Consider the following 71937-nt stretch of genomic DNA (forward strand, 5'->3'; position numbering starts at 1 on the left):
ATTTTAAATGAGCCTTGGCCCAGAGAAGACGTCTGCGCTTCTGGATCATGTTTAGATACGGCTTCTTCTTTGAACTATAGAGTTTTAGCTGCCAACGGCGGATGGCACGGTGAATTGTGTTCACAGATAATGTTCTCTGGAAATATTCCTGAGCCCATTTTGTGATTTCCAATACAGAAGCATGCCTGTATGTGATGCAGTGCCGTCTAAGGGCCCGAAGATCACGGGCGCCCTGTATGGTTTTCCGGCCTTGACCCTTACGCACAGAGATTCTTCCAGATTCTCTGAATCTTTTGATGATATTGTGCACTGTAGATGATGATGTGTTCAAACTCTTTGCAATTTGACACTGTCGAACTCCTTTCTGATACTGCTCCACTATTTGTCGGCGCAGAATTAGGGGGATTGGTGATCCTCTTCCCATCTTTACTTCTGAGAGCCGCTGCCACTCCAAGATGCTCTTTTTATACCCAGTCATGTTAATGACCTATTGCCAATTGACCTAATGAGTTGCAATTTGGTCCTCCAGCTGTTCCTTTTTTGTACCTTTAACTTTTCCAGCCTCTTATTGCCCCTGTCCCAACTTTTTTGAGATGTGTAGCTGTCATGAAATTTCAAATGAGCCAATATTTGGCATGAAATTTCAAAATGTCTCACTTTCGACATTTGATATGTTGTCTATGTTCTATTGTGAATACAATATCAGTTTTTGAGATTTGTAAATTATTGCATTCTGTTTTTATTTACAATTTGTACTTTGTCCCAACTTTTTTGGAATCAAGGTTGTACTAATAACTAACCCAAAGTGACATAAATTTCAATCCCAGCCTCTGCACACTCTCCTGATGGAAACCGCTCAACTTTATGATTGATAGTTGCACAAACGTACAAATAAACTGCTTGCGTTTCTTCCGTTACGAGTAAATCCGGCAGGGGTCCAGCGAACCGGATCTGCGTTTAACCTGAAATCCTGCAGTGCGATGGTTTTAATTTTCTTGTTAAGCAGCTGCTTTGATGTCTGTAATATTAATAATTATAATAATCCTCTTATAGCTTTACTGCTGATGTAGAAACTCTAACTTATTTTGTGTTGAACATGGAAACATCCCCCCCCACACACACACACGTGTACAAATTTGTCCTGCAATCTGTATTTCTGTATCTTTTGTTGCTCCTAAAGGCTTAGAAATTGATAAACACAAGTGATATTTTAATAATGAGAAAAAATTTTAAATGATAACATTATTAATGAGCGCAGGTTTAATTTAAGATCGCGATAAAACTCATTTCAGTCATCTGTAGAATTTGATTATTTCTAAATAACATTAAAAAAAAACCAAGCTTATTCTGTTATATTCCAGATTCCAGCCAATAGACCGTCTTTTTTATTAAAAAAAAAAAAAAAGTGTCACATGACCTCCACTTGAACCAGCTCTTTACATGTCTACTCATTTCCAGGGCACTGATTTGTTAATGGTGTTTAAAAAAAAAAAGAAAACCTCCTCATAACAACCCCAGGACGGCATCAGTGATTCATTACTGCCTGATAAACTTGTTATAACACAACCATCACTGTTCGTGACCCCGATAATGACATGCACATCATCGAAACACGTCACATGATCTTCGACTGGTCATGTGATCAGGCTTGTGCATTGTATCGAGTTATGAGTGAAGAAAAAAAGACAAGAAAATGTACGAGCGTGTGCCGTCATGCATGCTCTAAAGCCGTCTCGTTTCCTGTTTATTTTTCTGCTAAGTGTACGCGTGTGCACGACATGACACACACACACAACACAGCACTGCATCCAGGCCTGCTTTTATTTACCTTTTAAACTTGTTCATGTGCAGGAAAGAAAGGAGAGAGGGAAGAAAAAAAAAGGGCAGACGATTCTGGATTTTATTTCGAGTTGTACTGGATGACAGAGCATGAGAGAGAGCAAAGCGACCGAGCCCGCAATAAATCCCCCTATTGTTCTTTCCGCAAAGTGCCACATATTTATGGCTTTATGTAACTCGGACAGGAGAAAACCTGGCGAGAATCGAACCTGCAGTTCAGCTGAACGCCGTTTCACAGCAGTACAGGTTTGGAGTCAGATACGAGAACATGGGATGGGACGGGACGGGAAATTTATCGCAAAGCAAACAAGATTCTTCCTCCTTACTGATTATTATTATTAAATCCTCATTAGATCCTAATCAAGCCCCTGATCTGATAACGGTTCTGAATTCTCCATCCATCACAGATCTTATGAAATGTCACAGGAAATGTTATTACAGTGCAGGAAATAAGATAAAATGCATACGGCAGGAAAATAAATCAGCTTTAAAGGAAATAACCTGCACAGGACGCTTTCTATTCAATTAACTTTATCTGATATACATTAAAACATTGTTTTAAACGCACACGAGAAATAGATAGGTATATATTTCCATATATATCTCACACACACCACATATATCCCTGCTGCTCCAGTCCTTCACAGGAAATATGATATTATTTTATTTCATATGACTCCCATTATATACAGTCATATGATATACACTGTATTAATCCTGTGTATTCTATCATCACCACACATTCCTCTGTTTTAGGTCGCTGCAAGCGCATTTACACTTTCACAGCCATCAGACAGAAAATATAAAAACATGTCTGCTGATAAGAATAGAAAGTAAAATAGTTTTAAACGGTTTTTGTTTTTTTTTAACCTAAATATAACACTCAGAGTGGGGTGTGGAGGGACTGAACACCAAACAGGGGATTCAAGGCTCTGGATCGATCCCAAATACCTCCTCGATCTCTATTTTCGTACACTGCACACACGCTATGACATCATGCCTTCTTACGCCCTACGTAGTGCCCTACATGCACCATTTGGGATTCCCCCATTACCAACAGCGCCTCCGCCATTTTCATAAAGCAGCAGTGTCACATCAGCGACACACAAACAACACCGTCGAACGTTTCCACACTTTTACATTTAATTTTTCCTCAAGAAAGACTTTTAATCGGATTATAAACGGGTTTAATCTTTAAGTCGCTTGGATAGTTAGCTCTAGGTGTGGAAAACGTAGATATATATTTGCTGACGACGACGGCTAGTCAGCGCTAACAAAAAAAAAAAAAAAACATGCTAACGAGCTAACTGTTTTTTGGAAACAGCAGACAGTATTTTCCTTCAGAATGTGCGTCTTATAAATATAAATATCGACATTTTACCTTCATTGCTATACGAATACGTTTATTGTTCCTAGTAAACTGACAGAGATAATAATCGCGAGTTAACAGCTTCATGCTAAAAGCTAACGGTAATACGTACACGGATTGTGCGCCGAAACAAAATAAAAAGATATATAAAAACGTCAACTCTAAAGCGGTTTATATTTAAATATTTTAATTAATTTCGATTTATAAAAGTTTTTCATGTATTGTGTAAGGTGTCAGTGGTGAGGGTTTAAATCGTAAAAAAAAATAATGGCAAAAAGGTGGTGATTAGTGAGGGGTTTTTTGGTTTATTTACTGAGTTAAATTTGCTTTAATATAAAACGAGCTGAATTATTCTGGATCATTATAGATTTTAATATTTTGAGGTTGATTTTCAGTCCATGATTTCAGAATGAATAAATAAAATAGCAACGCTGGGGAGCTACAGTCAAAACAGGGTTAGATTTAAGATTGTATTCTGGTTATAAAGGTGTATTGAAGGTGTATTATGGTTAACATTAGGAGACAAAAAGGCTCAGAGGAGTGCAGCTTGTGAAGAAAGTCTAGTAAAACTGTTTGGTAGTGAAAGAGGGGGGGAAAGCTGTGTTTTTGGAGCTCAGATGGTCCAAATTACATCTAATTTCAGGAGCTGAACCTTAAACCCTGTCTCTGTGTGTGTGTCCTGCACTCACATTACTCATCATACAGCCTTATAAACACAAGTTCAGCTTTTAAACTAAAGCCTTCACATGAAATATAGATGGATATGAACATAAGCTTATAAAGAATGAAAGCTTCTCTTTCAGGCTGATTTGTACTCACTGCTCCAATAAAAAAAAAAAAGCACAACAACCCCACACACTTTCTGAGACATGAAGTGACTTCACGCTGGTGTTCCCGTGTGTTACTTCTTCTCAGTCCACATGGATTCAGTGTTGGTGTGTTTTCCTGCTCCCAATGTTTTTAACACTTTATACCCAATTTTAGTTTTATTTTATATTTGGGTCAGATGTGATCTGTTATAGTCACGAAACTGTGCTCAAGTGAACTGATGCTCCATTCTAAACTAAACAAGAAACCCCTTCTCTCTCTCTCTGTCTTGGCAATAAACCTGATTCTGATTCTAATTCTGAGTCTCTGTCTTTCCCCCCATAATAGCACTGGGTCTGTCTGGAGGGTATAATGTACTAGTGTGAAGGTTGTGCTATACTTTAGGCTTGCAATGCAAAATACACACACACACACACACACACACACACTACAGTAAGATTAAGAAGTATTTTGAAGATTTAAATCCATTACAATTAGTGCACACGTATTTAATCAAATTCATTAAAAGCATAAATTAAGTTTCATTTGGATCCTGAGATTCAATTCTGGAAATCACACTGATTTCTAATAATGTTGACTTTTAGAAGAAAAGCTTTTTTTCTTCTATAGACTGTCGTGTGTGTTTAACTTTAAGGGAAACCCAAGAGTGGAAAATAAAAAGCCAGAAAGAAAGCTTGCAGTCTATTGCATATAAATGCCTATTTCCAGGGGGCTTACAGGACTAGCCAGCTTAGCTGTGACACCACTGGCTGTGTGCCAGACCATTCTCAGCCAAAACACAACCATATGAGGAATTTATGTCACTAAGTAAACATGACAGAGCTTACAAACACTAAAACCCCAGAACTAAAACCCAAAACGTCCCCATGAAACCTCTCAGCAGCTGGACCTCCAGCACACACAGACATGTTGACTTCAGCAAAGGGTCAGTTCATGTTAGCCAACAAGCTTGAGCTGTAACCTGATAAAAACAAGCCATTTGAGTGGCACACGTCCACACAGGTGCACATTCGGATCGGGAATAAAACCGCATACCTGTATCAGTGTCCACTGTAATAGCCTTGAATGGAGACCAGGACCAAAACAATACTCTCCACTGCGGATGTGTTGAAGAAAAGATGGTTTCAAACGCCAAAAACTGACACCGCTTGCCTTGTCGGCTGCTTTGTTCTTTAGTCTTGTGAACCGTGAGGCTTTTTAAAACTCAAAATATAGTTTTAGGTCAGTTTTTGACCCTCTTAATTTTTTTTCCACCGGATCCCTTCTATCCTGTGCAAAAAATGGCGGCCTTGGCAGAACTGCCGTAACCCCGCCCCCTCACGGAAACCACGCCCGCTCGATCTAACCACGCCTTTCACCGTCATGACGTCCGCCGCCTTCGCATTCTGAGGGGTTTCCCGCGCGCGCTCGCAGGGGCTCCGGGGGAAGAGAGTTCATTCAGTGTCGCTGGCGGCAGCAGCAGCAGCAGCGTTAGCATTAGCATTAGCACATCAACACTGCAGCACTCACACCTCCTGCACTCTCTGCTTAGAGGGAAATATATCCACTAAACTGACAAGTTTGGATTTGTGAGGCTATTATGTAGTGTGATTTCATGTTCAAAACATGACACAATTTCCTCACCACCAACTTTCACTTTATTTAATGCTCAGTCCCAGCTGACTACGGGCGAAAGGCGGGGTACACCCTGGACAAGTCGCCAGGTCATCACAGGGCCGACACATATGGCCCTTTTCCACTACCCTTTTTCAGCTCACTTCAGCCCGACACGGCTCGCGTTTCGACTACCAAAAACCAGCACGACTCGGCTCGCTTCAGCCCTGCTTAGCCCCTAAAACTCGCACGGTTTTGGAGTGGGGCTGAAGCGAGCCAAACCGAGCCGAGTGAGGCTGGGAGCGTGAGCAGACACTCCCCTGTGCACTGATTGGTGAGGAGGAGTGTCCTCACATGCCCACACACGCCCCGCGAGCGTGCTGGGATCTGTAAACACCGCAAACCCGGAAGAATAATAATTACGAATTAAGAGAATTTCTGAAGTCTTATGCGCCTCGCCTCATCTATACGTTCTTGCCAGTATCTGTTGGCATTGTCGGTGACAACAAGCCACAGCACCAAGACCAGCAACACTAACGACTCCATGTCCTCTATGTTTATTGTTTACTATTCGGGTCGTGAGACTACCGCTTAAAAGCTCACTGATGTCACTGTTTGCGCTGCTTAACGACATCACCTGACGTCCACCCACTTTCGCTAACTCCACCCAATGTGTCCACCCACTTCCAGCCAGCACGGTTCAGCGCGGTTGTAGTCGAAATGCAACTCCAACAGCCTCACTCAGCTCGACTCAGCACGGCACGGCTCAGCCCAACTCAGCCGCGTTGGTAGTGGAAAAGCGGCAATAGACACAGACAACCATTCACACTCACATTCACACCTACGGTCAATTTAGCCCATGTTTACATTAGACCGTATCAGCGGATCATCAGATTAACGTTTTTAAAACGATTAGTGTGCACACAGCAACACCAATACACGATTTGCGTGCACACAGCAACACCAATACACGGATACGCTCGGCTCCGCAGGCATCCTGCGCTCCAAATCACTCCGCCCTGAACAGCGAGTGCCCTCTGGAGGGTGCGCACTCCGGCCCTGCGCAGCTCACAGAGCACACGAGTGAAGTGCACAAGCTGTGATTCGGGACTGAGCCGCTGTGTGTGTGATCCCAGTGCATATCACTTACCACTTGCAAGTGGAAGGATGGCAAGCCTAAAGACAATCATAACTACACAATGGGCAGTATTTGCATCAGTATTTGCAGTATTTTCATACTTTTATACTCTTTAATGAAAGGTGATACAAGGCGGAAGTCTGCGCCGTTTTTCAGCAGTCGCGTCACATGACCAACGCCAGCGAATCAGGAAGGTGGATGTCACAGTGACGTTGTCCAATGACGACGCCAGCTAGAGCTCAGCACAGCGTATCCGCGTATCTCAATGTTTACACAGCACCGGAGCTGACACGATCTAGATTGAATACGTGGACGCTGGCGGATTCCCGTTTCCCGGCGTTTCCAGGGGGTTTAATGTAAACGGACAGTGCATCCGCGAAGAAAACGAGACAGATACGGTCTAATGTAAACTTGGCCTTAGAGTCACCACTTAACCTAACCTGCATGTCTTTGGACTGTGGGGGAAACCGGAGCACCCGGAGGAAACCCACGCGGACACGGGGAGAACATGCAAACTCCGCACAGAAAGGCCCTCGCCGGCCACGGGGCTCGAACCCGGACCTTCTTGCTGTGAGGTGACAGCGCTAACCACTACACCACCGTGCCGCCCCAAAACCATATCATTCATACAAATATTATAGATATATATATAGGTTACGGATAGATATTTTAGATGTTGTGTAGAATATAGTGATTGTATATAAGAGCTATACCAGTCATTGTGGATTGCATATTTATTATATTGTATAATGTCTGTACTGTCCACATTGTACACTACATACACTACCGTTCAAAAGTTTGGGGTCACTTTGAAATGTCCTTATTTTTGAAAGAAAAGCACTGTTCTTTTCAATGAAGATCACTTTAAACTAATCAGAAATCCACTCTATACATTGCTAATGTGCTAAATGACTATTCTAGCTGCAAATGTCTGGTTTTTGGTGCAATATCTCCATAGGTGTATAGAGGCCCATTTCCAGCAACTCTCACTCCAGTGTTCTAATGGTACAATGTGTTTGCTCATTGCCTCAGAAGGCTAATGGATGATTAGAAAACCCTTGTACAATCATGTTAGCACAGCTGAAAACAGTTGAGCTCTTTAGAGAAGCTATAAAACTGACCTTCCTTTGAGCAGATTGAGTTTCTGGAGCATCACATTTGTGGGGTCGATTAAATGCTCAAAATGGCCAGAAAAATGTCTTGACTATATTTTCTATTCATTTTACAACTTATGGTGGTAAATAAAAGTGTGACTTTTCATGGAAAACACAAAATTGTCTGGGTGACCCCAAACTTTTGAACGGTAGTGTATACATACTTTTTTTTCTTATATTGCATATATTCACCCCTTTTTCCTCCCCTGAATCGCTAGAGAGACACCAACTGCCGGAACCAAATTCCTTGTGTGTGTCTCAACATAGTGGGCCAATAAACATGATTCTGTAGGAATTCTCATTACAAGTCTATAAACAAACAAAATTGCACTTTTGGAGAAACAAGCAGCAAAAATGTAAATGATAAATTAATAGAACATACAACTTTTAAAATAAAAGACAAAGTGCAAAAAAAAAGCAAAAGTGTATACGTGTGTGTGTGTGTAAAAAAATTTTTAATTGTTTAAAAAATAATGGAATAAAATAAAACAGAATTTATCTCTACCAAAACAAAATATATTAAACATATATTTATTCAATGTATCATATCTTTTCTGGGCGGCATGGTGGTGTAGTGGTTAGCGCTGTCGCCTCACAGCAAGAAGGTCCGGGTTCGAGCCCTGTGGCCGGCGAGGGCCTTTCTGTGCGGAGTTTGCATGTTCTCCCCGTGTCCGCATGGGTTTCCTCCGGGTGCTCCGGTTTCCCTTACAGTCCAAAGATATGCAGGTTAGGTTAACTGGTGACTCTAAATTGACCGTAGGTGTGAATGTGAGTGTGAATGGTTGTCTGTGTCTATGTGTCAGCCCTGTGATGACCTGGCGACTTGTCCAGGGTGTACCCCGCCTTTCGCCCGTAATCAGCTGGGATAGGCTCCAGCTTGCCTGCGACCCTGTAGGACAGGATAAAGCGGATGAGATAATATCTTTTCTTTAAATAGTCCTTAACATCATTTCCTGTTTGATGACTTCGGTCAAATTGTTTTCCCCAACTTTCACTTCTCTCTTTCTTTTTTTCGTCATTAACTGTCTCATCAGTGAGCAGGCTGTGTTTATTAAAAATCGAGAATGTCCATAAACATTGGATACAAAAGCCTAAATTCAGAATAGAGGCATGAAGATAGGTGTTTAAACTGTCCTAAAGCCCCTGTACTTCTTGAAATCTGATTCACATCTTCACTGTATGCACTGTCAGAAATACAGGTACAGTAGGAGTCCGTCCATTTCTGTCCCCCAAGGTGCAATCTACACTAATGCACTCGCTAGGGCTCATTACTGGACCTCCAGCAGGGCCAAAAAGGTACATATATGTTCCCAAGCAGTATATAAAGGGTACAAATAAGTACCTTAGAGAGTACTGATCCAGTGACAAGCCAATAATGTTCTTTATTTTCTGAGAGTGTAAGCAGTAAGTCTTGTGAAAACTTTACACTCCTTTTTTAATGACTTTACAAGGAGGAAGTTGAATTCCAGCCTGAACATTTCCCTTTTTTGTTCCGTGTATAAGCAGTAGTTAGTTAGCTAGTTTCCCTTTGAACAGAACTGTTGGGACTCAAGTGCACCTCTGTGTGAGACTCGAACAGAAGAAGGCCGTGGTATTTATTATCTGTGTTATATAACCTGCCTTATACAAGCACACTGAAATGGAGTGAAAGTGGGGGGAAAAAAAGATAAAGAAAAGCCAGATCTCATTAATGACAACATCTGGCTGAAGAAAAGAAATGAAATATCTCCAACAGTCAGATTGGATGTGTGTTATTTCCAGATATGGCACTGCTATCCTCTGTACAGCAATATTATAACTCCTGATGATAATTAAAACTCTCATAGTAAACTCTAATACCCTGTGGATACACATTATTTTGATAGATAGTCACGGTACACATTGTTGTATTAAATATTCTTATTGAGTGAGACCAGAGAGGGAAAATAACAAAAAAAAAAAAAAATCGGCCCCAGGACTCAAATTAGACTGCGCATGCGCATTAACTAAGCGAGGGGGGATGGGGGAGTACGCATGCGCAGTGATCCTCGGGCGGTGATGTAATGCCCAACAATGTTGAAGGTGAAAATAGCGAGACGAACGCAGAGAAAGACGTCGACTGGCGGACTTGTGAACAAAGCAGAGCTGGATTTCCGACTTTTTAAAAATCTAAATAAGGATTGATTGAAACAAATTAACGTTTTCAGCGACGATCTTGGGATATTGCTGTTTGCTTGGATGAACGACATAACACTGGAAACTATTTTCACTTTCAACGTTGATTAAGGTTCTTTAGAGCTTCTTTTAAGATGAGGAAATATGTCTTTCCGTTTCACCCCACAAGATAAAAATGTGTGCCTTTAATTGAGTATAAAAAAAACGACGTTGTCCTTGAGCAGTAATGGCCACTTTTTTTTCCTTCTCCTTATCCTTGCATGCCATCAGAACTGTCCATCCCACAATGCAGTTGGAGGAGAGAGGGCAAGCTGGCTCAACGTCTACTGACCCTGGTGTGTCTGGTCCCAAACCACCAACAACTGCTGCAGCAGCTACTAGGAGTGCAAGTATAACCCCTCCTACTGCAACTCAAAGCAAAATAAGTCAGTTTATACCAAAGCAGATGACCCCAGCCAAACACCACAGTATTGATGAAGAGTTGGCTAAAATGATTGCCACTGATTTCCAGCCCTTTTCCATTGTGGAGGACAAAGGTTTTAAAAGTTTTGTCAAAGCCTTAAATCCCACGTGCACTCTACCCAGTAGAAAAACACTGTCCCTAACAATGATCCCAAAACTAGTGGGCGGCACGGTGGTGTAGTGGTTAGCATGGTCGCCTCACAGCAAGAAGGTTCTGGGTTCGAACCCAGCAGCCGGCGAGGGCCTTTCTGTGTGGAGTTTGCATGTTCTTCCCATGTCTGCGTGGGTTTCCTCCGGGTGCTCCGGTTGACATGCAGTTAGGTTGACTTGAGCAAGGTACCTGACCCCTAACTGCTCCCCGGGCGCTCTGGTGTGGCTGCCCACTGCTCTGGGTGTGTGCGCGCATGTTCACTGCTTCAGATGGGTTAAATGCAGAGGATGAATTTCACTGTGCTTGAAGTGTGCATGTGATGAATAAAGGTTTCTTCTTCTATATGACATTATGGCAAGACAGGGTGAAAAAAGCTCCAACTTTCCTAGTACGCTTATGCACCCCCAGTGGTAGATAGCTTGGGAATTAAGCTAAGAGAGATGCAGAGCATGTGGGAAGGAGAATGTTGAGGATAGAGCTGCCAGGCAAACAAAAATGAGGGAGGCCAAAGAGGAGATACATGGATGTGGTGAGAGAGGCAGGTGTGGTAGAGAAGGATGCGGAAGACAGGGAGCAATGGAGACGAAAAATCCGCTGTGGCGACCCCTAATCGGGAGCAGCCAAAAGAAAAAAAGAAGTTTCTGACTGCTAGACCTCTAGAACCACCTACTCTTTCATGTCCGTCACTCGCCACTTTATTGAAAATTACAAATTGACATCTTGCCTGCTGGACTGCTTTGAGTTCACTGACGGATGCACTGCAGAAAACTTGGTAGAGGAGCTATTAAGAGTGGTAAATGAGTGGCAAGTACAGGACAAAGTGGTGTGGTGTGCTGTGTGAGTGATAATGCTGCAAACATCACCAAAACCATAAAATAATTTGAAGCGGGCCCACCACCCATGTCTGGCGCATACATTAAACCTGATGATAAGAGATTCCCTGAAGGTGGTGAAAACAACCGTGGACAAGGTAAAGGCTATTGTGGAGTTTTTCCACAGAAGCACAGTAGCTGCAGAGAGGCTGAAGTCCACACAGCACCAGATGGAGTTGCCCGAACTGAGGCCCAAACAAGAGTGTGCTACCAGGTGGAACTCAACATTTTGTATGTTGAAACGCATTCTTGAAACAAAAGATGCCATCATCTCCACCCTGGCCCTCATCAATGCACCTGGTGATGCGTTAAGTCAAGAGGAATGGGAGCTGGTGAAAGAGGTCTGCACCATCCTGCAACCATTTGAGGAGGTGACTGTGGAGATAAGTGCAGACAGGTACCTTGGACAATTGTTTTTTCTCTACTACTGTTCAGTCACTATTATACATTGCAGAAACAACACATATGATTGACAAAACTAAATTGAAAAAAGCAATATGCTGCATAATTTTAAAAAAGCCTAATTTTAAAAGTTGCTGTTTTCTCTCCTTCAGCAATGTCACAGCCTCCAAAATGCTCCTGCTTTGCAAAGGTCTTCAGCAGGTGACAGGCCAACACCAACTGACAGTAACCGTGCAGAAAGTAAAGGAATTGGTTGCGGCTCTTTGTTCAGCCGTGGACCGAAAATTTCTGCATATGGAGTTCAACACTGTCCTCTCAGAAACCACATTACTGGATCCTAGGTTTAAAAAGCTTGCATTCAGTGACAACAGAGCTGTTGACGAGGCACTTCAGAGAATAACTGCCGCAGCAGCAAAATGCACCCCCAGCAGCCAGCCAGCTCCACCATTAGAGGGCCAAGTGGAGGAGGAGCCACAAACTTCTGCTGTGTGGAGGCTCTTTGATGAAAGAGCTAAAGGAGAAATACTACAGTTGATGTTGTTATGGAGATGCGATGTTATCTTGAGGAGCCCCTCATCCAACGAGCAGAAGACCCACTGAGCTGGTGGCAGGCCAAGGCCTCAGTCTTCCCACACCTGGTGAAGGTGATGAGGGGAGACTGTGTATTGTGGCAACATCTGTTCCTTCGGAGAGAGTCTTCTCATAAACAGGGCAGCATCAGCCCATCCAAAGCTGTGCTCACATATATACCGGTACGATCGTGGTATAACTGTATCGATACAAAGTATACCGGTACAGTTTAGTGCATCTGTCCACACTAGCGAGAAATGTTTTCGGTTTTCTTTCATGGTAGTTGAAATGCGCGTGTGCGAAATGTTTCTGTGGTTACCGAGTAACTTCCTTCCGAGAATATGGCGGATGAAACAACGTGTGTGCGCTTTTTGTTGTCAATGTACAGTCTGTATTTCTGGTGGTCATTTATTCAGTCGAATCGTATAAAATGCGCGAGGCAGTTGAGAAAGAAACAAAGAAAACGAATCTCCGTTCTTCACTGTTTTATTCAGCGAAGAAGTAGGAATGGTTCATTGCGCATGCGCATTATATTTGTATCGATACAGAACCGCTTCATCTGTCCACACTACAGCAAAGCGCTACAGTACCGATACTGTACCGGTACGAAACCCATACATTTGTGGGTTTTGTCCCGATACAGTTATACCGCTACAGTACCGGTATAGTTGCTAGTGTGGACAGGTGTTGCGGTACAAAATCCCTAGTGTGGACAGGGTACAAGCGGAGGCATTTGATTTTTTTGAATGCCAACCTGCACTGAGGACATACTGTTTGGTTCTGTTCTGTGGATTTGTTTTTGTGTTAAAAGTTTAATTAAAATATCAAACAAAAGGAAGAATGCCTGCTTTTGTAACAGAACAAATACACAAAATTAGGTAATTATAAGGCTTCTCATAAAAACACTAAATGCAAAAGGGTTTATCAACACACAAAGCATTCATATTTGCCAAGTTAGGCTAAAATATGAGGCTACAGATGATGATAAATTGGGAGCCGAAAGAGTCGACTCTTCTTTGGGATTCGGTTCTCTGAAAGGAGCCGAACTTCCCATCACTGTTGCAGGGACAACACGGTCGGCTTTGCTGTGACGTCACAAATACCCTATGTGGGCAGGGTCAGAGCTGCAAGGGGAAAGAGGCGCGCCCGGAGAGTCGACGCGGAACTGCGCATGCGCGATGCAGATAGGGCTGTATTTGTATTTTCCGAAAAGTGAACTAGGAAATCTTACATATTGCGTTTTCTCCATAGATTTGTTTATTTCTTTGTACAGTTGAAAGTAAAATGACGCTCCGCGTAACGCATTGTGTGCTTCTTTCCGCTCCGGTTGCGATGTGAACGACTTCTCGGCTGTCCAATCAGCGAGCAGCTTGTGAAACGTTCAGCCAATCCCAGCGCGAGAGAGGTGTGGGTGGGGAAGGAGAAGAGCGCAGAGACAATGAAGGACGCCATTAAGTGCTGTGCCGTGTGCGCGTTCCTCCTGTCCCCCTCAAAGCGCCCGAGGTTTTGTTAAAGACGAGCTGTGTTTTAAAGTGAGTCGCTTTCGTTTTAGCGCATAAACCGTTTTCATATCATGGATTTTTAAATCTGTGGCAGTTGAGCGCTGTGGGCGTGGCCAGCTTCAGCCCAGAAAATGGCGGCCTGTGAGTTTGAGCGGCGAATGACTCCGCCGAGCTGGTTTACAGTCTGATTTTAAACGCTGTGTTTTTTATAACTCGCTTATTTCTGGCTGGAAAGGAAGCCAACTCTCGAGCCGCATCCGTGTACCGGAAGTAGTGTGACGTCGCGGCGTGTTTGCGCTCCAACCGTTTTATCTGTCTTGAGTGAGCGCGTGCAGAACGATTCTGTAATCTAGAACATTCACCCGGAAGTACAACCAACCAATCAGAACACAGAACCGGGTTCTTTGCTTTCTGGGCCAGAGATGTAAAGCAAAGTCGCTCAAAACTTTTTTTTTTTTTCAATTTATTTGTATAGACATTTTAAACTATTTTAAATATTAAGCATGTGTACAGAAGTGTTTTTATTGTATTTAAGTTTTCCAGTGTGTTGAACTATAGATTTGAATCCTATTACATCATGTTTTAAAATTAGTTTGTTACAGTAGATTCAGATCGAATTTATTTACATTTTAAGCATGAGGTTAAATTTTTAAAAGCTTCCTGTTTAAGAAGAAAAAAAACCTAATGTTACTGGGTTTATTTTAACCCTGTTTAATTAAAGTGATCAGTCTGGGGTGACTGGGTGGGCATGGGGGAGCCTTAGTCTCTGGGATGAGCGTGGGGCGTCTCTGAGTCTGGGATAATAATTAGTCACTGTTTTTTTGTTGCTGAGTAAAAATACTGTATCTATTTGCTGATGTAAAAACCTTTCCAGTTTGTATAGGGTTGAGGTGTGACCTCAGTGCAAGATTTGGGTAAAAGTCAGAAGGAAATGTTCAGTGGGAGGGAATTTCCTGTTTTGGTTTTAAATCAGAGTTTTGAAACTTGCTGCTCTGTCATTTACATCCCTCTTCTCACAACGATATTATCACTCGTTCAACCACCAACAAAACAATTCAAACGCAAAGCAGATCCACTGTGTGTTTTGGGTTTTTTTTAAGAGCAAGGAGTATTTCATTTCCTCTGCTTTATTTCCTGTTTTAGTATATGTTTAATATCAAAGTGTCATTTGTGTTTTTAATGCTTTTTCAGAACTCGCAGGTTCTCTCTAAAAGGAACAAAATTGAGTTTTTATACGGCAAACACCTTCACTTGTCTCGTTTGAGTCACAAGTAACAGACGACCGTTTAACCTTCGACTGTACATTTGGTGATTAAACATGTACCTGCATCTTTCTTTAATTGTTGAGACGCACATTTCCTGGATAATTCTTGATAGTTTGTAATTATTTTACCTGTTCTGATAGTTTCAGTTCTTAATTATTGATTATTCTGTTTATGTGCTGTGAGGTGTTTTGGTTTTTAGATGTTGATTAGCAGATGGGCTTCAGTGATTGGGTGAAGAGGCCTGAAGTCATGTTTCCTTTCTCATGAAATCATTACACAAGAAAATTAAAATGAGACTAGAGAATCCAGCTATACAGCTTGAGCATTTTTTTAGCTGCACTTTTGTGTAAAAACATTTAATGTAGCTTCTGGTTAAAATACTTTCACTGTAGTTTAGTCTTTCCTTATAATTCTGTCCATCTGTAACCTTTGTTAAAATTATTAATGATTTTGTTGAACAGGATTTGGGATTGATTTCAGAGTTTAACTGAATGATGTTGAAGACAATGTGCCCATGAGTCGTCTTCATCTTCTTGTTTCTTCTGTATATGGTTAATAATACTGATTTGTAGTTTGTGTAAATAAAAATATGAAACTCAGTGTTTCTGTATCACCGTTCCTGGTTCGGGTTACTCTGCACAGAGAGTTTCACATGTTTTACCCACGTCCATGTGGGTTTCCTTTGGGTTCTCCGGTTTCCTTCTACTGTCCAAAAACATTCCGCTACACTGGGTGAACTGGTTAAGGTAAACTGAGCTGTGCACGCATGTGCCTGATGTGCTTGTGTCTCATCCGGACTGTCCTGTATTCCTGTCTCTCTGTGTAGCGAATTAAGGACAGACGCCAGATTCGTGTCTTAATGTAGATGAAATTAAACTCCTAAAATCTGGCCTGTGTTTTGAAAAGAAAACTTTAAATGTACTTGGTGTTGAATTGGATAAAAAAAATAAAATTTATATTTTCCGAAACAAATTTACAAACCATATGTTTTTACTATAAGACTGACAAGGTGAAATAAAATAGTTTATCAGATGATTAAATCTGTTGGGAATTTAAAAAAAAAAAGGTCTTTGTCGCCCTCTATTGGAGACGCTGATATTACACCAAGCAACCGCGTAGCCAATCAGAGTCCGTGTTATTAATATGTCCTTACAAAAATAGTTTTGAACGAATCCTGTATATTTTAACGAATATACATTTGTTATAGTGTTCCGAAAGTAAAGCAAACATGTAAATAAAAACAGGATCTTTAATTCGGTAAATAATTTCCGTGTCACTGAGACAGACTTGTAGTGCGCATGCGCCGTATTGCACGCATGCGCGTGACTCGAAACAGCGGGCAAGAAAGGAAGGTGACATTTTGTTGACGGTCCGCTTTGTGCGTGTTTTTGTTAAAATGTCGGCTGTGGGGAGGACAGTGAGTGTCCTCAGAGCAGGAGCTCGGCTCGCCACACGCGGCCCTCAGCACGCTTTCATCCGGAAGTAAGTGAGAGTTTGGAAGATTATGCGATGCTAGGCTAACGATGCTAACACAAACAGGAGCACTGAGTGAAGGAGGCAGATACAAACTTCACCTTCTGATTTACAGCTGAGTTTAACATCAAAAGGTCAAATAACTCACACAGTAACACCCGCATGCGGTGATAATGAGTGCCAGTGCAGGTTTACACTCCGTTCAGACTGCACGACCCATATCCGATTTGTGAAATCCGATTTTTTTGTCAGGCCGTTCACATTACCAATTATATGAGACTTGTATGAACGGAAAACGACCCAAAAGTGTCCCGCATGCGCAAATTGACACGTAATACGTAAACAAAAAAAAAGCGCGCACTCTTCAAGTTTAATGATTTCTTTTTTTGTTTGTTTGTTTAATTATCTGGTTCGTGTTAAAGTGTGAGGTCTCGTGTGTGTTTTTGTTTCTGAACTGAAATGAAAACGTGTAGCCTGGTAACGAGGGTTGACTCCTAAATGTGTCTCTAATTTCTATATAAGTGCACTACATGTTACTAGGAAGTAATGGATTTTTAAACTCTATATAGTGCACTCGAGCTTCAGTAGGCAGTCATTTGGGATACGGCCGCTGTATTACCAAACTCTTAATTCAGGATTAATAATTTGCACATATTTATTTCGTCATATTAATAAACTTTTTCTACATTTTTATAAATATTTATTTAGATTGTTTGTTTATAGCCAGCTGAATTCTGCAGCTTCTCTCAGCGCTGGCTCAAGGTGCAGAAACACCAGTGCAGTTTGCGATGGAGATGAGGCGAGACCTGGCGATGTGGTTTTTGTGGCGGCGGCGGAACTCACACAATAATCTGATTAATGTGGGCAGCAGACTAATGAGACCGAAGGTGTCAAATTACTGGAAATTTCCAGAACAATCTTATAACCTTGTAATACAGCAGTGGTTCTCAACCGGGGGGCGTGCCCCCCTGGTGGGGCGCGTGCCCCCCTGGTGGGGCGCGGAGGTACTCCAGGGGGGTCGCGAGTAGGCTTCATGTATGGAGGGAAAAAAAAATCTGGGGCTAACAGGCTATAGTAGCTAAGCAGATGCAACACATTTACCCATGTCAAAATGCAGGACATTGGACTATTACATACAAATCAATACTATTATAAAATCTATCATCAATCTATCATAAAATCTTGTGTGTAGGTTATTTTAAGCCCGTGACGCGAACATGACGCAACGTCACGTGAGTGAGTCTGCATACCGTGGCCACCGTGTGAGTGCTTGCCACACACACACTAGTCTGGTTTCTTGCCGAGTTAACTCGTGCCGACTCTCGCTAGTCTACTATCATCAATCCATCAATACAGCGCAAAACCCAAACAGTCTTTTTAAAGACTACTACCCCACACTGTATTTTTGCTTTCCCCATTTCAGCTCTACCCAAATAATTTGTTTTTGTTGTTTTCTTACTGCTAGTCTACTATGGATAATGCTACTACTGCTGCTACTACTACTACTACTAATAATAATAATCTAGCCCAGGGCTAGCTATCTATCTATCTATCTATCTATCTATCTATCTATCGGTCGATACAAGGTGCTGTAGGTCGGGTGGCGTCACTGCGGGTGAGTGTGTTTGGGGGGGGATGGGGGCGGGGCGAGAAGAGGGGCCCCCAACTGCAATGAACCAGCTTTGGTGGGGCCCAGGTTGCAAAAGGTTGAGAACCCCTGATACAGGATGGTTTAACATCCAGGTCCCTACCAAATCCACCATTAGCTTGATCAATTCTATAAAAGTCTATTTAAATTCTGAAAACTGTACAAATGTTGTTGTTTTCCACCAAAGAGGCGGGATTAGCCAACGCAGAATAGTGACGTTTGTCTCTTGTTGATGACGTGTAGGTCGCATGAATGCGACCTGTCCGGTCAGACTGCAGTCGCATGTGAAAATATCGGATATGCATCGGATTTAGGACCACATATCCAAGCGGCCTGGGTCGCATGTGAAAAAATCGGATCTGTGTCGTTCAGATTGTCAATAACAAATCGGATATGGGTCGTTTCAGGGTGCAGTCTGAACGTAGTCATAGAGAAATAAATCAAACTAACACTCAGAACAGGAATTAAACTGTGTGCGCGCACGTTCATGTGTGGGGTTACTATAAGAGGAAAATAATCAACAGTGTCCAATGAACAGCGCGTCCCCTAGTGTCCCATTCCTCTGCCACTACAGCAGTATGAAATGTATAATGTCTGTTTTCCCCCCTTCAGTTTACAGCTACAGTCAGTGTTCGTTCCTGTTCTCAGTTCTCTTATAGCAGCTATAAACAGTCGTCCACTTTTGATCTCTGTCTCTCTTTCTTTTAAAGAGATTAAAAACCCACAGCACAAAGATTAAACCCCTCTGTCCTGAAGATATCCGAGAGCGTCAAGTTCTAGCTTCACCTCTGACTGTTACAAAACACTGACACTGGAGACTCCTTCCAGAAACGTGATATCAACTTTTATTTTTTTCGCAGTGCGGTTTTCATCAAATCCTGCGCTCTGATTGGCTGGCGAGTGGGTCTGTATCCTATGGTACAGACCCCGGTTACGGACCTCTGGCAACTCGCTCGTTCATAACAAAAAAACAATTTGTCAACATTTATTTTCTCATTTCTCAGGAGAATAGCATTAATTTTACAGCATGGATAGCGATAACGACAGCGTTCGCAGCGAAACCGAGTTTTACTACCCTGAGGAAGAAGAAATAAAAGAAAACATTTCAGGAGAAAGCTAAAAACCTGTAATTGTTGCTAACGCCGAGCAAAAACATGGCTGAATGACTCAATTTTGTATAAATAGGGGACTACATAGGTGGCAAAATGTAGTGTTTTTTCTGCCATGGAAGTGCACTTGTATACCGAGGAGGAAGCCGTGAATGAGGATTCAAAATGGCGGCTCGGCTCGGTTTTCCCTTTCGGGCGCTCTCGTTTTCTGTTAGAATTTGGTGAAGAAAAAAATAAATATATTATTTACCAGCTTAAGGTCGGTCCGTATGGTGAAATACTGTGACCTCGGCCCAGAGGGCCTCGTTCAGTACTTTCAAGACCTCGGTCACGGTATTTCACGATATGGACCTCCCAGCTAGTAAATAACACACTTCTTTTACACCCGTTTATGCAGCACATCTTCCAAACAAGTCCCCAGGAATGAGCTGTTACTAGAGAAACAATAACATTCAAATCCTGATGATGCCACTGACCGGGAGCTCGAGAGAGCAGAATTGGCCGTACTCTCAGAATTGGAGGGCGGAGTTGTATACTGTCCCTGCCCTGTCCGTGGGATAGCAGCAGGAAAGGTGCGGTCGGCTGGAGTCGCGTGCATCGAAGTGCTGAGGGAGAGTGGTCTGGTGGACGGGGCTTGGTTGTGACTAAATTAGGGAGAAACTCCGGAGGGGGGAAAAAAGAAACAGTAACGTATCAGGGCCAGTGCTTTGATATAAATCTGCACTACTGTCAGAGAGAACTAATCAACAGCTTCTGACACTGTGGTGTAATGTACACATCACCATCAGTGTGGAATAACCTTGTGTGTGTGTGTATCAGGGCAGGAGGAGGTCCACACATCGTGCCTCAGTACCGTCAGCCTCCTCAGATCACTAAACACCAGAAGTTCCGCTCCGAGCTTCTCAGTGGCTTCATGTGGTTCTGGATCCTGTGGCACTCCTGGCACAACTCGGACGCCGTCCTCGTGAGTCTCTCTCTCTCTCTCTCTCCCCCACATGCATGCACGTGCGTGCGCGCACACAATATGGAGTAAACTGCGCTTCTTCCCCCAGGGTCATTTTCCATGGCCGGATACAGATGCCTGGACCAATGAGGAGTTGGGAATTCCACCTGATGATGAGTGACCTCATCATCGGACACCAGTGAGTGTGTGTGTGTGTGTAGCAGATGTTTACAGTGCTTGAGAAGAGTCGAAACATTTTCTTCCTGTTATGTTTTCCCTCCAGGTGCTGAGTGGAGTGTGTGAGTGAGACCTCCACCGTTATTAAACTCCTCCTGAGTTCCTGCTGTACAGAGACTCGTGTAGTCTGGATGGATTTCCCATACACGTCTATTTAAAAATAAATAAACCATAAAAAGAAACAAACCGTGGACGAGTCGCTTCTCCTGTGGACTTCTGTTTCGTTTTATTTCCTCAGTATGGACGCAGAGCACTGACGACGTCCCATCATGCACCAGTGAGGATTAGCGTCCATAAGGATGTACAGAAATCCCATCAGGCACCTCTTAAGACCCTTTTTGTGTCACATGACCACAGATGTCACCAATAAGTAGCAGATTTATTATTTTTGTTTTTATTATGAAAAGTGGCCTGAGATTTATTTCTGTTCCATACACACAAGTTTTGACACCCCTGCTTTTCTCAGCACACGTCACGAGTCTAAACATCTGTCTGAACACAAGGTTTTGTGTTTTTAAATCCAGAGGGCCATTAGGTGGGATTTATGCTGATGGAAAAAAAAAGTGTGTAAAACTGAGGGCTGAAGATGCAGTGATTTTCAGGATGTTGTATATCTCCTCCTCTTCCTGTCTTATCTGTGATTTGGTCTAAATATCTCATTTCTCCGTCAACTTTACTTGTATTTGGATCGTTTGACTCTTCTCACCGGTGAGAGTCGACTCCTAACCGACTCAGTCATTTAATTCAAAACTGGAGAAAGTTTTCTGAAATTAATAATGAGCAATACTAATAATTAACGTTGATGTAAGCCACATATTTCAGGTCTGTATCCGTTTGGAAAGAACAAAAACGCTTATTTGATGTAATTAATGAAAGAAAGCACACAATTGTGCCGTGATGCTGAATAGGACCGTTCCTGTGGAAATGTTTTGTTTAAATTGCACTAGTTGTGTACAAGCACAAATAATGAGAAGAAAATAAAAGATACAATACTATACTGCTGAAAGTTTGTGCACCCCTGACCATCAGACCCTTCTGCCGTTGTTGAACATCTCATTCCAGGTTTATTCTCCTTGCCTGTTATAATAAACTCCACTGTTCTCTTCTGGGAGGCTTTCCACTAGCTTGTGGGGCGTGGCTGCAGAGATGCGTGCTCATTCCGTTCAGCCACAAGAGCATTAGTGAGATTAGACACTGATGTTAAAGGAGATACGCAGACCCATGGCTTCACTTTAGTTTATAAATGCCTTGAGACCTCGAGAATGGCACAGGAATAGTTTTAAGCTTTAACAATAAATCTAATATAGTAATTTTTACGATTAAAGTGATTCATATAGGTAGTGGTCTGAGTGAATGACCTTGATGTCCGTAATATCACAGCGAGAAGGCTATCGGTCTTCTGCTAAACTAAAACACAGAGCTGACCGCGACTCCAATCCTCCATTTTGAGCTAATTTATCACCATGCCATGTAGATGTGTTGCTGGATGGTGCAGCAACACGACAAAGTGGATTTACGTTGCATTCACGACCCAAGAATGTTCAAACTGCAAAGACTTGAATGCGGTTTGCGAGAAGTTCACGGGCACATTGGGCACCTATGAAGCGGTCTCTCCTCTACTCTGCACCTTTTACTGAAGGCTCGTATGAGACCTCTGATCTGTTGAGGAGCGTTGGCTATAAGCCCGTATTGAAAGAGGGTGCAGTGCCAACAATTAAAGGAAAAGAAAACTACAAGAAAAGGAAAGTAAGTTCAGTTCTCCTGGATCGTGAGCCAAGCAGTAATAGCGGAGTACTCAGTATGGAGAAAATGGAGAATGAGTGGACCATGCGTCAAGATTTCTCCGCTGGATATACTTGCCTCAGCAGCAATATCTCACTCTTATGTGGAAGAAGTGAATGAATGAAGAACTGAAAGTCAGATTGTTTTGAAACAATCGGCCTTCAAGAAGTGAGAACACAGACGGGTAAGATGCGACTCTCGTTTGGTTACATCACAACACCACCACTCGTCGTTTACCTGCATTTAAATTAATTGTGTTTAAGTTACCAGTAAAAGATTTAATTTGCTTCAGAATGTGATTGTCTCCGTTCACCTATTTAATCAGTGTTTTACATTTTATCAGTGAAAACGCATGTATATACACTTGTGTTCAAAATAATAGCAGTCCAACACGACTAACCAGATCAATCACTGTTTTTGGTGGAAATTATATTACTACATGGCAAATAATTTACCAGTAGGTGTAGTAGAGTCGTAGAAAACCAACAGACCCAACATTCATGATGTGCATGCTCCTGAGTCTGTGTAATCGAATAATTAAGTGAAAGGGACGCGTTCAAAATAATAGCAGTGTGGAGTTTAATTAGTGAGGTCATTCATTCTGTGAAAAAACAGATGTCAGTCAGGTGGCCTTAATTTAAGGATGAAGCCAGCACATGTTGTACATCCATTTCTCTCTGAAAACCTGAGAAACATGGGTCGTTCCAGACATTGTTCAGAAGAACAGCGTGCTTTGATTAAAACGTTGATTGGAGAGGTAAAACGTATACTGTAAAGAAGTGCAGAAAATGATGGGCTGCTCAGCTAAAATGATCTCCAGTGCTTTAAAATGGACAGCAAAGCCAGAGAGACGTGGAAGAAAACAGAAGACTACCATTCGAATGGATCAAAGAATAGCCAGAATGGCAAAGACTCAGCCAATGATCAGCTCCAGGGTGATCAAAGACGGTCTGAAGTTACCTGTGAGTACTGTGACAATTAGAAGACGCCTGTGTGAAGCTAATCTATCGGCAAGAAGCTCCCGCAAAGTTCCACTGTTAAAAAAAAGACGTGCTGAAGAGGATACAATTTGCCAAAGAACACATTGACTGGCCTAAAGAGAAATGGGAAAACATTTTGTGGACTGATGAAAGTAAAATTGTTCTTTTTGGGTCCAAGAGCCGCAGACAGTTTTTCAGACGACCCCCAAACACTGAATTCAAGCCACAGTACACTCTGAAGACAGTGAAGCATGGTGGTGCAAGTATCATGATATGGGGATGTTTCTCTTACTATGGTGTTGGGCCCATTTATCGCATACCAGGGATCATGGATCAGTTTGCATATATCAAAATACTTGAGGAGGTCATGTTGCCTTATGCTGAAGAGGAAATGCCCTTGAAATGGGTGTTTCAACAAGACAACGACCCCAAACACACCAGTAAGCGAGCAGCATCAGGTTCAAGACCAACAAAATGAAAGTTATGGAGTGGCCAGCCCAATCCCCGGACCTTAATCCGATAGAAAACTTGTGGGGTGACATCAAAAATGCTGTTTCTGAGGCAAAACCAAGAAATGCAGAGGAATTGTGGAATGTTGTCAAATCATCCTGGGCTGGAATACCTGTTCACAGGTGCCAGAAGTTCTCAGAAACCGTGGTTATACAACTAAATATTAGTTTAGTGATTCACAGGAATACTAAATCCTTAAGATTTTTTCAGTTTATACAGTAAATATTTGGAGTTTGTAATGAAAAATGCAGACACTGCTATTTTTTTGAACAGCCCAATGTTCATTTTTCTTCATTTTCTGTAAAGTAATTAAAATATTCATACATTTTTCTTCATGTTTTGATGTAGAATATAATGTGCATTGTTCCCAGTGCATGGAAATACAAACTATTATAAGGATTTTGAGCTTTACTCACGTTTTTAAAACACACTGCTATTATTTTGAACACAACTGTTCACTGCATAAATTATAACGCCTATCCTGTTTTAATGAGTCACATGACACTGTCAGTTCAATTCCATCCAATTCTCAAGACGGCTTTGTTCTCTGGCTTTATTTCGTAAGGTGGGGCCTCTGTGGCCGACGTGTTACTATCAGCTTCACTTTCCAGTGGTTCGAACTGATACGGCTCCGTGTGTATAGCAGTAGCATGTACACACACTCCAATTTCAGGACTATCACAGTCCGATGTATTAAGCTAGTATCTCACCGGGCTGTGACAGCTTGTGACAAATTGCGAACGTCATTCGCGAGAGTGTTTCAAAAGTGTCTTGCGACATTCGCGGGTGGGGCTTCTCAATTTCCTTGCATGAGTCGCAAAGTGTCGCTCCTTCATCGCTGAAATTTTGAACATGTTCAAAATATTAAGGGCCCCATACACGTTCAAAAAAGTCGTCAAAATTTTGTATCAAAATTTTGATACAAAGTTTGATCGTGTGTAGGGTGTTTTGATGTCAAAAATTTGATGTCAAAATTTTGAACCCAAATTTTGACATATCAAATCACTTTGATATTTTTTGAAGAGTCGTCAAATTATTGATACATGTGTGGGGGGCTTGATGGACAAGCGTTCACTTGGTGGTATAGATGAACGCATCACAGTGTCTTCTTTCAATATCAATGGCTTGACAAGGTCCAATAATTCATTGAAGGATGGGGCATCCATCCTAAGGAAATTACGGAAGTCCTCTGGTTCTTTGAGACGAAGTTCTCTGAGGAGGTTGACGTGACCGTACGTTCGCCGTTTCAAAAACCAGTCTTTCGACCATTTCCGTCGATGCCGAGGCGGTTCATTGTCCAAAGCGAACACAAGTGCTACGGCCACTGCTGCGTCCATGTCAAAGTTTTTGACAATACTGAATTTTTGATAGAAAAAACATTGAATCGTGTGTGGACATTTTACATCAAAATTTTGATATCAAAATTTTGACGACTTTTTTGAACGTGTATGGGGCCCTTTAGTGCGACAATTTCTCTCAAAATAGCCGCAAATGCGTTGCAAAGCCATCGCGAACCCTTCTCGAGTCAGTTTCCGTGAGGCTTCCTCTACTTCCCTGCCTGCCGAGGGAAAATCCGGCTGCGACTAGTTGGAGACACAATTGCGGTAAAATATGCGAATATCAATTCAGTGCGATTCCAAGTGAAAATTGTCACTAATTCGCATATTTCATCGCGGTTGTTGTGTCCCCAACTAGTCGTGGGCTGTCGTAGCCCAGCGAGATACTACCCTTACTATCTGAGGAATCCGAACGAAGAGGCCATTGCAGTCACTCTTGCCTGCCGAGTCTGGCTTTGGTCTATAGCTGTCAAAGGCCTCGGCCTTAAAACCGGTTACCGCTGTGACGTCATGCACTCAGGGCGGGCGGGCTGGCTCAGCGGGGCAGCTCGAATGTCATGAACTCTGTTCAGTTCACGGCTTCTCTAACAGTGCAGACGTCCTGGAAATGCAAACACAACAGGGAATCAGATCATTTGATTCAGCTTACCAATGAATCGATTCTTTCAGCTTTTAAATGAATCCTTGCTACTACAGTACAAAATCATGGATTAAAGTTTTCCGTCGTGTGACGGATTTCCGTCTACTGAACTCTCCCAAGGCCAAATGTGAGGTCGGTGCTGATCCGAGGAGAATTAAAATGACGGGTGGTTGGGTAGAGATCGGGTTATAACACTGATGTGTTGCAACACCATCAACTATCAGCAGGGTTTATTTAACTTTTTTTGTTTTTGAGCCATGCGTTGTGTCCTTCATTTCCTATGTTTGATCATGTTTAAACGTTTGCTGTCTACGGTGCGGCATTAAAAAAAACATGCGCTGTCAAAATTGGCAAAATACATTCCCATGTGCTTGGCGTGCTTGTGTCTGACCATTTCTGTTTTGTATTAAATCTCGCCAAAATGACTTAGTTCAAACTTGGACATATAGAAATAGAGCATGTTAAAAAAAAAAAAGAAAGAAAAAATAAACCCCGGAAATCCCGCTCCTCTGCTTCAGCCAGACTTGAAGACCCGACGGTGCAATGCTTGCAGACTGTCAAGGCCAATTTATGCTGACAACCCAGTCCTCGCAGATGGCGTCTGCGTAGCCCCCCCCCCCTTCGCAGACGCTCTGCGCGCACCTCCCAAAAATTGTGACCACTGCAGAAGCCTCGCAGACAAGAGGGCTCTGATTGGTCCACTCTACATCCGCTGTACACGCACTTCCGCTTCCCTACTTTCCCGGTTTGTTTTGTTTTCACTACCGCCATTTTTAAAAACACGAGCGAAGATGACTCCAGTTCTAGTCATTATAAGTAACCGGAGGATAAACACTCCACTAACCACACCCACCAACTACTCCTAGCGATTTCGTGACTTCGCGCCCCCTTGCGGTGTGGCGGTGAATAACATCGCGCACGCCTATTACTCCCCGCTCAACGATAAATTACAACTGTCTGCGAAAAGCTATCTGCGAAAGCCTTGTCGCAAGAGCATGCAGAGGCCCTCAGAAGTAATTACACCTAAATTTATAACTCACAAATCAGCAGACGCCCCAACAATTATTTTCGTTAGGCCAATGTGTAAGGTATGTTAGAACCGTGCCTTATAGCCTACGTTATATCACAATTTAAAGGACGTTTGAGGAGTTGGAGGCTGCGAGCGCAATGATGTTCTGACATGCGCTAAACTTTATTCCCTGAAAATCATACACCAGCGTTCAATGCCCCAAACAGTCAAAATGTCTAGAAGACTACGATTAAATAATAATCATAGCCTACTAAGTTAAATTACGTCAAAACATCTGTTTCTGGCCTATGAAATGATGGAGGAAAATGAGAACGAACGCAAAGTAGATAGCAGCCAACTTCACGCGATCTTTTAGGTAACTTAACACTCGTGTTGGCCACAATATTTCATCTCATCTCATTATCTCTAGCCGCTTTATCCTTCTACAGGGTCGCAGGCAAGCTGGAGCCTATCCCAGCTGACTACGGGCGAAAGGCGGGGTACACCCTGGACAAGTCGCCAGGTCATCACAGGGCTGACACATAGACACAGACAACCATTCACACTCGCATTCACACCTACGCTCAATTTAGAGTCACCAGTTAACCTAACCTGCATGTCTTTGGACTGTGGGGGAAACCGGAGCACCCGGAGGAAACCCACGCGGACACGGGGAGAACATGCAAACTCCGCACAGAAAGGCCCTCGCCGGCCACGGGGCTCGAACCCAGGACCTTCTTGCTGTGAGGCGACAGCGCTAACCACTACACCACTGTGCCGCCCGCCACAATATTTCTCTTAATAAAATCTTGAATTGTTTTTGAAGTCGTATTCAACACAAAGTAAGGTCAAACGCCAATTTTAATGTAAGCGAAGAGCCAAACTTTTTTCTATATTGACGTCGAGCATAGAGGAGCATGTCATTCTGCTTTCGGTTTCGGCAGCATGGATGCGCTTTACATGAAAGAAGGCACTGATGTGTCTGCCATCGATAAAGGTGTAAAAAACAAGTGGAGGTGGGCTTGGCTGTACGAAATAGGTGAAAACAGAAAGCCATTTAGTTCATGGTGCAAAAAACTAAACATTCCAGGCGCTTGCATTTGTGTGGTTTGCCACAAAAAAAAATAATATACGGAAGCAATGGAAAGAAAGTGCAATAAATTTCATCGAAATCCACCCATAACACCCCCCCTGTAAATTTCATCTCATCTCATCTCATTATCTGTAGCCGCTTTATCCTTCTACAGGGTCGCAGGCGAGCTGGAGCCTATCCCAGCTGACTACGGGCGAAAGGCGGGGTACACCCTGGACAAGTCGCCAAGTCATCACAGGGCTGACACATAGACACAGACAACCATTCACACTCACATTCACACCTACGGTCAATTTAGAGTCACCAGTTAACCTAGCCTGCATGTCTTTGGACTGTGGGGGAAACCGGAGCACCCGGAGGAAACCCACGCGGACACGGGGAGAACATGCAAACTCCACACAGAAAGGGGCTCGAACCCAGGACCTTCTTGCTGTGAGGCAACAGCGCTAACCACTACACCACCGTGCCGCCCCCTGTAAATTTCAGTCAAATAAATTTTTTTTTGCTTTAATCCATGCAAAATATTTCTTGATTAAATCTTCTGATTAAAAGTAAACACACTGTACACTGCATATGAAATCTATTTATACATTTATAACTCACCCATGACTCATCTTATTTTGACTAGAACTGATTCTGAATCGTTATCCTGTATCAAATGATGCTAGTGAGGATTCACTTGTGCACATCAGTCAGTTGCCGTGTGTGTGTAACTGCATCAAAAGAAAGACAAACAGATGAATATTCAACAAAATCACTTCTCTTTAGACAGGTGAGTCGACTCACCTCAAAGAGTCGACTCATTCGCAAACGACACGTCCATTTTCATGATTCTTTCCGAGTGGCTCTTTTTCCTTTATTTCTTTCATTCATCGCATGTGAAAAGTCACCAGCTTTAACTTTTCATCTCAGCTCTGGATTAAATTCTTCTCCAGCTCGTCAGATTAAAAACACACACAATCTGAATCACTCATCATTACTACACAATCTAGTACAAATGAATCATCATCATCATCATCATCATCATCCAATTACCAAAAAGAGAAGCGAACAAATATTCAATTCAAATATTTACAGGAAATGTATGAGAAAGGGGAAAAAAAAAATAAATCCACACCCAGGAGGGGAGCAGGAAGCACAAATCATTCCTCATCGCTTAGAAATTAATAAGTTAACAGCCAATAAAGACATTACAGGAAACACATTTCACAAACACACTCACGCAAAAGTGAAGCAGGATGAACACACAGTCATTATCATCATCATCATCATCATAGCCATCCTCCCTGAGCTTTAAACATGCTCACGTCACCCTACAGGCAAATACAGAGTCTGTCCACATCAGCAGTGTCACAAAAACAAACATTGTGCTTCATTGCCTCACTCTGGATTTACAGTGGGGGTTTTAACAAGTCACACAAGATTTATTTAGACAGATTTATTCATGTAAATATGATGAAGGAAGAATAAAAACAAGTGGGCGTTTCCCAAATCATGCACAACACTCATCTAACATCAACATGGGGGAATTAATTACCATGTTCATGTCTGACTGTCAAACAACAGGGTCGAGCTTCAACTTTAGCTTTTTTTTTTAAAATACTTTGTTCTTGTTCTCTATTAATTAGTAATTCTTTCCCATGTATTTGTTAAAAAAACAAAACACTTGTTCCTGTTTTGCTACAAATACCCATGTGCATCGTTTTTCTTAACTTCTTTAATTTAAAACCTTTTCCTTTTCCTCTTGCTCTTACGAGACGGTCAAAAAAGTTCAACTTTACCTACGAACTCCATCCCAATGATCCTCTGAAGAAATACATTTAAATAAAGTATTAATCAGCTTTGATGTTTTCATTTTTTCTTGTTGCGGAAATTCGACATAAAATTGTATTTTTCCCCTCACTGCTGTAAAATAAAACCTGCTCAGGAATCAGTAGTGTTTATTCGTTAGTGCGTCGTGGTCACGGTAAACTTATATCGACGCCCAAACCCACATTTGTAACACTACCGAATTCCACAATTAATACAAATCGCTAGCTAGTTACACAAGTTAGCTAGGCAAGGCTCATGCTAGTTAACACAGAGCTGCTACATAATCCAATAAAAATGAACGGAGTTGCTCTTGACTCACTCTTTTCTAGAGAAATAACTGGTACAGATTCGAACTAATCACAGTCACGAACTGGGTAACGTCTGCTACGCAACCGTGTAGGTGAAATCAATGCGTTTGTAATTTTGCTACAAATTTATACACAAATATGATCTCTACGAAAAAAGTAGTGTAATTTGTTCGTAATTGCCAGAGGATACTTTATAACATAGTAAACAAATACGGTTTCGCGAGATTTAACTGATGATTTATGAAACGAGATACTAAAATGTTTGATTTCTTCATTTTGCAACGTTAACTCAGGAAATCAAACGTTCTCTTTTCGACCACAATGCTGATTTGTAAACTGTAAGACATTTCAAAGAAAATGATAACTGTTAGCTATCTGTCGAATTTAGCAAGCTAATAATATTCAACCTCGCGATCGTACCAGCTAGAAAACAAACCTTGCTGGAAAAGTTTTTATTCATTTATTTTTTTAAAAATGGAACTACCCAAGTGACCATCACTGTCAGATTACGGTCGATTAAACCCACCAGCCAGAAAGCACCAGATGATTGGGAAACGCCCAGCAACGACGATATAACTTTTGGAATTTTGCTACAGTGCATCACCCACCACTAAATCACTCCGACAAATTAACAAAAACACACACAGAATTAAAGAGTCGAAATACTCAATGGCTACTGATCTCCTGTTTAAATAACTAAAACAAACAACAACAAAAAATTAAATCAATCAACCATCTAATCAAACACTGTACAATTATTGCTTTCAGCACAGTTTAAAAACTTTCACACAGATTATAAATGACCCTGAACTCCACCGAGCATCGTCCTCGTCACACTGACCCTCGGCGTTTACGCCACAGCCGGACAGGAAGAAGGTAGTGATCAACGTTACAAGACAGAAATGAGACGCTAGTCAGATTTTTACAGAAATAAAAAAAAAAAAAAAAAAACACATGAAAGCTGCCCAAGAAACATCACACAAACACTTCTGCTACAGGTTACATGTGGAGGTAGGAGAGAGAGAGAGAGAGAGAGAGAGAGAGAGAGAACCTGACTACAAAATGTCCTAAACATAGATTCAGAACTCTGTGATTGGCTGAATGGATAAAACACTCCGGCCGTGTTCCAATACCGTCTCCGACACGCCCTTGTTCACTTTAAGGACCGTTCCTGTCCTTTCAGCTTTCAGGACAGAGGAGGTTGCAGTTTTTCGGTAACATCAGATGACAAGCTGCGTTATTTTATTTATTTATTTATTTATTTATTTAGAGAGATGTTGGTGAGGGGAAGACTGTTTATAGCTGCTCGAACGTCACTGAAACCAGGAACCTGAAACTGAAACGTGACCACTCGTTCTTTTTGAAAACGTGACCCGGTATTGTGTTTTCCCCCCTTATTTGTGACACGAGGACAACGTGCTACACTGAAAAGCAAAGTCTGAACTGCACGGCTCTTACGTTTTACATCTTCAGTGGAATCGATCAGAAATCAGCTCGTTACAGAATTATATACTGACGCTGATCAGAAGTGGCCGTAATTTCCTGTTGCGCTGCGTTTCATTTCATCACTGCGTTGCAGTCGTGCTACACTGAAATGTAATCACAGGACTGCGCTGGAGTCAGGAGGCGTTCCTGTCCGTACAAAGGAGCACACTTTATAATTTCTCATCCGTTTCTTCCTTCCTACGTCTCTGAACGCGTCATCGTTAGGATGCTCAGAATTGTTAATAAGATACGAATTTGTTCGTAATTGGCTGATAATGCTAAGCTGCAAGTTGAAGTGTTCAACGTACAAACATGGTTTATAGTCAGATTTAACCGAGACGTTTTTTTTTCCTCAGTGTTGAAAATTTAAATCAAACATCGATAATTACAACGTTGGCCTGTAAATTTTGACATTTCAAAGGGAAATTCGGACCGCTTCTCACTACCTAGCTAACGAATTCAGCTAGCTAACTTTGAACCTCACTGACGTGAGCACCTGACAGGATTAGCTAGAAACCCTCACTGGAAAAGTGCATTTTTATTTATTAAACCTTAATTATCCAGATATTTCACCGAAACAATGAATGAGATTTTCAGATTTTTAAAATAAAAAAATTAAATTAAAGAACGACTGATTATAAACACTTCCAGCTCACAGCAGGAGTGAGATTGTTAAGGTTCGTATTTTCAGTGACGTTGAGTAAGACTAACATTTAGAAACTATGGGATGACTTTCTTCAGATATGATTGGACATTTAATAAGAGCACAAATGTAAAATAATTAGTGCTGTCAAAAATGTCGCGTTATTAACGCGTTAACTTGACTCAATTTTAACGGCGATAATTTTTTTATCGCGAGATTAACGCTCTGTGACATGATGTAGGTTTTTCATAAGCTTTTGAAACTGCCAGGAACTTGGAACAGAGACTTTGCTTAGAAAAACGATAGCAGCTAGACTGTAATGCCACGCCCCGCACAGCCAGAGTCCTCTGCCCTCCCCCGAAGAGCCACGGTGCTCGGCTTAGGTTTCGTTTTCCCATCGGCGGCTCCAGCCCGACTTTGCAGTGGCTGTGACAAGACGTGTTATGCTCTGCAATAAAAAAAAAAAAACAACATTGGTACAACCAGTGTTCGAACTATGCCGATATTTTTTTGGGGGGGGTCCCTTTTTTTTCCCTTGGGGGGTGTGTGTGTGCTTGCGGTTGTCTCAGAGCGCGGATCTCCATCGCGCGCTCACTTCGGATATGCAAATGCTTCCCGTTACACACGATTGCTATGTCAATAAACATCATTTTGCCAATATTTTAGAGACCCCCCAACATTTCCCAAATCATGTTTTCAAGGGATCTCATGTCTGTTTCCGGGGATCTCGGATCCCCCGAGTACCCCCGTAGTTCGAATGGTGAGCAAGCCCATTCACTTTTTTATGCTGATAAGAGAATTACATGGTTTTTCATGTGACAAAAATGTGCGATTAAATTGCGATTAATCGCGAGTTAACTATGACAGTCGCGACATTAATCGCGATTAAATATTTTAATCGCTTGACAGCACTAAAAATAATAGATTTTGGTTTAGTATTGCAATAATGCTAATCTCCGTTCCGGAAAAACAAACCACGTTTCAAAGTCAACAAAGGCGTGTTAGCAGGACTGGATCACTGCACTTACAGAAGCTGCCTACCAAAAAAAAAAGAAAAAAAAAGAATCCCAAAACACTTCCATAAACATTTGGCTATTTCCATCACAAATTTCCCTGCACTGCTGTTTATTATTATTATTATTTTTTAAATCTAGCTATTAAAATCGTCCCTTAATTTCCCAGAGCATGTGTGCTGTGAAATCTCCGCCATGCAGCATCAGCGTCATAGTGCCATTCCTACATACCTTGGAGCTTAAACATGCAAGGTACGGGTTCTGAGTGTGCACATATACATGTGTGTGTGTGTGTGTGTGTTGCTGTCGTGTTATAACAGCAGTCGAGTGTGTGTGCTCATCTTCATCAGCTTGCCCAGCCTCTGCTTGGACGTTGCATTGCCTTTCTTCGGACGCTTTCCTGAAAAACACCACAAATTATATTCACTATTTATTCCAATAAAAAAAAAATCCATTAGAGTAGCGGTAAGCGATATAGCAAAACCGCTATCTTAAACTTTAAAGGTGCAGTATGTAAATTTTAATGTTAGAAGACACACAGTCATACGATTTCAAACACTATTTTTGTGCAATGGCCCTCACTACATGTTTAATTTCAGAACTCTGTTTTAGTTTTCTGGCCCGTAAATCAGATATGCTAACATCCAAAGCTTCTCAACTCCGCCCCTTTCCACAAAATATAACTACAATAGTGATTTATAACCAAGTCTGCACAGAGAAAACTGTGGGGAGGGGGGGAAAAAAAAACAACAACACTAGAGTGTACTTTTATTGCAGTTTACCTCACAACCAAACAGCCTCTAAACATGACACACCGCTCCTTTAATGAAAATATTACCAACTGAAAGGATTTTCTGTGTTAATGTTTACAGTTATAAACTACGCATTAACATGTTATAACAGTAGTGTGTAAATCTGCTGACACTGAAATGGGATACAACATGCTTTAAGATCTGTTTATCACTGGCCTTAGATGATGCAAAAGATCCGTCATACGAACAAAGGAGCTGTTACTATAGAAACGATAAGGTATTAGAACAAGCGCATTGGTATAAACCTGTAATTAGAATGATAAGTCAACACCTTCGAACCAATCAGAACCCAGAATTCAACAGTGCTGGGGTGTGATGTGTGCGTCTCTCTCTCTCTCACACACCTTTAGTGGCCTGGTTGCTGATGGGACTAGAGTTGTGTGTGTGTCGTTTTGATGGATGGAGTGCAGGAGAAAGTGAACGGTCGCTGTATAAACACTCCTCTCCTGAGCTCGTGGTGCTGCTGACGCACACTGCACTGCTGCTCCACCACGTCTCCTGAGTCACAGCGCCCCCCTCTGGCACCCTGCTGGGGGAGGAAGGACACTCCCTGTGCACACAACACACGAGTGCTTATTAGCTACAACCCATTCAGCCAGATGAAGACACGATGTACAGGATATATACACATGCTCGAGTGTGTTGCTCCTGTATCGGTCGTGCAGAGTGGCGGCGTGTGTTTACTGTTTGGGGGTCAGAGTCTGGAACTGAAGTCTGGTGAACCTGGACATTTAATAGTTGGAAAAAGAACATGACTGACGTGCGTGCGTGCATGCGTGTGTGTGTGTACCTTTTGAGTGGTTTGCGATGTTGACTCCCTGAGTTTCTCATCTTAGGTATCTCACACTCCTCTTCATCCTCAGAGCTCCCTGAATCTGAACTATCCTTCTGTTGAGAGAGAGAGAGAGAGAGAGAGAGAGAGAGAGAGAGAGAGAGTCCATTTTTATTTGAATAAATTCTAAGAAATTAGATAAGCCATGAGAAAGTCTTGTGAATGTAACTGACCTCCTCTTCCTCCTCCTCCTCCTCCTTCTTCTGTAACCCTGAGAGGTTCGTCAGCTTTATCCTGAGTTCTGTTCACACAAGCCCAGTCAAAACCAGAACAAAATCCGTCACAGGGAAAACTAGTACAAAGTACTGTCTGTTCTTTACATTTATTTACAGCTCCTGGTATAGAGGGTTTGACGGTAACGTCGGATCCCGAACGCCAGCGTTTGACGGTAACGTCGGATCCCGAACGCCAGCGTTTGACGGTAACGTCGGATCCCGAACGCCAGCGTTTGACGGTAACGTCGGATCCCGAACGCCAGCGTTTGACGGTAACGTCGGATCCCGAACGCCAGCGTTTGACGGTAACGTCGGATACCGAACGCCAGCGTTTGACGGTAACGTCGGATACCGAACGCCAGCGTTTGACGGTAACGTCGGCGTCGGATACCGAACGCCAGCGTTTGACGGTAACGTCGGCGTCGGATACCGAACGCCAGCGTTTGACGGTAACGTCGGCGTCGGATACCGAACGCCAGCGTTTGACGGTAACGTCGGCGTCGGATACCGAACGCCAGCGTTTGACGGTAACGTCGGCGTCGGATACCGAACGCCAGCGTTTGACGGTAACGTCGGCGTCGGATACCGAACGCCAGCGTTTGACGGTAACGTCGGCGTCGGATCCCGAACGCCAGCGTTTGACGGTAACGTCGGCGTTTGGTGGTGAATTTCAGTGTGTGATGGTGAACGCTACAGTCTGATAGTGAACATGGACTTCAGTGTTTGATGGTTGATGTTGGTGTTTAGTGGTTAATATAGTCAAAATACTAACACAGTGTTAATATGAATCCTGAATAAACAGAACTTTGTGGAAAACTTGAACCTGGATCATGATGTTCATTTTGAAAATGAGGGAGCTGAAGTGACTCACCATGATGAGTGACCTGACCCATGCACTGTAACCCCGCCTCCACTTTCACTTTCTCCTGTTGGCATGACGATGACTTTTCTGGTCTAACGTGGTGCTGTTGGCATGGCGATGCCTCGTCTCTCTCAGACTTCACAGTTCTGTTCACAACACGCAGCCTCTCACTATGAGCAACACACACACACACACACACACACACACACAATTATACAAGTAACAGAAGCATATTCGGATGCAACATAACGACAGCATATTAAAACCATACCACACGATTCTGCCGTTACAAAGCACCAGCCTTAGTGCGTTGTCATGGTTACCGTCAATAGTCACGGCAGATGGCTGGACAACTTTCTTAAACTTCCTGTTCACCTTGGAGCTCACGTGCGAGTCCTGCTGAGGTAAGAAAGCAAATAATTTAATGAAAATGAAGAGGAAGAGTATAAAAGAATTCCATTAATAACGGACTTGATTTGATCATGAACATCAGAGCTGTTTGATTTGAACTAGAAGTGAAAAACCACAATATCATCGATCGAGGAAAATTTGGTTTTTTTCCATTGTGTGAGATATTAATCGTATCGTATCCGATTCAGTATCCTCAAATATTGAATTGTTGCCTTATGAATTGTATCGTATCCGATTCAGTATCATCAAATATCGAATCATTGCCTGATGAATTGTATCGTATCCGATTCAGTAGTCAAATATCGAATCATTGCCTTATGAATCGTATCGTATCCGATTCAGTATCATCAAATATCAAATAGTTGCCTTATGAATCATATCGTATCCGATTCAGTATCATCAAATATCGAATCACTGCCTTATGAATCGTATCTGATTCAGTATCAAATATCGAATCGTTGCCTCATGAATCGTATCGTATCCGATTCAGTATTAAGTATCAAATCGTTGCCTTATGAATCGTATCGTATCCGACTGAGTATCATCAAATATCGAATCACTGCCTTATGAATCGTATCATATCTGATTCAGTATCATCAAATATCGAATCGTTGCCTTATGAATCGTATCGTATCCGATTCAGTATCATCAAATATCAAATAGTTGCCTTATGAATCATATCGTATCCGATTCAGTATCATCAAAAATCGAATCATTGCCTTATGAATCGTATCGTATCTGATTCAGTATCATCAAATATCGAATCGTTGCCTTATGAATCGTATTGTATCCGATTCAGTATCATCAAATTTCAAATAGTTGCCTTACGAATCATATCGTATCCGATTCAGTATCATCAAATATCGAATCACTGCCTTATGAATCGTATTGATTCAATATCATCAAATATCGAATCGTTGCCTTATGAATCGTATTGTATCCGATTCAGTATCGTCAAATATTGAATCGTTGCCTTATGAATCATATCGTATCCGATTCAGTATCATCAAAAATCGAATCATTGCCTTATGAATCGTATCGTATCTGATTCAGTATCATCAAATATCGAATCGTATTGTATCCAATTCAGTATCATCAAATTTCAAATAGTTGCCTTACGAATCATATCGTATCTGATTCAGTATCATCAAATATCGAATCACTGCCTTATGAATCGTATTGATTCAGTATCATCAAATATCGAATCGTAGCCTTATGAATCGTATTGTATCCGATTCAGTATCCTCAAATATTGAATTGTTGCCTTATGAATCGTATCGTATCCGATTCAGTATCATCAAATATCGAATCATTGCCTGATGAATTGTATCGTATCCGATTCAGTAGTCAAATATCGAATCGTTGCCTTATGAATCGTATCGTATCTGATTCAGTATCATCAAATATCGAATCGTTGCCTTATGAATCGTATCGTATCCGATTCAGTATCATCAAATATCAAATAGTTGCCTTATGAATCATATCGTATCCGATTCAGTATCATCAAATATCGAATCACTGCCTTATGAATCGTATCTGATTCAGTATCAAATATCGAATTGTTGCCTTATGAATCGTATTGTATCCAATTTAGTATTAAGTATCAAATCGTTGCCTCATGAATCGTATCGTATCCGATTCAGTATTAAGTATCAAATCATTGCCTTATGAATCGTATCGTATCCGACTGAGTATCATCAAATATCGAATCGTTGCCTTATGAATCGTATCGTATCCAATTCAGTATAGTCAAATATCGAATCGTTGCCTTATGAATCATATCGTATCCGATTCAGTATCATCAAATATCGAATCACTGCCTTATGAATCGTATCTGATTCAGTATCAAATATCGAATCGTTGCCTTATGAATCGTATTGTATCCAATTTAGTATTAAGTATCAAATCGTTGCCTCATGAATTGTATCGTATCCGATTCAGTATAGTCAAATATTGAATCGTTGCCTTATGAATCGTATCGTATCCGATTCAGTATCATCAAATATCAAATAGTTGCCTTATGAATCATATCGTATCCGATTCAGTATCATCAAATATCGAATCATTGCCTTATGAATCGTATCGTATCTGATTCAGCATCATCAAATATCGAATCGTTGCCTTATGAATCGTATCGTATCCGATTCAGTATCATCAAATATCAAATAGTTGCCTTATGAATCATATCGTATCCGATTCAGTATCATCAAATATCGAATCATTGCCTTATGAATCGTATCGTATCTGATTCAGCATCATCAAATATCGAATCGTTGCCTTATGAATCGTATCGTATCCGATTCAGTATCATCAAATATCAAATAGTTGCCTTATGAATCATATCGTATCCAATTCAGTATCATCAAATATCGAATCACTGCCTTATGAATCGTATCGTATCTGATTCAGTATCGTCAAATATCGAATCGTTGCCTTATGAATCGTATCGTATCCGATTCAGTATCATCAAATATCAAATCGTTGCCTTATGAATCGTATCGTATCCGATTCAGTATCATCAAATATCAAATAGTTGCCTTATGAATCATATCGTATCCGATTCAGTATCATCAAATATCAAATCACTGCCTTATGAATCGTATTGTATCCGATTCAGTATCGTCAAATATCGAATAGTTGCCTTATGAATCATATCGTATTTGATTCAGTATCATCAAATATCGAATCGTTGCCTTATGAATCGTATTGTATCCGATTCAGTATCGTCAAATATCGAATCATTGCCTTATGAATCATATCATATCCGATTCAGCATCATCAATTATCAAATCGTTGCCTTATGAATCGTATCGTATTCGATTCAGAATGGTCAAATATCACACGGATAATTACCGTCCCCCCTCCATTGTGTGTGTGTGTGATGTCATGCATTAGTAATATTTTCGACGTGATCTCACCTCCTCCAGAGGCCCGACCTCCAGCCTCTTCAGAACCTCCCGAGTGTGCAGCTCCAGGATGTCTAGGTTCGATCGGAGTTTGGGCTCGGGATGCTGATGTTGAAGATGATGATGATGATGGTGGTGGTGGTGGTGATGACGATGATGGTCTCTGAGTCGTCGAGCGACTCGTCGCACCTGGCGTCGTCTCTCGACCGAGGAACGAGAGGATGGGCTTTCTGCGTTTCCCTGAGATTTCACCGGTTTACTCGGATCGTCCTGTGAAGCGAAACAAATCCGATTTGAAATAATTATTACAAATATATTCGATGTCGGACTGCTCAAATGCTCAGTCTTAATCTTCTCATTATCTTCATCACTTGTCATCTGAATAACTCCGCCCCAAACATAAAGGCATGCCCCCTATTGGTATGATGTCATTTACCGTCTCCATTTATATAACCAACACTGTGCATTACACACGGTAGGAATGTGAATCATCATCGTCGTCTGAGGTGTGCTGTACCTCCTGCGCCTCCTCCAGGTGACGGATCTCCCTGCTCAGCTCCTTGATCAGGAGACTTGGCCGGATGTGATCCGGAACCTCGCTGTTTGGCGCCGTTAACTAGAAACACGGAGAGATCCAGAGGAAACGTGGCTCACACACTGTTAGGGTTCACTTCCTGTTTAATCTGTTTATAAGTCTCACAGAGCGCAGATATGAACCAGAAGCAGAACATCTGTGTTAATGATGGATATAAATAAATACAGAGGGGTTTTACCTCCCTCCTCAGCCACGTCTTCAGGGCAGAGATTAAAGCTTTCACTCCTTCTACCAGATACTTCTGAGGCTGGCACTTGTTCTCTCGCAGCTCTGCGCACACACATGGTTTTATGAGGCTGCTTTCACACTTCACGAACACACAGTGTAACCATAGCAACTCTCTTCAGTCCTAGCTCGTATCAGCTAATAAACTAGCCTGGCTTACTCACTAGATTTGATTTATTATTCTCTGTAATGCAAATGAAGTCGAGATTCGTTCATATTTGTTTTTCTGTTATCTTTCTAAACAAAATAAATCTCTCTCTCCTTTCATTGTCTTAGGAATAAGGTAAACATGAGACGAGATACCGCTACCAAAATCTTTGCTGTCCGATGATGAAGGGATTGTGGTGGGTTGTAAAAAAAAAAAAACCCAACTAATTAATAATTTAAAAAAAAGCCATCACATCTTCGCGAATGTCCTAAAAATAGAAAAGGCGTTAGTTTTAGTTCTGTCATTTTAAATCTCCCCATATTTGATCATTAATAAGACTTCACCGACACGTGCTTGTTTTCCTCACGTGTCCCCTGAGCTGTGAGCTTACTGGTCAGAGTTACTATCGTCCTTCAGAATCGAGTTTATTTCCAAGTCCGTTCTCACTTAAAAGGAATTTGCTTTGGTGGTTGGCACTTGAACAGTTAAGATAAAAACATTTTTAAAAAGTAGCTACACTACCGTTCAAAAGTCTGGGGTCACTTTGAAATGTCCTTATTTTTGAAAGAAAAGCACTGTTCTTTTCAATGAAGATCACTTTAAACTAATCAGAAATCCACTCTATACATTGCTAATGTGCTAAATGACTATTCTAGCTGCAAATGTCTGGTTTTTGGTGCAATATCTCCATAGGTGTATAGAGGCCCATTTCCAGCAACTCTCACTCCAGTGTTCTAATGGTACAATGTGTTTGCTCATTGCCTCAGAAGGCTAATGGATGATTAGAAAACCCTTGTACAATCATGTTAGCACAGCTGAAAACAGTTGAGCTCTTTAGAGAAGCTATAAAACTGACCTTCCTTTGAGCAGATTGAGTTTCTGGAGCATCACATTTGTGGGGTCGATTAAATGCTCAAAATGGCCAGAAACATGTCTTGACTAGATTTTCTATTCATTTTACAACTTATGGTGGGAAATAAAAGTGTGACTTTTCATGGAAAACACAAAATTGTCTGGGTGACCCAAAACTTTTGAACGGTAGTGTATATAAATTGAAAAAAAAAATCTAAAATATACAAATTTGAGAAGGGGACATATTTAAGGGGTGTGTGTACGGGTCGTTTTGAAGTCCAAGCTGTACGGTGTGACCCGGAATGTGCAAAAAAAAAAAAAAAAAAAAAAGCAGGTCGCAGGATGAAGATGAAGAAGAGTCATGACATGACGGGAATGTGTTTGTTTTTCAGTTTCGTTTTACAAGTGCATATCTAATTTTAGTTTTGTTTTGAGGAATTTGCGGGTTTTAGTTGAGGTTTTCAGGCCAGCAGCTTCCTGTTCTTCTTCTCTGGAATTCTACGGCAGCCAGCGTTACGTTGCTGCCACCTTCTGGAAAATGAAACGAATCGCAGGTTAAATCGGCTTCGTTTTGGTTTGTGTTGCATTGCTCGTTGTAGTTTTTTGAGACCTGTCATTTTTATTTCAGTTAACGAAATTAGTTTTTTTTCACTGCTGGGTTTAGTTTACTATATTAACCCTGATCAGGAGGTAAGAAGGCACTTATTATTATTATGTAGTAGCAGCAGTGATCGCTCACCTTTCAGCGTCTTCAGCAGGTTCTTGGCCACGTACCAGCTAATGGCCTCGAAATACGGAAACTTAAACAGATCTGGAGTTTTCAGTCTCCTCTCCATCTCATAACACCTGAACATAATGAACAGAGCACACTTTATTAACCCCCCCCCAACAAACTCATCCTGCGTTGGAAGCAAAAAAAAAAAAACCCAAAACCCGGAGGTCTTCATTCATTAACTAAATAAAGAAATAAAGAATTATGGGAAGTTACTTGAGCTGCATGCCGATATTTAGGTTGTGTAAGAAGTTTCCTCCGAAGGCCATGCAGTCCTGAGAAGTGAGAACTGCGTGGATCCAACCTGCAGAAACACACAAAGATAAATGAACCCGCTCTGTTCCATTATCACCCTCATCACTCAAAAGTGTGTAGCACTTGTCACTGTGGGCGAGTTTCACACCTGACGTCGACAGACACGATGACCTAATAAACGTCACTCGAACTGATAAACGCGAGATTGCGCAGGGGGTAGTGGGGGAGGGGCGCTGTGACAAACTTTTCCGGGAAACTTATCAGGACTTGAAGTTATTCTCGCCTTGTGGCGGAGTGTGACGTTGCTTCGGTACAACTGCTCTATAAACAGGAAGTTACTACGGAGCGACGGACGTTTCAGACACAACGCGGACAAATATTTTGTCCGTTTTTGCTACATGAGTAAAAATATCTGTCTTCACAGCTGGATAGAGTGGTGCGTGTTGCCATGGTAATGCAGAAGTGTAGTAACACGGTGTGTCAACTCGCATACTTCTGCACTTACACTTGCTATTTTGAGCGTGAGTGTGTTCGCACGGACAGGTACGGCACCATGCGGTGCACTACGAGACCCAGGTGGTGGCCTCAAAATGGTCCAGATACTGAGTGTGCAAACGCTGCACACCTCACCACGGGCGATTGCTCTAAGACAGCGAGAGAGACTCGGCCTCCTCTAAAAATGACGAACATCGTATAGGATGAATTGCGCTAGGCTTATGTTATAGCCGACCTTATAACATTGCTATTTCAGATCCAGAATCAGAGAAATACATGTGCTCAACCCAACTACAGTGCGAAATCATTCCCTTATAACTTTCCCCAGTTCGCCTAATGTGTGCGTGAGTTTTTCCCCCTCGTGACAGCGCGATGCAGCCCAGCCTCAGTGGATTGGGAGCTATGTGCTTGTCAGTCTCAAAATGCAAGACGATTATTGGACAAATACTGCGAAAATGCCCGCCCACGGAGTCTCACGGACTCCCAGCCTCAATGGACTTCAATGGCATTTGGGAGCTCTGCGCTTTTCAATCTCAAAATGCAAGACGGTTATTGGACAAATACTGCGAAAACACCCGCCCACGGACTCCGAGCCTCACATGGGAGGGACATGGCAGTTTCCGCGAGGAGACTGGTGATTGGTGAAAGTGGCCGGATATTTTCTTTGACTGACAGCTCGTTTCAACTATAGACAGGTACAGTGTTGCCAGATTGGGCGGTTTTAAGTGTATTTTGGCGGGTTTTGAACATATTTTGGGCTGGATAACGTCAGCAGTATCTGGCAACATCAGTTCAGTCCCATGTGGATTCTCAAGTGCTGTGGTGTATTGTAAGAGATCGGCTTACATTTCGATTTCATTCATTACATACGGTTTCTACCAGCTTTTTTAGTTTGTATATATTTTCATTGTAAATAAAGTGTAAATATAGTGTTGTCAAGTTTGCTATCTTAGTTCCAGAAATTTCGTTTATTTGAGTGACTGAACTTGAACTTGAGGGGGCTAGTCAGCTAGCAAGAAAGCTGCGCACGGAGGCCAAGCATTGCTGATTTAATTTTGGCGAAGCCATTTGCCAGTCTTCCTTTCGAGGAAAAAATTAAAATTAAAGAGCAGGGTAGACCAACGCCTCAAACTGACTTGGTGAAAAAGGTAGGGAATAATACTCGTTCCTTTCGGCTCTCCTGGTACGAGAAAGTGAATTGGCTAACAGCAAGTGACCCACATCAACAACAGTAAATAGGCTACTTTAGTAATATGTCATGGATGGACCAAAATATAGAATCTATTTAAAATGTTTATGCTGAGCATATTATATTGGAATATATGTTTTTCTGGATATGAATTAAAACACCGCTACAATTTGGAAAACATTTTTAAACAAAAACACAGCCGAGGTCAATTTTTAAACAACATGCCACAATTTTAAAATATAAAATGTTAAAATATACCCCTCCCCCCCAACACCACCATCATGTATATTGGACAGTAGGCTAATGGGCCAAAAGAACCTGTTATTTCACAGTTTGTGACGCTGCCAACAATCAGCCAGATCAGAGGCAAGAGTATGGGCAAAATTTGTGTGTTTTTTCTTTTAAAATCTGGAAATATCGTAACCGACCAGCCTCCCCTGTTTGAAAGACTACAAGCCGCCACTGCACCTCACCCTTGCTGGTCACCATCTTGGCTACTTAGCAGAAGGGGAGGGGCCGAATATCTACACACACAAGGAAAATTAGTGGGTGAGTGATGCCACAATCGTGATCAAAATGTTACAATTGTCATTTACGCTAAGTGCACATCTTATAATAATAATTCCAATAATTATATAATTCCAATTTTTATGTAATGGACACACACACGTCCCAGTGCTGCTGTACTCAGTATCAGGGCCCCTCAGGGCTACGTCTTATTTCATACATTACTTTTAGCTCACTGTTTATATTCAGCTAGTACACTCCATCACTGTAACTAGTTACAGTGCTGAGCGTAAATGAGTGCACCCCCTTTGAAAAGTAGCATTTTAAACAATATCTCAATGAACACAAACAATTTCCAAAATGTTGACAAGTTTAATAGAACATCTGTTTAACTTATAACGTGAAAGTAAGGTTAATAATATAAACTTAGATTACACATTTTTCAGTTTTACTCAAATTAGGGTGGTGCAAAAATGAGTACACCCCACAACAAAAACTACTACATCTAGTACTTTGTATGGCCTCCATGATTTTTCATGACAGCACCAAGTCTTCTAGGCATGGAATGAACAAGTTGGCGACGTTTTGCAACATCAATCTTTTTCCATTCTTCAACAACGACCTCTTTTAGTGACTGGATGCTGGATGGAGAGTGATGCTCAACTCGTCTCTTCAGAATTCCCCAAAGAAAATTTCTTTACACCACAAAGGTGAAGGCTACAAGAAGATCAGCAAAGCTTTACTTATCAGTCAGAATACTGTAGCCAAAGTGGTACAAAAATTTAAGAAAGATGGAACTGCAACCATCTCACAGAGACGTCCAGGTCGTCCACGGAAGTTAACACCTCGACAGGAGCATCTTCTGATGAAGGGTTGAAGGAAATCAGCATGCAAGTTCACTGTAGTTATCTAAAGAAGTAGAAAGCCAAACTGGGGTGACTATTTCCCGTGACACAATACGGCGTACACTGCAGAGGAATGGCATGCATGGATGCCGTCCACAAAAGAAGCCTCTCCTAAAGCCCAGGCACAAAAAAGCCCGCCTAGAGTTTGCCAGGGCCCATGCTGACAAAGATGAAGACTACTGGGACTCGATACTCTGGAGTGATGAGACCAAGATAAATGTTTTTGGAACTGATGGCTTCAAAACTGTATGGCGAGGAATACAGAGAAAACTGCCTGGTGCCTACAGTGAAACATGGTGGTGGCAGCGTCCTTATGTGGGGCTGCATGAGTGCTGCTGGTGTCGGGGAGCTGCATTTCATTGATGGCATCATGAATTCACAGATGTATTGCTCTATACTGAAAGAGAAGATGCTACCATCACTCCGTGCCCTTGGTCGTCGTGCACTTTTCCAACATGACTAAACACACATCTAAGGCCACTGTTGGATTTCTGAAGAAGAACAGGGTGAAAGTGATTCAGTGGCCGAGTATGTCTCCTGATCTGAACCCAATCGAACACCTATGGGGAATTCTGAAGAGACAAGTTGAGCATCACTCTCCATCCAGCATCCAGTCACTAAAAGAGGTCGTTGCTGAAGAATGGAAAAAGATTGATGTTGCAAAATGTCGCCAACTTGTTCATTCCATGCCTAGAAGACTTGGTGCCGTCATTAAAAATCATGGAGGCCATACAAAGTACTAGATGTAGTAGTTTTTGTTGTGGGGTGTACTCATTTTTGCACCACCCTAATTTGAGTAAAACTGAAAAATGTGTAATCTAAGTTATATTATTAACCTTACTTTCACGTTAGAAGTTAAACAGATGTTATATTAAACTTGTCAACATTTTGGAAATTGTTTGTTTTACTGTTTTAAGAATTACAACGCAGAACCAAAGTGGCTGGATTAGCAAGACTGGATTCAGCAGGACACATCAGCTTCCTGGAAGGAAGTCCAGCGAGTTTAGTGAGGGAAGGAGAGAGAATGGAGGCGAGGTTTAAGCCGGCCAGCTGTTCAGCCAAATTTGGGGGAAAAAAACAAACAAAAATAATAAAAAACCCTGCATCTTTATTTCAGATACGTGTAACCAGCTAGTATGACTTGTTTGCTTGGATGTGTTTGTATCAAACAACCGCAGTCGCAATGTCGTCCCGGGACAGTGCATCAGTCCAGCCGTATCACTCATTATCGAGACACGCCATCACACGCCTGTGGTAAAGGGTATGTAACGGTGTAAAGTTGGTCTGACCTGTAGGGAGCAGTACGGTGGTGCCCTGCTTCACCACACACTTGTAGCACTTCTCCACTCTCTCTCCGAAGAACACTTCGCTCTGATTGGCCGACGAGCTCCACGACTCGTACAGCGCGAGGTTGGTCTTGGTCGGCTCGATCAGGTAGAAAACCTTCTCTCCCTGTACGAGGCCAAACACCACACACACACACACACAGGGCATTATGGGTATTCTGTCTTCATTACAGTTACCAAAACCCACTGAATAAGAGCAGGCACTCCGTAGTGAACAGGGGGTCAGGGTGGAGTGCGCGTTACCCAGAGGACGTGGTACCACACGGAGGTTCCGCCGAAGTCGATGTGGAAGTCGGTGTAGCTGTTCTTCACCCCCATCAGGCAGTACTTCTGCACAAACGGCTTGGGAAAGATCGAGTCGTCCGGCCAGTACTTCTCCACCCACGACATCTCACGAGCGATTTCCGGCACGTCCACCAGCTCAGCCATCCTACACACGCACGCAGCATTTTGATCCACTCCTGAATTAAACTTCTATATAAAATCTCATTTTATGACATCACTAATCGAGCCAATCACATCTGATCTTATACAACACGTACAACCTTTAACCACTGAACTAAAGTTAGTGATTTACAACAACAGTTGTCATGGTAACGCTACACTTTCACATGGATAGAATTTATATTCGTAGCACAAAGGTCACATTTCTCGTGTTTCTCAGTGTATACAATCGATTCGGGGCGGAGCTACACGAGTGCATTTCGTGACGTCAGTAAGTGAGCACCGAAGCAGCACGTGTCGGTGATGAACAGTGGTTGTCATGGCAACACTATACTTTAACAGGTTTGGCTGCTGTCCAATGAAACAGTGTGGAAATGTGAGGATGTTAATCGAGACTAATGAATGCGAGCCACCTGGCTACGGTGCGTGCATATTTTTGCATATTAATAGAACTCGGTGAAGGTCTACAGAAGGTGATACAGAGATGATAACTGCTGTATAGTTATAGAGTAAGTGGATTTAAGAGAGGGTGTGTGTGTGTGTGTGTTGTAGAGTCCTACTTGGTATCGGAGAACTCCAGGCTGATCAGGTTGAGCACTTTGGGACGTTGGGGTTGGTAATAATACTTCACAAACTCGCTCAGCTTCATCTTGCTGTCCGCTTGCCTGGCCACGTCGATCACGTCGATCACTTTATGTCCACCTGCACACACAGAGGTGCTTTCTTTAGAGAGTACAAATCCATTTTTAAAAAATTCTGGAAATCAACACCATTATCTCGATCTGTTTAGTGTACGGATGTTAACCGATGACCGTTTGACCGATGGTTGACCGAATCAACGTCAACCGGTTAATTTTTTTTTGGTTGTCGGTTTAAAAAAAAAAAAAAAATCAATCGTTTTGAAGCTGCCGATTTTGGAGCGGAGAACCTGGAATTCTGTGTTGTAAACGCTTGGGGCGTGCCATGCGGTGTAAGGACGACAGCTGACAAGTCAGAAACACCCATTCAGTCATGTCCCGCCCCAGTTGAAGACAGCTGCCACTAGACGAAAGAAAAAAAAGTGTAGACACAGGCTTTTTAGCTTACAAATTACTATTTAGGGATGCAAACGGCGCACCTTTTGGCAGATGCCGCCTTTTTCACGGCTGAATTGCGCAGATCCGATTTTTTTTTTAGGGGGGCGTTGGAGTGTCTGATTATAACTTCAAAGTAAATTCTGTATTAAAATTACTAAATAAGCAAATGCCGTTACAGTCCATGAAACATAGGAAGTATGAGAAGAAAACAGTAAATCAGAAAGCTGCGCACGTTTGCGCGAAAGCTGCGCAGCTTTCTGATTCACTGTTTTCTTCTCATACTTATACTTCCTATGTTTCATGGACTGTAACGGCATTTGCTTATATACAGAATTTACTTTGATGAAATTATAATCAGACACTCCAACGCCCCCCCCCCCCTAAAAAAAAAAAAAAAATCGGATCTGCGCGATTCAGCCGTGAAAAAGGTGGCATCCGCCAAAAGGCGCGCTGTTCTGTTTTTTTTTTTAAATTATTATTAGAATGCACATGGAGTTTAGTCCTGCCTTGGCCAGTGCATTCTGAAAGTATGTTTCGGTCTGTAGCCAACAATGCATGTTATTGCAGATCATATCTCTCCACACAAACTAAAGGCGCAGATGCCGACTTTTGGAGGGAAGGGGAGAGAATGAAATGACAGCGGTGTCTGGAGGGGGAGTGACAAACGCAGCTTTTATGCCTGTGAGCCAAGTCGATGACGGCTTCAGAGCAACTTCAATACCATGCAGTAATGGCGTGTTGATATTGGTAACGGCGTTATAACGATTGTAGCTAATTAATTAGATTACCCGGCGTTATAACAGCCTTTATTTTAACGTTGTTATTCCCATCACTGAATGTTATGTACTTCTAGCACTTGACTTTATTTTCAATGCCATCATGGCCAACTGAAACTGTCGCTAAGCTGGAGCCATTTGTCCTCCGCTCCAATACAAACCCCTCGACATCAGTGCCGCGTTTGACTAAATGTTTCGCGCTGTAGAAAAGGGAATGTGAGTGGAGGGCAGCGACTGGGACTGAATGTGCAGATGCTCGCGGTTAGATTTAGAATAGATTCTAATAATTCCAATTCTAGAATTTTAAACTCATAGGTTAACCGACTTTGACCGGCTAATGAGGCTCGGTGGTCAGTCAAGATTTTTTTTTTTTAGTTTTCGCCATCCCTAGTTTAGTGCTGCGTTCGACTTCTTGGAAACGGGAAGTCCGAGTTTGGAAGTGTCCTTTTCTATGGCTGTGTCAGAAATCACTCACTCATTCGCTCCACCCTACTCACTCTCGAGGGAATTACTATATAGAGGACTAGGTATAGTGAGCTCGTTGGTAAAATGAAAAGAAAAAAAAAAACCCACACACACACATTTGGACACTACTCCGCTAGCCTGGGCCCGCCCATCCTAAGTGTGACGCAACATGGGGGCCTGTTGCGAACTTAGTCTGGCAAGGCAAGCTATCTCCAGCTCTTCCAAGCTCCCGAAAAATCGGGAGCCAATCAACTTTGAGCATCTCCAACGGCCCTGGGTAGAGGCGTGTTCAAGGCACTGACGTAGTAGAACTGCGACCGGAAGCCATAGATTGTTTACAGAATCTATGCCGGAAGTGCTTCATTCACTAGAAACATTACGAACATGGAGCAGCGGCAAGCCTTTGACACAGCGGTAGATGCTGCATTGAAAGCATTCAACGGGAAGTACTCATTGAAAACGGAGCAAAGAGCAGCCCTGGAGGTATTTATCTTCTTCCTGTCACTCAAGCAGTTTCCGTCGCGTCACATACGTCAGAGGAAAGAGTGATGTGATTGGTTTAAGCTTCGTCACAGCCTTTTCTGGCTTCGACCAGTAGCAAACTGAGGCATTTCAGGGAGGCGGGTCAACCACGCGCTTTGGGAAACGGTTGGGCTTAATATCTTTGCCAGACCAATGCTCGCAGAGCTTTGAAGTTGCGTTAGCCAGACTACTACTCCGCTGCGCCGTTATTTACGTCATTACTGTCGCACAATTAAAACGGGCCTGATCAGTCGGCTGGTGGGTTTTCCAAATAATAAAATACATGCATGTGTTTTTGTGATAAATCCATATTATACTGAGCGCATTTCCCACATTAATCAACACAAAGTACTTTGTTGTACTCTGCTGCATCTTTCAGCTCTTTTAAATCAAGGCTGAATATTTTCTCTCTTTTTTGCCGCTGCCTTTTATTAAATCAAGTCGGAGGCTTTTGATTAATTCCTCGCTCTGCACTCTAACTTTTATTCTGTCGTCTGTCATATTTATTTGAGCACGACCGCAATGCATGGTGGTGTATATTGCTTGGTTAGTGACCATCGGTTGTACACTACTTTACACTGTGCATTGTGGGATACCATGAGTCCACTATACAATCGGACAGCACTACAAAATGGCGAACTCACTATACAATCCACTGTATAGTGAGTGATTTCGGACACAGGGTATCTCTGTGCAGTCCAGCTACAAAATAGAAAAAAAAAAATCCAAGAGACAGTGGATTAAGTACCAAAAGCGTTCTAAAACCCATTTGGAAAATGGAATTCCAGTCTGGAACGCTTGTCTGGGTTTGGATGTACTTCCTATCCTCATTTTTACAGACAAGACTCTACAGGCCAAGATCCTGGGGGCGGAGCTTCACAAACATGGGTGGGAATTATTCTAATGTCAAACCCACCTGACCATGAGGGACCTAAAAATGGTTAATATTTTGATTTGATGTCAAATCCTACAGAGTAGGAAATCTGAGTTGAGGAAACAGTTTGTCCCCCCCAAGTTGGAAGTCAGAAATGACAGGTTCTGACCAAACCAGAAGGGTTGAGCATATGGTGTGTGAATTCCCACTGACAGTTCCTCAGTGCCATCTACAGTGCGTCATCCTGCTGTGGGGTGAACTTGGTCGACAGTAAAGTTTAAGTTGGTGGGATGTGTCAAAGTAACATCGACACGAATCCCAGGACCTCAAGTTTCCCAGCAGAACATTGACCAGAGGAGCATCACACTGCCGCTGCCAGCTTGCCTTCTTCCCATAATGCATCCTGGTGCCATGTCTTCCCCAGCTAAGAGACCCAAACGCACCCGGCCGTCCACACGATGGGAAACAAAACGCAAATTCATCAGACCAGGCCTCCTTCGTCCATTGCTCCATGGTCCAGTTCTGATGCTCATGTGCTCAGTGTAAGCGTTTCCATGGTGTACAGGGGTCAGCATGGTCACGCTGACCGATCTACAGCTCCACACACAGCAACCTGGCATGCACTGTGTGTTCTGACTCCTTTCTATCAAAGCCATCATTAACATTTCCAGCAGGTTGTGCTACAGTAGCTCTTCTGTGGGATTGGGCCATACGGGCTAGCCTTCATGCCCCGTGCGAATCAATGAGCCTTTGACACCCATGACCCTGTCGCCGGTTCACCGGTTGTCCTTTGGATCCTTGGACCACTTTTGTTCGGTACTAACCAGTGCACACTGGGAACACCCCACAGGATGGGCCATTTTGGAGATGTTCAGTCATCTCACCGTCACAGTTTGTCAAAGTCGCTCAGGTCCTTACGCTCGCCCATTTTTCCTGCTTCCAACACATCAACTTCAAGAACTGACCGTTCTCTCGCTGCCTGATAAACCCCGCCCCCTGACACTGGAATGAGATCATCACTGAGATTCACTTCTTCACCCGGCAGAGGGTTTAACGTTATGGCTGATCGGTGTATATACACACAATTTATATACAGTACTGTGTATCAGCCTTAGCCCCTCCCCCCCTCTTTTTTTTTTTTTTATAAGTACAAACTTTGTTAGAGTTTATTTGATGTCTTCTACATTAAGTTTGTTTATACTGACATTTTAGATTCCAAACTTGAAGACGTGTTCCAGTCAGAGTCTCCTGAAGATCTGTGGTTGGTTCTGTGAGATGTTCAGTTCCTTATAAAACTGAACACGCTGTGTCCGAGGCCGCTTTTTTCTTTTTAAAGCACTTTATAGTATTTTTATGTAGAAACATTTAATTTCATTATTTTTGAAGGCATCTTTGTTCTACAGCATTTCTTTTCATGTGCCTGAGACTTCTGCACAGAGCTGCGTGTGTGTGTGAGAGGAAGAACAGGGGTAAACAAGAGCAGAATGTCTGGTCTATTCTTTCTAGTCAAGAGTGTAATCTGATCTGTGGTTGGTGGTCTCTCTCTCTCTCTCACACACACTTCAGTCCACAGGCTCACATTAATGGGAACAGGTGGTGGGGTGTGTGGGTGTGTGTGTAACTGAAGCTCTCTAACAGACTGGGGGTCTGTAACTAGGGAGACAGACAGCACAGCTGCAGTTGTTCAACACACACACACACACACTCTCTCTCTCTCTCTCTCTCCAGAGACATGACACCTGATTCGCTCATGGGGTCCCACATGATCTAACTCGCATGATAAAGTTGTGTGTCTGCTGCCCTTTTAATATCCCTTACAACTAAAGAGTAAAACACACACACACACACGTACCGACGTAGTGCTGGACGTCTCTGACGGAGAAGGACGGTGGGGGCAGTCTGAGCCCCAGACCCTCCATGTCCTCCACTATGATGGGGTAATCGAACCCCTCAGTCTCCAGGTAGTGCCGTGTCACATGACCTCCCTGCATCCGCACCACGATCTCATCAGCACTGCACAGGGACAGCAAACAATGACACTCTTATAACATACACACACACACACACACACAGGAGAATGTGATTAACAGAGTGTTATGAGGGGTTTATTACAGGTGTTATTACCTGGGGAAGATCCTGGCCTGCAGCTGCTGGATGAAGACGGCTGTTCCAGCCTGAACCGGCCGCCGCCCGCCATCCTCCTCTGTGTAATCATGTCTGTGCCAGTTATTCCTCTTCTTCACTGAGATACACACACACACAGAACAACGTTTACACTACTGATGGGAACACACACACACACACCAACATTTACACTACTGATGGGAACACACACACTTACTGAGGGAGGGCCCGTGGATGGGGCGACAGTTAGGACAGTGATAGACGTCGATATCAGCAGCATGATGCTCCTCCACCTGCACACAGCTACAACACACACACACACACACACGTTACATTCCAGCGTTGCTTAAGGCAAGACATGATCAGCTGGTTTTGTTCTAAGATTTATTGACGCTCACATCACACACACACACCTCCTGAAAAGAGCACAAACTTGTCCCACCAGCTACAAGTCTAATAGTGAAAATAATAAACAAACACAATCACCTTTCATTTATTAATTCAGGAAAGAAATTAAAAAAATCATTAAAAAAATAAATAGATTAAAAAAAGTATAAAAATAAAAGCAATTCAGGAAACCGGTCCAAACTGGTTCAAATGGTTGGGGGGGGGGGGGGGGATGGATGGATGGATGGATGGATGGGATAACCCCACCCCTACAAAAACCAAACAAACTACTTTTAAAATGTTGGAAAATAAATCCAAATTTCATTCTTGAAATTTAATTTAAAAAAAAAAAAAGAAGGACTCCAATCCAAAAATTTATTACTCATTAGTTGATCACAGTAATTAACCCAAACTTTAAAAAAAAAAAAAAGAAGAAGCAGCAGCAACAGTGGTGCTTGAAAGTTTGTGACCCCTTTAGAATTTTCTATATTTCTGCACAAATATGACCTAAAACATCATCAGATTCTCACACAAGTCCTAAAAGTAGATAGAAGGGGTGTTCACACGGCAACTTTTACTCCGGTGTAGCGCCGGGGCTGCCCCGGTAGAGCGTTCACACGGTACAAAGTTATACCGGTGTTGCCCCTGAAAGCTGCTTAAACCGGTGCAAATCTAACCCTGCTCGGGAGGTGGTTTAAGAAATTTACTCCAGAGTAAATGCTAGTTTGCGGGGCAGCACCGATATAAAATGGGACGTCTGAACGCTACAGGGGTAGACTCGCTACGCGCGAGGAGAGTTGATTACATATGGGCATTGCATAATTTGCATCCTGGTATTTTGTGCTTCCAAAATGGCGAATATCAACAACAACAGAACTGCATGTCTTCCAGTGTTGCCAGATTGGGCGGTTTTAAGTGCATTTTGGCGGATTTGAACATATTTTGGGCTGGAAAACGTCAGCAGTATCTGGCAACACTGGTGTCTTCATCCACGTTGTTTTCCCGGCGCTTGGTGATGCCATGACAACCGGGAAAAGGAAGTACATTTTCACGCATGCTGCACATATTTAATTTCCGCATTATTACTATCGTATAGCACGGTCGCAAAAACTGCCGTGTGATCGCAAGTGGGGCTGCACCGGTGCTAACACGCTTCTCTCTAGTAAGCAGGTTTGTGACGTGTGAACGCTCCACAAAATTTACACCGGTGTAAGATATATCGCAACAAAATACATCGGTGCAGCATCAATGCAAATATGTGCTGTGTGAACACCCCTAAAGAGAACCCAGTTAAACAAATGAGACAAAAATATTATACTTGGTCATTTATTTATTGAGGAAAATGATCCAATATTACATATCTGTGAGTGGCAAAAGTATGTGAACCTCTAGGATTAGCAGTTAATTTGAAGGTGAAATTAGAGTCAGGTGTTTTCAATCAATGGGATGACAATCAGGTGTGAGTGGGCACCCTGTCTTATTTAAAGAACAGGGATCTATCAAAGTCTGATCTTCACAACACATGTTTGTGGAAGTGTATCATAGCACGAACAAAGGAGATTTCTGAGGACCTCAGAAAAAGCGTTGTTGATGCTCATCAGGCTGGAAAAGGTTACAAAACCATCTCTAAAGAGTTTGGATTCCATGGATCCACAGTCAGACAGATTGTGTACAAATGGAGGAAATTCAAGACCATTGTTACCCTCCCCAGGAGTGGTCGACCAACAAAGATCACTCTAAGAGCAAGGCGTGTAATAGTCACGAGGTCACAAAGGAACCCAGGGTAACTTCTAAGCAACTGAAGGCCTCTCTCAGATTGGCTAATGTCAATGTTCAAGAGTCCACCATCAGGAGAACACTGAACAACAATGGTGTGCATGGCAGGGTGGCAAGGAGAAAGCCACTGCTCTCCAAAAAGAACATTGCTGCTCGTCTGCAGTTTGCTAAAGATCATGTGGACAAGCCAGAAAGCTATTGGAAAAATGTTTTGTGGATGGATGAGACCAAAATAAAACTTTTTGGTTTAAATGAGAAGCGTTATGTTTGGAGAAAGGAAAACACTGCATTCCACCATAAGAACCTTATCCCATCTGTGAAACATGGTGGTGGTAGTATCATGGTTTGGGCCTGTTTTGCTGCATCTGGGCCAGGACGGCTTGCCATCATTGATGGAACAATGAATTCTGAATTATACCAGCGAATTCTAAAGGAAAATGTCAGGACATCTGTCCATGAACGGAATCTCAAGAGAAGGTGGGTCATGCAGCAAGACAATGACCCTAAGCACACAAGTCATTCTACCAAAGAATGGTTAAAGAAGAATAAAGTTAATGTTTTGGAATGGCCAAGTCAAAGTCCTGACCTTAATCCAATGGAAATGCGAGCAGTTCATGTGAGGAAACCCACCAACATCCCAGAGTTGAAGCTGTTCTGTACGGAGGAACGGGCTAAAATTCCTCCAAGCCGGTGTGCAGGACTGATCAACAGTTACTGCAAACATTTAGTTGCAGTTATTGCTGCACAAGGGGGTCACACCAGATACTGAAAGCAAAGGTTCACATACTTTTGCCACTCACAGATATGTAATATTGGATCATTTTCCTCAATAAATAAATGACCAAGTATAATATTTTTGTCTCATTTGTTTAACTGGGTTCTCTTTATCTACTTTTAGAACTTGTGTGAAAATCTGATGATGTTTTAGGTCATATTTATGCAGAAATATAGAAAATTCTAAAGGGTTCACAAACTTTCAAGCACCACTGTAACATGAAAATTATTCTCTAAACCAACCAAAAAAACCCCAAACAAATCAGGAATCAGTCCAAACTCTAAATAAAAGGAAATCTCTCACACTTTCTTCTCCTTCAGCAAAAAACCTGTGTGTAGTACTGTATGCAGTGTGTCATGCATGACCAAAAGTATGGGCACCCCTCTTAATGACAGCGTTCATGTGTTTCAGCCACGCCCACTGCTAACAGGTGAATTATATCCAGCACCCAGCCATGCAGTCTTCACACACATACACACGAGAAAGGGTCAGGGAGAGCTCAGGGACTAAACATCACACTGTTGTGTCACAGGATGCCACATTTACCACAAATCCGTTAATGACATTTCTGTAAGTGGAAATGGAAGTGTTTTGGAGCAACAGCAGCTCGGTTATGAAACGGTAGACCACGCTACCTCAGAGCGGGCTGACAAGTACTGAGGCGTGTACAGAGTGACCTACGATGACCTCTGTTACATCACCCACTACAGAGCTCCGAACTGACCCCGGAAGAAACATCAGCACCAGAACTGTGCATCAAGAGCTTCATGAAACGGGTTCTCTGGCCGAGCAGCTGCACACGAGCTGAAGATCGACGCGTGTGTAATACCAAGCGTCGGCTGGACTGGTGGACAGCACTTCATCAGGAGTGACGAGGAATCAGACGTCGCTATCTGATCTGGCAGTCTGATGGACGTTTGGTGGACACCGGGAGAACTCCACCTTGGTACACAGAGTGCCAGCAGTAACGTGTGGTGGAGGACGGAGAACGTTCTGGGGCCAGAGATGTGGAGGAACTTCAGTGTCCTGCCCAGAACCCTGATCTCAACCGTACCAAACAGAATCTAAGGCTTATTGTGAGCCAGGAGGGAATCAACACTAATCCACTAACACACACTCCACGCTGGCTTATAGAACAAAACATCCAACAAGCTCCTATAGAAGGGACGGTCGAGTCCATATACTTTTGGCTGCACAGCATGTGTATGAGAGAGAGAAAGAACACTTATCAGACCTCAGGAATAATCTGACCTGCAACACAAACACAGTGAACACACAGTCCGTCACCACTCTTACAGGGTAACGTTTTTTCTCTGTCTGGGAAACCAGAAGCTCGGAGTTGACGCAACACAGACAGCTGACATTTTATCATTTCAGTGAAATCGGAGAAAAATGAGGAAAAAAACGACGAGAGAAACTGAAAACACCCCGAATACTGAAACACTGACTCAATGACTTATTTCCCAAAACAGAACCGCCTCTGTAACTTCATTGACCAAGAGATCATCATGATAACCTGTCTGTCTTTCCATCCGTCTGTCTCTCCGTCTAGACCACCCACCCATCTCTCAGTCTGTCCCTCTGTTCATCTGTCTGTCTGTTCACCTTCATATCTCTTCAGTTCATATATCTCTCTGTCTATCTGTCTGTCATCTTTCTATCAGTCCATTTGTCTGTCTCACCATCAACTGGTCCATCAATCTGCCTGTCTGACATTCGTCTATCCCTCTCTGTCTATCCCTTTATCTGTTTACTCACATCTATCTATCTATCTATCTATCTATCTATCTATCTATCTATCTATCTATCATCTTTTTAACAGTCTGCTTGTCTGTCATTTATCAGTCCATCTATCTTCATACCCATCTGTCTGACCACTCATCCATCCATCTGTTCATCTACCCATCATCTTTTTCTCAGTTCCTCTATCTCTTCCGTCTTCATACGTCAGTTATATATTTATCTTTGTACTTGTCTGTCTGTCTGTCTATCCCTGTATATCAGACCATCCATTATCAATCAATTCATCTGTACATCTACTTATCTGTCTGACTATCTACCCTTCCTCCCTTATTCATCAATTAATCCATACATCTGTCTGCCTCTCTACATCACTTCATATCCATATGTCTAGCAATCCATCCATTCTTCTGTCAGTGTCACAGCCTGGTTACCTGTATCCATCCATCCATCCATCCATCCATCCATCAGTCTATCAGTCTTCCAGTCTGTCTACTTAAGCCTCTAACCACCTGTCTATCTATCACTCTGTTCCGTTATTGATCCATCTGTCTGTCTGCTCACCTCGCCATTGATCCATCCATAAGCTATCAGTTAGTCCATTGATCTAGATATTAATCTATCCATCCATCAAGACACAGAGAGAGAGGCAGACAGACAGACAGTGTGTCAGAGTTTTTATCAGTCGAACACACACTAACTCTCTCATGCCCCTGTTCCAGTGCAGTGATGATAAAACTATTTATCTTTTATATTTTTCTGTGTACATGAACACAGTGTAAAGGAAGTACAACTGTTTATTACAGATCTCTCTCTCTCTCACACACACACTCTCTCTCTCACACACACACACACACACACACACTCTCTCACACACACTCTCTCACACACACACTCTCTCTCTCTCACACACACACACACACACTCTCTCTCACACACACTCTCTCACACTGAACATTTCTGAGTAGAAAGTTTGTAGTTAAACAGAAAGATTGATCAAAGAAGAGTTCATGCACTGCACTTTTATATTATTCACCCATATTATTATTATTATTATTATTAAGACTCTCCTAACCCCTCCTGAGTTGAAGAGAAATATAAACATGTCTGTTTTCACAGTGACCCGCACTGCTGCTTCCTCACCGGACCGCATTGAACACACGCACACTCTGTACTGTAGAAGATATTACTGAAGCCGAAAACATTTCCACTGCAGGCATTATTAAACTCTCAGGCAGTGACTGTGAGAATAAACACACAGCCCGAGCCGCTGCTGCAGCTAATCCGCTCCATGCTAACTCGCCTTTGTGCGTTTCCGCCGGAAGTGTAACACCGCGCTCGCTGCGGGTTTATAAGCGCTGAGATCTGAGTGAAAGGTGGATAAATATCTGTACCTGCCGTGAAACCAGTCCTTACAAATGTCACACTCGATCATAAAGCGATTGAGATCATAAGGCTGCCGGCACACACAGTAGAGCGGGGCAGCCGCCATCTTGCCTGCTCTCCTCCTCCGAGGGCGAAGTTTAAATGTCGGCGGAAACTGCCGAAGGTGGGGATTTAACAGCGCCGGAAATTCCCGAGCGGGGTCGTGACGGGAATCATGGAGGAAATGGTCGGAAAATGACGAAGCGTCGCGGAAATGGCCGAAAATAGCGGAAGAAATGGCCGAAGATAGTGGCGGAAGTGGCCGAAGATAGTGACGGAAGTGGCTGAAGATAGTGACGCGGAAATGGCCGAAGATAGTGACGGAAGTGGCCGAAAAGAGCGGAAGAAATGGTTGAAGATAGTGGCGGAAGTGGCTGGAGAGAGTGGCAGAAGTGGCTAAAGATAGTGGCAGAAGTGGCTAAAGATAGTGGCGGAAGTGGCCAAAGAAAGCAACGGAAATGGCTGAAAATAGTGACAGAAGTGGCTGAAGATAGTGGCGGAAGTGGCTGGAGATAGTGGCGGAAATGGCCGAAAATAGCGGAAGAAATGGCTGAAGATAGTGGCAGAAGTGACCGAAGATAGTGGCAGAAGTGGCCAAAGAAAGCAACGGAAATGGCTGAAAATAGTCACAGAAGGGGCTGAAGATAGTGGCGGAAGTGGCCAAAGAAAGCAACGGAAATGGCTGAAAATAGTGACAGAAGTGGCTGAAGATAGTGGCGGAAGTGGCTGGAGATAGTGGCGGAAATGGCCGAAAATAGCGGAAGAAATGGCTGAAGATAGTGGCAGAAGTGACCGAAGATAGTGGCAGAAGTGGCCAAAGAAAGCAACGGAAATGGCTGAAAATAGTGACAGAAGGGGCTGAAGATAGTGGCGGAAGTGGCCAAAGAAAGCAACGGAAATGGCTGAAAATAGTGACAGAAGTGGCTGAAGATAGTGGCGGAAGTGGCTGGAGATAGTGGCGGAAATGGCCGAAAATAGCGGAAGAAATGGCTGAAGATAGTGGCAGAAGTGACCGAAGATAGTGGCAGAAGTGGCCAAAGAAAGCAACGGAAATGGCTGAAGATAGTGGCGGAAGTGGCCAAAGAAAGCAACGGAAATGGCTGAAAATAGTGACAGAAGTGGCTGAAGATAGTGGCGGAAGTGGCTGGAGATAGTGGCGGAAATGGCCGAAAATAGCGGAAGAAATGGCTGAAGATAGTGGCAGAAGTGACCGAAGATAGTGGCAGAAGTGGCCAAAGAAAGCAACGGAAATGGCTGAAAATAGTGACAGAAGTGGCTGAAGATAGTGGCGGAAGTGGCCGAAGAAAGCAAAGGAAATGGCTGAAAATAGTGACAGAAGTGGCTGAAGATAGTGGCGGAAGTGGCTGGAGATAGTGGCGGAAATGGCCGAAAATAGCGGAAGAAATGGCTGAAGATAGTGGCAGAAGTGGCTGAAGATAGTGGCGGAAATGGCTGAAAATAGTGACAGAAGTGGCTGAAGATAGTGGCAGAAGTGGCCAAAGAAAGCAACGGAAATGGCTGAAAATAGTGACAGAAGGGGCTGAAGATAGTGGCAGAAGTGGCCGAAGAAAGCAACAGAAATGGCTGAAAATAGTGACAGAAGGGGCTGAAGATAGTGGCGGAAGTGACCGAAGAAAGCAACGGAAATGGCTGAAAATAGTGACAGAAGGGGCTGAAGATAGTGGCGGAAGTGACCGAAGAAAGCAACGGAAATGGCTGAAAATAGTGACAGAAGTGGCTGAAGATAGTGGCGGAAGTGGCTGGAGATAGTGGCGGAAATGGCCGAAAATAGCGGAAGAAATGGCTGAAGATAGTGGCAGAAGTGGCTGAAGATAGTGGCAGAAGTGGCCAAAGAAAGCAACGGAAATGGCTGAAAATAGTGACAGAAGTGGCTGAAGATAGTGGCGGAAGTGGCCGAAGAAAGCAAAGGAAATGGCTGAAAATAGTGACAGAAGTGGCTGAAGATAGTGGCGGAAGTGGCTGGAGATAGTGGTGGAAATGGCCGAAAATAGCGGAAGAAATGGCTGAAGATAGTGGCAGAAGTGGCTGAAGATAGTGGCGGAAATGGCTGAAAATAGTGACAGAAGTGGCTGAAGATAGTGGCAGAAGTGGCCAAAGAAAGCAACGGAAATGGCTGAAAATAGTGACAGAAGGGGCTGAAGATAGTGGCAGAAGTGGCCGAAGAAAGCAACAGAAATGGCTGAAAATAGTGACAGAAGGGGCTGAAGATAGTGGCGGAAGTGACCGAAGAAAGCAACGGAAATGGCTGAAAATAGTGACAGAAGGGGCTGAAGATAGTGGCGGAAGTGACCGAAGAAAGCAACGGAAATGGCTGAAAATAGTGACAGAAGTGGCTGAAGATAGTGGCGGAAGTGGCTGGAGATAGTGGCGGAAATGGCCGAAAATAGCGGAAGAAATGGCTGAAGATAGTGGCTGAAGATAGTGGCGGAAGTGGCTGAAGAAAGCAACGGAAATGGCTGAAAATAGTGACAGAAGTGGCTGAAGATAGTGGCGGAAGTGGCCGAAGAAAGCAATGGAAATGGCTGAAAATAGTGACAGAAGTGGCTGAAGATAGTGGCAGAAATGGCCGAACATAGTGGTGTAAGTGGCCGAAGAAAGCGACGGAAATGGCCAAAGAAAGCGACGGAAATGGCCGAAGATAGTGACGGAAGTGGCTGAAAAAAGCGACATTAATTGCCGAAGATAGTGGCAGAAATGGCCGAAGATAGTGATGGAAGTGACTGGAAATAGTGGCAGAATTGGCCGAAGATAGTGACAGAAGTGGCCGAAGAAAGCGATGTAAATGGCCGAAGATAGTGGCGGAAACGGCCGAAGAAAGCAACAGAAGTGGCCAAAGAAAGAGATGGAAATGGCCAAAGATAGTGATGGAAGTGGCCGAAGATAGTGACGCGGAAATGGCCGAAGATAGTGACGGAAGTGGCTGAAAAGAGCGGAAGAAATGGTTGAAGATAGTGGCGGAAGTGGCTGGAGAGAGTGGCAGAAGTGGCTGAAGATAGTGGCAGAAGTGGCTAAAGATAGTGGCGGAAGTGGCCAAAGAAAGCAACGGAAATGGCTGAAAATAGTGACAGAAGTGGCTGAAGATAGTGGCGGAAGTGGCCGAAGAAGGCAACGGAAATGGCTGAAAATAGTGACAGAAGTGGCTGAAGATAGTGGCGGAAGTGGCTGGAGATAGTGGCGGAAATGGCCGAAAATAGCGGAAGAAATGGCTGAAGATAGTGGCAGAAGTGGCTGAAGATAGTGGCAGAAGTGGCCAAAGAAAGCAACGGAAATGGCTGAAAATAGTGACAGAAGTGGCTGAAGATCGTGGCGGAAGTGGCCGAAGAAAGCAAAGGAAATGGCTGAAAATAGTGACAGAAGTGGCTGAAGATAGTGGCGGAAGTGGCTGGAGATAGTGGCGGAAATGGCCGAAAATAGCGGAAGAAATGGCTGAAGATAGTGGCAGAAGTGGCTGAAGATAGTGGCGGAAATGGCTGAAAATAGTGACAGAAGTGGCTGAAGATAGTGGCAGAAGTGGCCAAAGAAAGCAACGGAAATGGCTGAAAATAGTGACAGAAGGGGCTGAAGATAGTGGCAGAAGTGGCCGAAGAAAGCAACAGAAATGGCTGAAAATAGTGACAGAAGGGGCTGAAGATAGTGGCGGAAGTGACCGAAGAAAGCAACGGAAATGGCTGAAAATAGTGACAGAAGGGGCTGAAGATAGTGGCGGAAGTGACCGAAGAAAGCAACGGAAATGGCTGAAAATAGTGACAGAAGTGGCTGAAGATAGTGGCGGAAGTGGCTGGAGATAGTGGCGGAAATGGCCGAAAATAGCGGAAGAAATGGCTGAAGATAGTGGCAGAAGTGGCTGAAGATAGTGGCGGAAGTGGCTGAAGAAAGCAACGGAAATGGCTGAAAATAGTGACAGAAGTGGCTGAAGATAGTGGCGGAAGTGGCCGAAGAAAGCAATGGAAATGGCTGAAAATAGTGACAGAAGTGGCTGAAGATAGTGGCAGAAATGGCCGAACATAGTGGTGTAAGTGGCCGAAGAAAGCGACGGAAATGGCCAAAGAAAGCGACGGAAATGGCCGAAGATAGTGACGGAAGTGGCTGAAAAAAGCGACATTAATTGCCGAAGATAGTGGCAGAAATGGCCGAAGATAGTGATGGAAGTGGCTGGAAATAGTGGCAGAATTGGCCGAAGATAGTGACAGAAGTGGCCGAAGAAAGCGATGTAAATGGCCGAAGATAGTGGCGGAAACGGCCGAAGAAAGCAACAGAAGTGGCCAAAGAAAGAGATGGAAATGGCCAAAGATAGTGATGGAAGTGGCCGAAGATAGTGGCGGAAATGGCCGAAGATAGTGGCGGAAGTGGCCAAAGAAAGCAACGGAAATGGCCGAAGATAGTGACAGAAGTGGCTGAAGATAGTGATGGAAGTGGCTGAAGAAAGCGACGGAAATGGCTGAAGATAGTGACAGAAGTGGCGGAAATGGCTGAAAATAGTGACAGAAGTGGCTGAAGATAGCGACGGAAGTGGCTGAAAAAAGCAACATTAATGGCCGAAGATAGTGACGGAAATGGTCGAAGATAGTGACGGAAGTGGCCGAAGAAAGTGATGGAAATGGCCGAAGGTAGTGGCGGAAATGGCTGAAGAAAGCAACAGAAGTGGCTGAAGAAAGAGATGGAAATGGCCAAAGATAGTGATGGAAGTGGCCGAAGACAGTGGCAGAAATGGCCGAAGAAAGCGGCGGAAATGGCCAAAGATAGTGGCAGAAATGGCTGAAAATAGTGACGGAAGTGGCCGAAGATAGTGGCGGAAATGGCCGAAGATAGCGGCGGAAATGGTCGAAGATAGTGGCGGAAATGGCTGAAAATAGTGACAGAAGTGGCTGAAGATAGTGGCGGAAATGGCCAAAGATAGTTACAGAAGTGGCTGAAGATAGTGGCGGAAGTGGCCGAAGAAAGCAGCGGAAATGGCCGAAGATAGTGACAGAAGTGGCTGAAGATAGTGGCGGAAATGGCCAAAGATAGCGGCGGAAATGGCCGAAGATAGTGACAGAAGTGGCTGAAGATAGTGGCGGAATTGGCCGAAGATAGTGACAGAAGTGGCTGAAGAAAGCGATGAAAATGGCTGAAAATAGTGGCGGAAATGGCTGAAGAAAGCAACGGGAGTGCCCGAAGAAAGCGATGGAAATGGCCAAAGATAGTGACGGAAGTGGCCAAAGATAGTGGCGGAAATGGCTGAAGATCATGACAGAAGTGGCCGAAGATAGTGGCAGAAATAGCCGAAGATAGTGATGGAAGTGACTGAAAAAAGCGACGTTAATGGCTGAAGATAGTGATGGAAATGGCAGAAGATAGTGACGGAAGTGGCTGGAGATAGTGACAGAAGTGGCTGACGACAGTGCTGGAAATGGCCGAAGATAGTGCCGCAAGTGGCTGAAAAAAGCGACATTAATGGCCGAAGATAGTGGCGGAAATGGCCGAAGATAGTGATGGAAGTGGCCGGAAATAGTGGCGAAATTGGCTGAAGATAGTGACGGAAGTGGCCGAAGATAGTGGCGGAAACGGCTGAAGAAAGCAACAGAAGTGGCCGAAGAAAGAGATGGAAATGGCCAAAGATAGTGATGGAACTGGCCGAAGATAGTGGTAGAAATGGCCGAAGATAGTGGCGGAAGTGGCCGAAGAAAGCGACGGAAATGGCTGAAAATAGTGACAGAAGTGGCTGAAGATAGTGCTGGAAATGGCCGACGATAGTGACGGAAGTGGCTGAAAAAAGCGACTGTAGCAGCTTGGATGGGTGGGTGGAGCACAGAAGGACGGCAGGCCAGAACTGAGTTCACAAACACGTTTATTGTAGCTTTTCAGCCTTAACTATACTGTGATATATACACACATGCCAGTCGTCTGGTTGGGGAGCGAACCCTTTCTGCTCTCACTCTCTTCCTTAAATAGGGTGCGGTCACTGGGGAAGACACACAAACACATTAATCAACCTCAGGTGTAGTGATTCTGCCACTTACCTTCTCCGACTCCACCCTCCGGTCACAGACCGATGCTTGGCCACGCCCCCACTGCCACATACCCCCACCGCCCGACTCAGGCCGGGCAGCCGTCTGGCCCACAGCCGACTCCCCCCCCCCCGTTGACGGGAGAGGAAGTCCGCCACGACCATCTGCGCCCCCGTCCTGTGGACCATCTTGAAGTTAAAGGGTCGGAGTGCCAGATACCGAGTGATCCTTCATGCGGTGGAGCCACTGGAGGGGCGCGTGGTCCGAACAGAGGGTGAAAGAGCGACCCAGCAGGTAGTAACGGAGGGTGAGGACCGCCCACTTGATGGCCAGGCACTCCTTCTCTATGGTGCTGTAGCGCCCCTCACGTACCGACAGCTTTCAACTAATATACAGCACTGGGTGATCCTCCACCTCCTGGGACAAAACAGCCCCCAGCCCTCTGTCCGACGCATCCGTCTGCAATATAAAAGGGAGAGAAAAGTCAGGGGAGTGTAACAGTGGCCCCTCACACAGTGCAGCCTTTACCTCAGAAAAAGCCCGCTGGTATTGCTCTGTCCACTGGACCGGATCTGGTGCCCCCTTTTTAGTCAGATCAGTCAGCGGGCTGGTGACGTCCGAATAATTAGGTATAAACCTACGATAATAGCCAGCCAGCCCCAGGAACTGTCTCACCCCCTTTTTGGTCTTGGGCCTCGGGCAGGCCGCAATCGCTGCAGTCTTGTTAATTTGGGGACGCACCTGCCCATTGCCCAAGTGGAAGCCCAGATACCGTTCTTCCACCTGCCCAATCGCACACTTCTTCGGGTTGGCTGTGAGACCCGCCCGCCTCAGTGACCTAAGGACGGCCCTCAGGTGTTGTAGGTGCCGCGGCCAGTCATTACTATAAATAATGATGTCGTCAAGTTACGCGGCAGCAAAGGTGGCGTGGGGGCGGAGGACCCTATCCATCAGCCGCTGAAACGTAGCAAACAGCCCAAAAGGAAGTGTGACGAACTGGTGTAAGCCGAACGGTGTGAAAAAGGCCGTTTTTTCTCGGGATAATGGAGTCAAGGAGATCTGCCAATAACCCTTTGTTAAATCCAGTGTCGAGTAAAAGCGAGCTGTGCCTAGCCAATCGAGCAACTCATCAATATGAGGCATTGGGTACGCGTCAAATTTAGACACCGCGTTGACTTTTCTATAGTCTACACAGAACCAGACTGGCCCATCGGCCTTGGGTACCAAGACCACCGGACTGCTCCAGTCACTGTGGGACTCCTCGACAATGCCTGTTTCAAGCATGGTCTCGAGTTCTTCCCGAACCACCTTTTTCTTGTGTTCGGGCAGTCTGTAAGGGCGGCTGCGCACTACCACCCCCGGGGGCGTCTCAATGTGGTGTTCTATGAGGTGCATACAGCCGGGCGGGGCGAAAACACGCCAGAAAATTCTGTTTGCAACCGGGCGACCTCTGCGAGCTGGGTCGGTGAGAGGTGGGCTCCACAGGGGACCGGAGCAGTGGGTGATGCCAATTTTCCCTTTTGAATCTCCGGCCCCAGCTCCGCCTTCTCCGGAACCACCGACACCAGCGCCACAGGGACCTCCTCGCTCCAACGTTTTAACAGATTGAGGTGGTATACCTGTAACACCCCACCCCTGTCCGTTCGCCTCACCTCATAGTCGACGTCCCCGACTCGCCGTGTGACCTCAAAGGGTCCTTGCCACCTGGCGAGTAATTAATGGCCCTTTTCCACTACCCTTTTTCAGCTCACTTCAGCTCGCTTCAGCTCACTTCAGCCCGACACGGCTCGCGTTTCGACTACCAAAAACCAGCACGACTCAGCTCGTTTCAGCCCTGCTTAGCCCCTAAAACTCGCACCGTTTTGGGGTAGGGCTGAAGCGAGCCAAACCGTGCTGACTGAGGCTGGGGGCGTGAGCAGACACTCCCCTGTGCACTGATTGGTGAGGAGGAGTGTCCTCACATGCCCACACACGCCCCGCGAGCGCGCTGGGATCTGTAAACACCGCAAACCCGGAAGAAGGAGAATTACGAATTACGAGAATTTCTGAAGCCTTATGCGCCTCGCCTCATCTATACGCTCTTGCCAGTATCTGTTGGCGTTGTCAAGCCACAGCACCAAGACCAGCAACACTAACGACTCCATGTCCTCCATGTTTATTGTTTACTATTCGGGTCGTGAGACTACCGCTTAAAAGATCACTGAATCAGTGACATACAGAGCATCGTGGACGAGTTCGCGGAGCGCAAGGCTCGTCGTATGCCCTTCAAATAATGCGCGCAGTAGGCTATTGATGTTTTATTATGAGCCATGTACAGTATGTCGCCGAATGTTTTTTTGTTTCTGAGTAACATGTTCGTTTGAAGGACTTAATGTACAAAATAACATAGTTGCACCCCGTAGTGTTGAAATTGGTAAACACAGTGCATTCAGTGAGGTTTGCACCGCCCTCCTTTTATTTCTGACTCTTCCTGTCACTGCTGCAACCTCTGAGCGCTCATTCGTATGCCCTTCAAATAATGTGCGCAGTATAGGCTATTGATGTTTTATTATGAGCCATGTACAGTATCCTAATGTTTTTTGTTTCTGAGTTACATGTTCGTTTGAAGGACTTGATGTACTAAATAACATAGTTGCACCCGGTAGTGTTGAAATTGGTAAACACCGCAGTTGCGGACATTTTGTAGCCTAAAATGATGTTATGATAAGCTTTAATAAAGGGCCCGGTCATTTGCCCCGCCCCCGGCCCGGCTCTGACTTGTTCCGCCACTGTCACTGATGTCACTATTTGCGCTGCTTAACGACATCACGTGACATCCACCCACTTTCGCTAACTCCACCCAATGTGTCCACCCACTTCCAGCCAGCACGGTTCAGCGCGGTTGTAGTCGAAATGCAACTCCAACAGCCCCGCTCAGCTCGACTCGGCACGGCACGGCTCAGCCGCGTTTGTAGTGGAAAAGCGGCATTAGAGCTCGATGTGGGCAACAGTACGAGTACTTTATCTCCCGGTGCGAACTCCCTGAGGCGCATACCCTTGTTGTACAGGCGGGTTTGTCGTTCTTGGGCCTGCCGCAAATTCTCCTGGGTTAGGTGGGCGAGTGTGTGGAGTTTTGCGCGCAGGTCAATAACGTATTGGATTTCATTTTTACTTTGTGAAGGTCCCTCCTCCCAATTTTCCCACAGCACATCTAGAATGCCGCGCGGCTTACGCCCGTATAATAATTCAAACAGGAAGAACCCCGTGGAGGCTTGTGGGACCTCTCGCACTGAAAACAACAAGGGTTCGAGCCACTTATCCTAATTACGTGCGTCCTCACTTACGAATTTTTTAATTATATTTTTGAGGGTGTGATTAAACCGTTCAACTAAACCGTCCGTTTGTGGGTGATAAACGCTGGTGTGGATCGGCTTAATACCCAACAACCTATACAGTTCCTTTAGTGTACGTGACATAAATGCGGTGCCTTGGTCAGTCAGAATCTCTTTTGGGATTCCAACTCAGGAGATAATGCGGAAGAGCGCTTCTGCAATACTGCGTGCTGAGATATTGTGAAGAGGCACTGCTTCCGGGTATCGCGTTGCATAGTCCACCAGAACTAATATAAAGCGGTACCCTCGTGCTGACCGATCTAATGGCCCGACGAGATCCATCCCAATTCTTTCGAATGGTGTCTCGATTAATGGCAGAGGGCGCAAAGGTGCTTTTGGAATGGCCGCTGGATTTACTAACTGGCATTCGCGGCACACCGTACACCACCTACAGACATCACCGCGAATCCCTGGCCAATAGAACCGGGCCATTATTTGGGCTAGTGTTTTATCCTGCCCTAAGTGTCCAGCCATGGGATTAAAGTGAGCCACCTGGAATACCAATTCCCGGTGGCTTTTCGGAATCAAAAGCTGCGTGACTCGCTCTTTAGTTTCAGTGTCCTGCGTCACTCGGTATAATCTATCCTTCATAATCATGAAGTAGGGGAAGGACGGGGTGGCGTTTGGCTGGAGCGTTTGACCATCGATTACTCTCACTTGGTCAAACGCATGCCGCAGAGTCTCGTCTCGCGACTGCTCTAATGGAAAATCCGCGAGGGATTCCCCGAGAGAGAGAGAGGAGGAGCCGGCGGCTCCTCACTCTGACGCGGAGATGCGTAGACGGCTCTGTGACAGCTGCTCCCACCAATGTGACACCGGGACCTCCCCTTAAACTATGGCAGGACCCACTCTTTACTAGGTGCCTCATTAATTCCCCAAATCCCGGCCAATCCATCCCCAAAATTATTGAGTGGGTAAGGCGAGGATTAACCACCACCTTCACTATAAATTTTTCCCCTCGAAAAAAAATGTGGACTGACACTAAAGGGTAGCTGTGAACATCCCCATGCACACACAACACCTTCACCAATTGTACTCCCCCCAATGCCTCATCTTGCACCAGGCTTTGGTGGATTGAGGTCTGATTACAACCCGAATCCACCAACGCCTGATATGTATCCCCTTGGATACTCACCGGTATGCGATACGCTCCGGCCCAATCGAGGGCGGCTCCTGGCGCGTTGGGGATCCAAACCACCGCACCCACCTCCATTACCGAGCACTGCTGTTGGAGGTGGCCTGGCTCCCCGCAGTGCCAGCAAACCGGCCCGGGCTTCCTCTCTGCACTGGTGCTCTGGGGCTCACTCAGCTGAGGGGGGGGGAGAGACAGACACAGACGGGAGAAATGGGAAGGCACCGTGGGTACGGCGGGCCAGCTGGGGTGGGGCCGGCCCCCGCCTCAGCGGTGGGGGAACGGGGCGAGGACGAGACACAGGAGGAGAGGGGGAGAGAGAGAGAGGAGAGGGGAGAAGAGGTTGTCTGCTGTCCTGCCGTCGGGACAGCCGCCAAATGGTCCTCTGCCAGCTTGATTACCTGATCCAGCGACGCCGGGTGGTGGCACTGGACCCACTCTGCAGCTCCGGCTGGTAGACGCATGATGAACTTCTCCAGCACCACCTGGTCGATGATCCCCTCGGCGTCGCGGTTGTTGGCCCTCAACCACCGCCTGCAGGCGTTCCGGAGTTGCTGGCCAGACGCGAACGGCCGGCCGACTTCCTCCAAGCGCAAAGCACGGAAGCGCTGTCGTTGTTGCTCAGGGGTGCGTCCCACATGCTGGAGGACGGCCCGGCGAAGGTCCGCGTAGGCCAGCCAGCAGTCGGCGGGGAGCTGTAGCGTGGCCAGCTGCACCGGGGAGGAGGCGCGCTGTGCGCTGTTCCATCGGCCACCCCGAGGTCTCTGCAGCCTGTTCAAAGAGTGTGAGGAAGGCCTCGGGGTCATCCTGTGGGCCCATCTTCATCAGGGTGACGGAGGACGGTCCCGTGGCGGTGGACCCCGTGGCGAGGGCGTGGACCAGTTCGGCAAAAGGGGAGGACTCCATGGGGCTGTTTTCTCCTGCGCTCCGTCCTGGGTTTTGGCACCACTGTAGCAGCTTGGATGGGTGGGTGGAGCACAGAAGGATGGCAGGCCAGAACTGAGTTCACAAACACTTTTATTGTAGCTTTTCAGCCTTAACTATACTGTGATATATACACACACGCCAGTCGTCTGGTTGGGGAGTGAACCCCTTCTGCTCTCGCTCTCTTCCTTAAATAGGGCGCGGTCACTGGGGAAGACACACAAACACATTAATCAACCTCAGGTGTAGTGATTCTGCCACTTACCTTCCCCGACTCCACCCTCCGGTCACAGACTGACACTTGGCCACGCCCCCACTGCCACAGCGACATTAATGGCCGAAGATAGTGGCGGAAATGGCTGAAAATAGCTGACTGAGCACTGCTCGTGCGGTGACCGGTGGCACTAAGAGCAGCAGTTTTTACTTGTTGTATGTGTTTTTTACGTTGTTTTTTGGAATACTCTGGCGGACTGTCTATTGGGATATTTTTGACAACCTGTGCCCGCTTAAAGTGATTATAGAGACTGTCGGGTGCTGTTGGAGGGTGTTGTAGCACAGAAGCTAACAAGGCTAGTGCTAGCTTATACGATTTCGACGATGGATTGTTCATGGATCCTGTGGATTACGGTGCCCCTGCTGTACTGGATGATCGATCTATTCCGTTTATCAAGTGGATACAGCCTCCCAGATATACAGCGGATTACATACCCCAGGGACCTGCTCTTGCAGCTGCGGCTGCAATCCGACCAAGTTGTTTTCACAGAGGAACTACCGGAGGTGATACAACGTAAACACTCGCCTGGACATTTCACGCTACACCGAAAGAAAAAGGTAACACAGAGGGGGAAGAAAAAGGCAGGAGTCAGGGCTAGACTGAAGTGGGGAAAAGTGAAACATGGGACTCTCCCGTCAGTTATTCTCGCTAATGTTCGCTCACTGCGTAACAAAACTGACGAACTGCAAACAAACATTAACCATTTGTACGAATATCGGGCGGTATCAGTCCTCGCATTTACAGAGACATGGTTAAATGAAAATGACAGTACTGATGCCCTGCACATAGATGGCTTTGGTCCCCCCATAAGGCTGGACAGAGACTCTGGACTGACTGGAAAGCATCATGGTGGGGGGGTCTGCATTTACATCAACACACACTGGTGTTCATCTGTGGTGGTCAGGGAAAAACTGTGCAACACCGATATTGAACTGCTGGCTATCTCCCTTCGTCCATTCTACCTTCCATGTGAATTTCTCCAAATATTCATTATCCTGGTCTACATTCATCCCAAAGCGAAAGCTTCTGCCGCTATTGAACATGTCAAGAACACTATGAACAGGTTAGAATCTGTTTCTCCAGATGCTCCCAAATTTCTAATGGGTGACTTTAACCACTGTTCACTTGACAGAACACTTAAAGGGTTTGACCAGTATATCAACTGTACCACACGACATGGCAAGATACTAGACAAA

The 71937-nt window shown here is 44.0% G+C and overlaps 4 protein-coding genes across 7 annotated transcripts in view; 2 read left to right on the forward strand and 2 right to left on the reverse strand.

The window, feature by feature from the left end:
• kmt2e (lysine (K)-specific methyltransferase 2E) overlaps positions 1-5340 on the reverse strand; it is a 139574-nt gene extending 134234 nt beyond the window's left edge. The window contains 1 exon segment of the mRNA XM_060903807.1: positions 5072-5340. The gene's annotated coding sequence lies outside the window, so the exon portion shown is untranslated.
• The window catches only part of LOC132870207 (zinc finger BED domain-containing protein 4-like), a 100920-nt gene extending 85022 nt beyond the window's left edge, over positions 1-15898 (forward strand). Inside the window, exons 2-3 of one of the 2 annotated variants that reach the window (XM_060903810.1) lie at positions 10346-11957; positions 12115-15898. In XM_060903810.1, the coding sequence (XP_060759793.1) occupies positions 11614-11957; positions 12115-12562 (792 nt within the window). In that variant the 5' untranslated portion in view covers positions 10346-11613 and the 3' untranslated portion in view covers positions 12563-15898. Of the gene's footprint in view, positions 1-9956; positions 11958-12114 lie in introns of those variants that run through there. The other variant, XM_060903809.1, reaches the window with a different exon arrangement.
• A 711-nt stretch (positions 15899-16609) lies between these two features.
• On the forward strand, positions 16610-21704 carry ndufb2 (NADH:ubiquinone oxidoreductase subunit B2). Its single transcript, XM_060903811.1, has 4 exons — positions 16610-16781; positions 20349-20493; positions 20582-20671; positions 20756-21704. The coding sequence occupies exons 1-3, from the start codon at positions 16696-16698 to the stop codon at positions 20651-20653; spliced, it is 303 nt and encodes a 100-aa protein (XP_060759794.1). The 5' UTR covers positions 16610-16695; the 3' UTR covers positions 20654-20671; positions 20756-21704.
• A 7187-nt stretch (positions 21705-28891) lies between these two features.
• Positions 28892-59220, reverse strand: kdm7aa (lysine (K)-specific demethylase 7Aa). Of its 3 annotated transcripts, none has more exons than XM_060903814.1 (18): positions 59002-59220; positions 53147-53232; positions 52930-53047; positions 52658-52818; positions 47653-47794; positions 46892-47078; positions 46592-46754; positions 42168-42255; positions 41919-42025; positions 40133-40224; positions 39877-39975; positions 39372-39629; positions 36314-36441; positions 36052-36212; positions 35139-35206; positions 34924-35021; positions 34478-34683; positions 28892-33721 (listed from the first exon to the last, which is right to left on the reverse strand). In XM_060903814.1, the coding sequence occupies exons 1-18, from the start codon at positions 59097-59099 to the stop codon at positions 33633-33635; spliced, it is 2349 nt and encodes a 782-aa protein (XP_060759797.1). In that variant the 5' UTR covers positions 59100-59220; the 3' UTR covers positions 28892-33632. The 3 variants fall into 3 exon arrangements, with proteins under 3 accessions (XP_060759797.1, XP_060759795.1, XP_060759796.1); XM_060903812.1 differs by having other exon boundaries at positions 36314-36438; positions 59002-59141; XM_060903813.1 differs by lacking the exon at positions 59002-59220 and adding an exon at positions 58751-58849.
• Between the last annotated feature and the right edge of the window lie 12717 nt (positions 59221-71937).

Source organism: Neoarius graeffei, chromosome 21 (assembly GCF_027579695.1).
Source record: "Neoarius graeffei isolate fNeoGra1 chromosome 21, fNeoGra1.pri, whole genome shotgun sequence".
NCBI lineage: Eukaryota > Metazoa > Chordata > Actinopteri > Siluriformes > Ariidae > Neoarius > Neoarius graeffei.

What these genes read in the sequence shown, in the direction of transcription:
- ndufb2 (XM_060903811.1), top strand. Translation starts at nt 16,696, where the DNA reads ATGTCGGCTGTGGGGAGGACAGTGAGTGTCCTCAGAGCAGGAGCTCGG. An exon ending in CAGCACGCTTTCATCCGGAA is followed by an intron (nt 16,782 to 20,348) that starts GTAAGTGAGAGT and finishes TGTGTGTATCAG; the next exon opens with GGCAGGAGGAGGTCCACACA. An exon ending in ACAACTCGGACGCCGTCCTC is followed by an intron (nt 20,494 to 20,581) that starts GTGAGTCTCTCT and finishes TTCTTCCCCCAG; the next exon opens with GGTCATTTTCCATGGCCGGA.
- kdm7aa (XM_060903814.1), bottom strand. Translation starts at nt 59,099, where the DNA reads ATGGCGGCTGCCCCGCTCTACTGTGTGTGCCGGCAGCCTTATGATCTC. An exon ending in AATATCGGCATGCAGCTCAA is followed by an intron (nt 42,026 to 42,167) that starts GTAACTTCCCAT and finishes CATTATGTTCAG; the next exon opens with GTGTTATGAGATGGAGAGGA. An exon ending in CATCGCAAACCACTCAAAAG is followed by an intron (nt 34,684 to 34,923) that starts GTACACACACAC and finishes TTGTGTGCACAG; the next exon opens with GGAGTGTCCTTCCTCCCCCA.